Raw genomic sequence first — 69,673 nt, forward strand, 5'->3', positions numbered from 1 at the left:
AAGGACAGATCTACGGAGCTCGGCTGAGAGTCCAGATTTATGGTTGATTCCGGTTGGGAATCGATAAAAATGATTTCAAGGTCATCCATCGTTGTTGAAAGATTACTAGTTTATGTCCTAGCTGTTAGCTGTGAGTAGTTATTATATAGGCACTTTGCTATGGGACAGTGTTAGGTACACAAAGGAGGAATATAAATTATAGAGAAAGTAGAAAGGTTCAAGGGCATCGAAACCGTTTTTCAGGAAACACTTAAAAAATACCTCTAAACTATCACATTAGATTCATTGCAAAGGGATGACCTACCTGTTTGAGGGTTGTTTGAATCGCAACACGGGACCAATCGTAAAAACAGGTTCATTGACAGTAAGAGGGAGGAGAGAGAATATAAATGAGCGAAGGATCGATTTGAGAGGATTTTACATGGTTGAGAAACAGGATTAAGATCGAAGTTAGTTCACATTATCGCCGATAGGTGGCGCCACCAAGTAGTAAGGATAAGGGACGGTCGCTTTTTACACTGAATTACCAAATTCGCAACATGTTGCAGCAATATTTTCTTAAGCATGTGCAGCTTGGCAACATGTTGAATGTAAGTGTGCATCATATTGCTATGTTATTACGTGATCATGTTAAATAAATACTTATAAGATATTTTATTAACATTGAATTGGGAACCAATTTCTGCTATGTTATTAACTGGTCAAGTTAAATAAATACTTATAGGATATTTTATAAACATTGAATTGGGAAAACAAATGTGTGAAGTTTCTGAAATTTACATCCTATAGAAAACATAGGTTGGAAACCTGGGTATCTAGATGTCCGTATAGAGGGTTGAATGGTAAGAGAACACAAATTAATGGAGATATATATAGGAGCACACAAAGAATAAAATTATAATAGGAAGACATCAAAATTAATTAATGCTACTTAGAGTAAATATACGTCTGTCCCGTATCCTTACTACTTGGTGGCGCCACCTATCGGCGATAATGTGAACTAACTTCGATCTCAATCCTGTTTCTCAACCATGTAAAATCCTCTCAAATCGATCCTTCGCTCATTTATATTCTCTCTCCTCCCTCTTACTGTCAATGAACCTGTTTTTACGATTGGTCCCGTGTTGCGATTCAAACAACCCTCAAACAGGTAGGTCATCCCTTTGCAATGAATCTAATGTGATAGTTTAGAGGTATTTTTTAAGTGTTTCCTGAAAAACGGTTTCGATGCCCTTGAACCTTTCTACTTTCTCTATAATTTATATTCCTCCTTTGTGTACCTAACACTGTCCCATAGCAAAGTGCCTATATAATAACTACTAATTTCAATTAAAATATCCCCCGATCTCTAGCTAAGCCACAGAGAATTTTTATAGCAGAATTCTGCTGGCCACAAAATGGCAATTCAAGGGCTGGCTAACTGGATGGCCGACTGGGTAACTGGCTGGCCAATAAATTAGCGCAAGTAATTTGTGCAATTAACTAAAAACAGTAAAAACCGCTATTAGTTCTCGATTCTATGCGCGAATGCAGCAATCCATTGGCCATAAATTAAGCAAATGGCTAACGACTGGCTAAGTCGCGTGGGGCCACTGTGCCATGTGGGGCGTGGGCGTGGCAGAGTCAGCTAACACACTCGCACGTGCAAATTAGCCCGCACACATATGGAATGAACTCAACAAAGGGACAATGCCACTTGGTGGAGTGTTGCAACGCGGAGATACTTGGTAATCAGGTGGGTGGGAGGAGGACCTCCTTTGAGGATCCACACAGGCTCCTAGCGATCAAAAACCCCTTCCTTCTGGCTGTTACAATCCTGTTCATGGGCCCATCATGCCCTACGACATGCTGTGCCACTAAAGGGTACAATAAATTCATATATTTTACATAGGGGTAGCCCCCATAATGAGCTCAAGTTTGGTCTGAAGTCTGGGTCTAGGGGGGCTTGTGTATTTGCCCCCGAAATGAAAATATTGCCAATTTGCGGTTTTCACAAAATTAAATTTCACCCACAAAAACGCACACACACACACACGCACACTCGCACACACACGGAAGTGAAGAGCGAAAAGCGAGAGGATTTTCAGGATAAATATGTACGAACGAGTAGTATTCTAATTTATTTATACGGCTTATTAAACTTTGTTGTAAGTTGTAGTATTTAATTAAAAATTTTTGTCAAATTTGATTTGTGGCATGCCCCCCGTTGCAGAACCAGGGCAAAAGTGACAGTTCAACCAACAATTTATAAATCAAATTAAATGAATATTCCGTGAATATTCTGTGGGTGTATGGAAATTCCACTGGAAGGCAGGGCAGATCCCAAGTACCAGGAGTATAAACTGATTATTTGCTTACGAAATTCTAGTGTTTTTGTCTGTTCAAATAGAACACGAAATTGGATTAATGATGCAAGCAGGCTAGCCAATAAAACTTATAGAAGGGCAAAGTAAATTAACCTCTAAAAGATTTTAAAATGGGGTCTGTAATTAGTTTTGGAAATTGGTTTAGTATTTACACAAAATTTTACCATTCAAAGAAATCCATGTGGGTGTCGGTGGGAAGCCGCAGAGCGCAACAGAGGCTGTAGAGATAACAGAGCAGGTAACAGAGCGAGTAACAGAGCAATTTACAGAGCAGAAAGAGAGAGAGACTACCAGCGGCCGTCGAACAAAGAGAGCAGAGAGCGCAGCCTAAACGATCGACGCCAAGTAATTCGGTGCCGCATATTATGCCGCAATTTTAATTAAATTAAATTATTTTAATCATAACGAATGAAAGGCCAAGTATAATAAAACCTGGCGTCCTGGATTAAAGTTTAACTACGGACACTACGGTCCCCCTAAGCCGGGGACCACACACATTTGTGGAAGCTTAGGATAAAAGGCTTGCTATTAGAGCTGGAGAAGCATCGCCCTAGTGTAAAAAAGGAATTTACAATTAATAAATTTAATATTTTAGTGTGCTATCGCGATTACTTAAGCTAAAGGATGATTATTTATATGAAAAATAATCTTGTTGAATTTGTATTGTATTCATTTCACACCCTTAATGGGTTAATTTTAAGCGACAATCGATGTTTCATCGATATATTGCTATCAAAAAATCGACAGCATCGATGTCCGCAAACATAATATGATTCTCCAGCTCTCAAAGGCTTGCTATTCTCATTTCCACGTCTCTTTATTGACAAATTCTGCCGTTCGCAGCTGAGAGAGTAATACAAGCGCTCTCTCAGAGAGCGGCAGATGTCTTAAATTAGAGATGACACTATCGGCAGGTGCCTGCGTACTCCACTGTGATTGTTTGACGAGTTGGAATACTTTTTCTCCGCCTACTCAGGATACTTGAAAGAGAGAAATATATGTACAATATATCAAATATTCCATAGTGTAAAGTAGGCCACGGTAATAAGCTCCAATTGAAAGGCGAACAAAACCTTTCATTCAGTTCAAAGTTAAGTCTGAGTCGGAAATCGTAGAGTCAAAAAATAATATTTTTTTTGTGAATATAGTTTGCCGAACGATGTCCTGTGATAACGATAGCGAATCTATAAAGGAAGTAAAGCGTGAGGAAGGCGGCGAGGTCTCCGGGGGAAGCCGCTCTTTGACAGTCGGCGAGGTCCGTTCGCCTGGAGTGGACCGCCTATGGTCCGCAGTCCATGAGTCCATCGGGCCAGCCGATGCTGGTCCCGGGGGCAGTGGCCCCTTGCCTCATTGCGGGCGTCCAGACGGAAGTCGTAACTGGACAGCCCTTGGGGCCCCGGGAGGCCGTCACACACTCAATCCCTATGCGGCGGAGTTTGTGCCAGACGTCACTGATCACATATTTGCGGAGAAATTAAAAAACTGTAGGTTTCAAGTCCAATCCAATCTGAACCGATTCCCATCTTGCTTTCTATTGATCAGCAGGGGTGTGCTACTCGCCCTGGAACTCTCCGCCGAACATATCGTGTGGCCAGCGCTACGACAGCATTTGGCGTGAGAGCAGCATAGAAGAGCAGCTGCCTCGTCAGGAGCAGGATGAAACCATAACAGAGCCGCAGCTGCCACAAAAGCCTCTGACGACACTGCCTGCGGTTCCGGAGGAACCCGAGGAAGCCGAGGAAGCCGAGGAGGAAGAGGACGTGCCCCAGCCAGTTAAGGTCAAAAAGAAACGCTTTAAGATCCCTGCTGGGCTCCAACGACGCTGCAGCCTTATGTAGGCGCCCTTGAGGCCTTGGAGATCAGACTAGAACAGAGCCAAAGCAGCCAGAACACTTAAATATCGAGGAGAGACGGCGTGTGGAGAACAGGAACAGCAGGAGGATCCAGAGTCCGTGACAGAAGAAGAACCAGAACCAGCCAAGGCGCAATTGCAGAATTTACGCAATGGAAGTACTGAGTACTCCAGAGACACTCCAGAGACATATGTATGTAATCTTATACTTATACTTATACAACAATCTGTTCGTCCACTTCCAACCATAAGATCCGATTAAACCTCCATCAAGGCTGCTTCATTGAAGAAGTGAAATCAATCAGGGCCTTCAACAGCTGCATTTAAAAGAAAGCTCCGATGGCGACTCCCTTCAGCAGCTGCATTTAAGAGACGACTCTACCTATGACATAATTTATGGTCTCCATTTTAGCGCCTTAAACGGGCTTGTGTTACTTTCCCTGGAGGGGACGTGGCGTCGGAGAGGCGCCTGTCCGCCGTCCGCCATCCCTGTCTTGCCTTGCTGCTGCATTCAGCTACTTTGTCGTGACTTTCTAATGATGTTGAATATGCATGGATAACTTTTGCCTTACGCAAAATGTTCCTGCAGGGAAAGAAAACTTGATTTACCTGTCTATGGGTTGCATGGACAACTTGCAACACGCACCAGCCGCGCAGCAGGCATCCCCCTCCCACAGCCCACACTCCACACCCCAAAGGCAAAGTGGCGACAACTTTCCTTTTTTCGCCTTGATTATTTTACTTTTTAATACGCGGTATTTGCCAGATTAAGAGGGTATGCCGTGGTCGGGTGTCGGGTTGGTAACAGGCGGGACCTTCAGCCTTCTGTGGCACACTCTGAGGTGTCCCTGGGGTATCCTCTAGTCGCATGATCGATCCTGGCATTACTGGGGAAGCTCATAAGGGGGGGTGGCATAATGAGAAAAGTTTCATGCCTTTTCATGTCTCATTTAGAGAGGGCTGACAGCAATGTGGGCCAAAAGGGTTGACTTTCGCAAGACAATGGCCGTGGACGCGTCCGGGCCTGTCCTGTCCTGTCCCGTCTCGTCCCGTCCCTCTCTGAATATTCCGATCTGCCCGGAATGTCCTGATCTGTCTGGCAATCCGTTCCAATCCCTCATGCGGCGCTAAGATTCCGCAGCTGCCCGTGACTTTTGAATTTTGAATGATTAAAATGGCCAAAAGGCGGAGCCGAGCAGCTGCAGCAATTGTTGGCGGAAACAATTACCAAGTTGTATGCAAAAGCGCCAATGGAGGACGAAACTTTCACGCCGCTCAATGTCAGGCCAGAGCAGGACATGTGGCAGGCGCCACCTGTGCCGCAACACACACACACACACACACACCCAGGCCGACGAAAAGGATTGGCAATTTTGTGCCAATTTTCTCCGCCTTCTGTTTGTTTATGAAACAAGTCACGTAAACGTTGTTGTGTGTCCTCGTGGAAGCCCATGCCATGCCATGCCTGGCCCCCCTTCCGGCCCCCCTAGTATCTCTCTGCCAGGGGGCGTTGAACCGGGGGCATCTGGCTAAATGGGCGTGCCATCACCTTGTTGTGTTGGCTCCCCCCTTCCCGCTCCCCTCCCTGGCGATTGTCATTGGCATCGAGAATTTAGCAATTGGCAAACGTCACGAAAGCAGCACCAAACGAGGGGGAACGTTGTGAGTTGCTGCGGACACCGCAACTCTACAGTTATACCCGATACTAAGTCAGTATGGCTCTCCTCCGGCAGCGCCGCTAATATTAAACGACACGACAAAGAGTGCGTGCGAGAGAGACAGAAAATCAGTCTGAGCGTGACGTCGGGCGCTGCGTAGCCAATGCAAATTGATTTGTTCCTTTTGGCTATAAAAATGATCTGATCTGATCCAGATTCAGCAATCTGATAGACATGGTCATTATCTATGATTCTGCGTTTTTAGTTTACTCGAATCTGCAATATTGTGGATGCAACAGATTTTCGTCCTTTGTGGGGGCGGAAGGTGGTGGCTGGCGAAATTTTGAGATATACGTTTTATAGTGAGATCTAACAGGAGTGCGGATACTAAATTTGGATACTCTAGCTTTAATAGTCTTTGAGATTTGTGAATATCCCCAGATTTGCATCCTTTGCGGGGGCGGAAGGGGGTGTGGCGAAATTTTGAAACCAAATTTGGTTGCTCTAGCTTTTATAGTCTCTGAGATCTAGGCGCTAATGTTTTACTCTAAGCAAAGCCGCCTATGCTACGTGTGTGTTAGAGAGAGACAGGGCGAGAAAAAATGAAATTGTTTTCTTGATGCTGGCTATAATAATAATACGATCCAATTCAGATTCCGTAGTCTAAAAGATATCGTCATTCTCTACGATTCTGCGTTTTTGGTTTTCTCGTATCTTTAAAATTGTGGATGCCACAGATTTTCGCCCTTTGTGGGAGCGGAAACGGGCGGGGCAAAGTTTTGAAATATTTTTGTAGCAGTGACATATCACAGAAGTCTGGATCCAAAACATCGTTACTCTAGCTCTTATAGTCTTTGAGCATTAGGCGCTGAAGGGGACGGACAGACGGACAGACGGACGGACGGACAGACGGACAGACGGACAGACAGACATGGCTCAATCGACTCGGCTATTGATGCTGATCAAGAATATATATACTTTATGGGGTCGGAAACGATTCCTTCTGGACGTTAAAAAACTTTCACGATCTTTCGCACCCTTCCTTTCGGCCGCCTCTTGCCGGATTGTTGATTTGCAAAAGTTTTCCCTCTCGCTTTTCCCCTTTCCTTCCCCTTTTCCGCGAATGTGTTTTGTTTTTGTTTTCTGTTGCCTGTTTGTTTTGTGCCCTGTTTATTGTATAAAATTTATGCCCCTATATTGTGCAATTGAAAAAGTTTGTCATATTTCACTGATTTTCCGCTTGTTCCGTCAGCGTTACAGTGCGTTCCATAGTTGTAGGGAGAGACAATGGAAGATTTCCGTCGATGGAGGCCCCGCACAATAGGGGATTCCTTTCCATTGGAGACTCCAGATTCTTCTCCTTGGCTTTCAACCAATCCCATCTCCAGATACTTGTGAAACGCACTGTACGGCTAGCGGTTAGCTCTTCATCGGCGTAAAACAGGCCGCAACGAGAATGTTGAAATAAGGGGAAACCAGAGCCGCTGGCAGAAACCATTATTTATGCATCGATTTCAAATCACTAAAAACAGAAAAGAACAACAAAAATCCATAAACAAAAACTCGCAAAGGAAAAAAGGAGGAGGAGAAGGAGAGTTTCGAATAAACACAATAACAAAACGGAAGGCGGCAAATAAATAGACAACAGAGTCGAATGTGGGCAAACAATGCCTGCAATAAATATCCGTACATGTATGCATATGAGTGTTGGGATATGCAGGATATATATTGTAGAAATGAATTTCATGATATTTATGTCACGATTTGGCAATCAGTTCAATGACCAACCGAAGGGGGTGAAGGTACACTATTTTTATTTGCATTCAGGGCGCAGTCCAGTACAAAACCCACAGCCAGAATTCGGATACAATTTTTCAGAATATCAGAACTGTCTTCAGTAGTACTTCACTTTCCAAATACGCCTGCGGGATCTGTTTAAAGGAGCTTCATAGAAAAAGATTGATTCCTTTATGACTTCTTCTGGTACCAATTCCTGTGGATCCTCCTCTTGTGTTGGATAGGAGACCTTGAATTCCTTGCTAACTAAAGCAAGCTGAGGGGAACAGAGCGCATTTCTGATTTCCAACAACTCATCGATCACTGTTTTGTTGGTTTTCTTGCGGAAACGACGCTTCTTGGACGCCTTGTTCTGACACTTTTTCGGCGACTTGATGATATCGTATTGGATCTTATATTCCATTAGCTTTGGTTCGCCGTCCGGCAGGAACAGGCGCTTCAACTCGTCGCTGAAGTCCTCGTACTCATCCAAGTTGTCTGCAGAGACAGAGACAGACCCAGACCCGGGCACGTCCACGAACTTCGAATGAAAATAAGTCTTTACGACATTATAGCGCTCAATGGACAGTTTCATCCAGAAATTGCCCCTTTTGACGGCTGCAACAATACCCTTATCCCATTCCTGTTGTGCATAAAATATGGAACGTTAGACGGTTATTTTGAAAGGAATTCCGCTTACCTCTATATCCTTTTCCATATAGACCATCAATTCGTAGTTCATTTGGTTCCCTTTCTCTACAGCTTTCAATGAAAACATATTTACTTAGATCAATTTTGATACGTGAAGCTGTGAAAAGGAATGTTTGAAACAATATGAGTATTCCTGAGAGTAAATTATATATTATTTCGATCAATGATAACGGAGACAACAGAGGTTCGATAAACTAATGAGGAAATGTTTTATATCAAATGAAACAGTTCCACATTGGCAGCTAATGCTTCGAGTCATTGTAATATCAAAAACCCATTCTCAATGAATGCCAGAATTCCGGCTTCTTCTGCACATGAGAGCAGCACTTTGAACAGCGGGTACATCTTTTGGGACGTTCATTAGTGTGCGTACGTCTGCGCCTGTCATCATTATGCGCTTCGCATGCGTCTTCTCGAACTTCCTTCTTTATACCTTGCTTCCACCAACAACACCGCTCATCAACGATCGCAATCGTTCCCTTTCCTTTCGTCTCCTTACTTTTTCGCCAACATTCGCACATTAACCGTCGTTCCCTTTCTATGCCTTCTTACCATTCGTTCGCTTTCTGTATCTTCTGTCCCCCTCTCTCTTCGCATTCCCCGTTCAGGACGGGCCGTTAGAGAACGCAAGCGAATGCTAGGGCGAAGCGGACGAGACAGCGAGAGTTGGCAGCACTTTTAGTTAAATTGAGCAACAAACACATTTGGCAATAAAAATGATTGCACTTCCAGTTGCAGCCGTCACCCCCGCGCTTCGTATGTTTTCGAACTACTTTGCCCTAGTCGCCGTGTCTCTCTCACACTCACACAACCCATCGAAGCGAATACTCTCTCTCATTCAGTGGCAAAGGGTAGCCAAGGAGAAGTGGCAAAGCGCAAAGCATTGGCGGTATATTTAATACAAGGTGAGGTGCTCGCGTCTAGCGAGGTGCATATTACTGTCACAAACGCACATGGATGGGAGAGAAAAAACTTGCACGCTATTTATACAACAAATATGTATGTTAAAACTCTGCTAACTGGAAATGCGTCACGTTATATTGATACACCTTGCAATCGACCTCATTCCCTCACACCCTCTATCTCACTCGCTCTCCCATACACAGAACAGTCCCTTCCAAAAAATAAAAATGCCCGCCGCAATGCGCTTGGAAGGAGTTTTGCACATTCCAACAGATTTATTTCACTCGAAATAGTTTCATTTTTGTTGCGTTATTGTAAGGGTTATTTGTTTTTGTTGCTTTTGCTGTTTGCCAGGAGTGACTGTAGAAAGTTTTTCTATTTCTATTATTTTCAAATTTAACTTTGCCATTTGTTTGTTCATGTGTGTGTGGCTCTGCAGGGGGAAAGGAGAACCCTTTCCGGGCGGCATATAAAATGGCTCTAAAAGCTCAGAAGGGTCTAAGGCATAGGAGTTTTTAATATTTAACAAGTTTTTTCTTTTTGCTGTGAGTCTTTCGGTACGTTTTCCAATATGAAATATCACAGCAGCTTTCCAATGTGCACGCCAATACACTTACATTAAGGCTGGTGAGGAAGAGTGAGCGTGTGTTGAGAATTTCGTTGGATTTTACGAGTTGACACACAAAAGACCCAAAATGTGCACAAGATCACCACATTAAAAAAAAACACCGATTAAGTTGTTGCACTTAGATTCTATTCCATCTAAAACAAACAAAAAGAAACAGAAAAAAAAAACAAAAATTCAACTACAAACATAGACATGTTTTAGGTTGGAATATGCAGCAGGTGCCGTCCAACCCAGCATTTTGAGAAAATAAACATTACATTTACAAAATTTCACCTCGATTCTTGACGATCCACGATTATTAATTTATTTAAACACACAAAAACAAGGGTGTAAAATCACACGAATTAGCTCCGCCGAACTGCACACATATATATACACATACATATAGATATAATACGCCGGCCACACGTCTTTTCAGTGTGACCGCACAACATAATCGATAGATATCAGAAATATTGCCGCCAAAAAAAAATTGAGATTTAATTTAATTAAAAGAAAAATTGGTCTGTTAAAGTAGGAATGTAAGTTAATTAAGGGTTTTAATGGTCAAATTAATGCGAATGGTAGAAATATTTAAATTATTTAGCGCTTGTCCTCTTATCGATGTACATATATCGATATATCGAACAAACTCCGGCAGGCAATTTACTTCAAATAAGAAGAAATTTAATGAAAGGTGCTGTCAGGAAATATATATTATTTAATAAACGTTGTTTCTCAAAGTACAAAAACTTCTTATAAAGCTTTTGCGAGGCAGATTCATATCGATATACGGCAGTCGATTGCGCCCATACGGCATCCCCGATCTGCGTTGGCAAACAAAAAAATCAGTTGTCAGCGTTGATCCCGATTTGGCCGCGCAAGTTAATAATTGATGAAAGCAAGATGAGTTTAAAGCCTACTTCGTATGTATGTGAATCAGCGGTAAATGGGGATGTCTCTTGATACTTTCCAAATTACTTTTCTCTTATTGATCTTCAGACGCAGTTGGTAGAAGGCTGCACGCTTTCCGTGCGTATGGAAAAGCCAGATGTGTGGAAAAGGGCGGAAATTTTGAGCACCAAAAAAGTGGGGAACAAGCGTCTATACTATGTGCACTTCTTGGATTGTGAGTAGGCTGGGAAGTCCGTCTTTAGTGATTAACATTGATTGCCTTTTAGTTAACAAGCGTCTGGATGACTGGTTCGACGAGAAGGATCTGGACTTGTCGTCTGTGCAGTTTCCTCGCAACCGACAGCGCTACGCAATGGAACGTTCTACAGGATCGCGGAAGAATCTCCCAAACGCCCCTTCCAAGCAATCCCAACTGAAGAAGAAGCCTGTACATGAAATCAAGAATGTGCAGTGGATTGAGCTGGGAAAGCATCGCATGAAGCCCTGGTACTTTTCGCCATATCCTGAGGTAATGTGCGCCGAGCCGTGCATCTACTTGTGCGAGTGGTGCCTAAAGTACGTGATGAATGCCACATGCCTGGCTCGCCATTTGATTAAATGCAATCTTCGCCATCCGCCTGGCGAGGAAATCTACCGCAAGGACACAATATCGTTCTTCGAGATTGACGGACGTCGGAGCATGACATACGCGCAGAATCTCTGCCTCCTGAGCAAGCTGTTCCTAGACGAAAAGACTCTGTATCACAACACAGATCCCTTCCTGTTCTACATAATGACAGTGTTCGACTCGCGCGGCTTCCATATGGTGGGATACTTCTCTAAGGAGAAGGTGAGCGAAGACAACAACTTGGCCTGTGTGTTGACTCTACCTCCGTACCAGCGCATGGGCTATGGCCGACTGCTCATCGAGTTCAGCTACGAGTTGTCAAAGTGTGAGGGGAAGACCGGCACGCCAGAGAAACCGCTCTCGGACCTGGGGCTTCTCTCTTATCGTTCCTTCTGGGCCATACTCGATGTACTCATCAAGCAGAAGCTCGACGTGGCGGAGGACAAGATTACCATTTCCATCAAGTATACGCCTAAACAGCACTGACTATTCAGCTACTAACTATTTGCTTTTTTCTCCCAATAGTGAAATCTCTGAGAAGACTTCCATCAGCACAGATGATGTGGTATCCACGCTGACTCATCTGAAACTTATCAAGTACTATAAGAGCCGATACATTGTCTGCGTCAAAGGCGATGTCGTTGAGAATTATTTGAAAGACAAGGCCAAACCTCAACTGTGCATTGATGCCACCTGCCTGCGCTGGGTGCCCAAGGATTGGACTGGTTCAAAGAAACGCTAGGAATGAAATAATCCCTAGAATAGTCTATATTTTTGGATCGCATCAACAAGCAGGAGTTCAATCTTCTACTACTTCTACCTCTTGGACAGACATTCCCGAATTAAACAGGATTCATTTAAGAATAGATATTACGTTTACTTTATTTATAGCTTTTAAGTTGTATGAGCAGATACAACAAGGAATAGCGCTTACAGAAGGCCACTTCGACGAAAAAGGCGCCAGTGACGCCGACAATGGTTTCACGGTCGTTGACGAATGGGTCGCAGTAATACTAATGCCTCCTCGCCACTACAATCCTGGGCTGAATCTGCGCCTCTTCGTTCTGGGCCTTTGATTTCCTGTGAGCCATGTGTGCATCACGGAATAAGATGGAGGTTCTTCAGAGTGTGACTGGTTCAGAACCAGTGGTTCTCTAGCGACTTGTTTAAGTGTGCTTTTTCCAACACTGCGTCATTGGCAAAAGAATTCATAACATAAATTGAATCATTAAAAATGGAGCCAATGAACAATGTACAATACACAAGCGAGCCGACAAGCGACGAATTTGAGGCGGAGGGCCAATTCATAATGCGAGTTCCCGAGGTAAGCGATATGGTCTTCTGCGTCTTGCCTCATGGGTGATTTACTATGTTAATTATATGCATTGCAGGATCGTGCCGAGACCATTCACGAGGCCATCAGGGATGGAAATGTACACAAGAAATTGAGCATTGCACTGAAGGAGGACCTGCGTCAGGGTCAGGTTTGGCTGGATGGCTCTATGCTCTACACGAAGCTCGTCGACCTGCCCTCAATCGTGGAAAGCTACAAGACGACGGACAAGAAGAACTTCTACAAGACTGCAGATATTTCCCAGATGCTCATATGCACCGAGAAGCCAGAGGAAATCGAATGCAAGTCATCAGAATCGGAAGAAGAGGCCGCCAATAAGCAGCCCCAAACTTACATGTATCCACATGGCATCACTCGTCCACTCAAGATCCCTGCTGGGCTCCAACGACGCTGCAGCCTTATGTAGGCGCCCTTGAGGCCTTGGAGATCAGACTAGAACAGAGCCAAAGCAGCCAGAACACTTAAATATCGAGGAGAGACGGCGTGTGGAGAACAGGAACAGCAGGAGGATCCAGAGTCCGTGACAGAAGAAGAACCAGAACCAGCCAAGGCGCAATTGCAGAATTTACGCAATGGAAGTACTGAGTACTCCAGAGACACTCCAGAGACATATGTATGTAATCTTATACTTATACTTATACAACAATCTGTTCGTCCACTTCCAACCATAAGATCCGATTAAACCTCCATCAAGGCTGCTTCATTGAAGAAGTGAAATCAATCAGGGCCTTCAACAGCTGCATTTAAAAGAAAGCTCCGATGGCGACTCCCTTCAGCAGCTGCATTTAAGAGACGACTCTACCTATGACATAATTTATGGTCTCCATTTTAGCGCCTTAAACGGGCTTGTGTTACTTTCCCTGGAGGGGACGTGGCGTCGGAGAGGCGCCTGTCCGCCGTCCGCCATCCCTGTCTTGCCTTGCTGCTGCATTCAGCTACTTTGTCGTGACTTTCTAATGATGTTGAATATGCATGGATAACTTTTGCCTTACGCAAAATGTTCCTGCAGGGAAAGAAAACTTGATTTACCTGTCTATGGGTTGCATGGACAACTTGCAACACGCACCAGCCGCGCAGCAGGCATCCCCCTCCCACAGCCCACACTCCACACCCCAAAGGCAAAGTGGCGACAACTTTCCTTTTTTCGCCTTGATTATTTTACTTTTTAATACGCGGTATTTGCCAGATTAAGAGGGTATGCCGTGGTCGGGTGTCGGGTTGGTAACAGGCGGGACCTTCAGCCTTCTGTGGCACACTCTGAGGTGTCCCTGGGGTATCCTCTAGTCGCATGATCGATCCTGGCATTACTGGGGAAGCTCATAAGGGGGGGTGGCATAATGAGAAAAGTTTCATGCCTTTTCATGTCTCATTTAGAGAGGGCTGACAGCAATGTGGGCCAAAAGGGTTGACTTTCGCATGACAATGGCCGTGGACGCGTCCGGGCCTGTCCTGTCCTGTCCCGTCTCGTCCCGTCCCTCTCTGAATATTCCGATCTGCCCGGAATGTCCTGATCTGTCTGGCAATCCGTTCCAATCCCTCATGCGGCGCTAAGATTCCGCAGCTGCCAGTGACTTTTGAATTTTGAATGATTAAAATGGCCAAAAGGCGGAGCCGAGCAGCTGCAGCAATTGTTGGCGGAAACAATTACCAAGTTGTATGCAAAAGCGCCAATGGAGGACGAAACTTTCACGCCGCTCAATGTCAGGCCAGAGCAGGACATGTGGCAGGCGCCACCTGTGCCGCAACACACACACACACACACACACACCCAGGCCGACGAAAAGGATTGGCAATTTTGTGCCAATTTTCTCCGCCTTCTGTTTGTTTATGAAACAAGTCACGTAAACGTTGTTGTGTGTCCTCGTGGAAGCCCATGCCATGCCATGCCTGGCCCCCCTTCCGGCCCCCCTAGTATCTCTCTGCCAGGGGGCGTTGAACCGGGGGCATCTGGCTAAATGGGCGTGCCATCACCTTGTTGTGTTGGCTCCCCCCTTCCCGCTCCCCTCCCTGGCGATTGTCATTGGCATCGAGAATTTAGCAATTGGCAAACGTCACGAAAGCAGCACCAAACGAGGGGGAACGTTGTGAGTTGCTGCGGACACCGCAACTGTACAGTTATACCCGATACTAAGTCAGTATGGCTCTCCTCCGGCAGCGCCGCTAATATTAAACGACACGACAAAGAGTGCGTGCGAGAGAGACAGAAAATCAGTCTGAGCGTGACGTCGGGCGCTGCGTAGCCAATGCAAATTGATTTGTTCCTTTTGGCTATAAAAATGATCTGATCTGATCCAGATTCAGCAATCTGATAGATATGGTCATTATCTATGATTCTGCGTTTTTAGTTTACTCGAATCTGCAATATTGTGGATGCAACAGATTTTCGTCCTTTGTGGGGGCGGAAGGGGGTGGGGCGAAATTTTGAGATATACGTTTTATAGTGAGATCTAACAGGAGTGCGGATACTAAATTTGGATACTCTAGCTTTAATAGTCTTTGAGATTTGTGAATATCCCCAGATTTGCATCCTTTGCGGGGGCGGAAGGGGGTGTGGCGAAATTTTGAAACAAACTCGTCTCGGTCCGATATATTAGGAGTGTGGATACCAAATTTGGTTGCTCTAGCTTTTATAGTCTCTGAGATCTAGGCGCTAATGTTTTACTCTAAGCAAAGCCGCCTATGCTACGTGTGTGTTAGAGAGAGACAGGGCGAGAAAAAATGAAATTGTTTTCTTGATGCTGGCTATAATAATAATACGATCCAATTCAGATTCCGTAGTCTAAAAGATATCGTCATTCTCTACGATTCTGCGTTTTTGGTTTTCTCGTATCTTTAAAATTGTGGATGCCACAGATTTTCGCCCTTTGTGGGAGCGGAAACGGGCGGGGCAAAGTTTTGAAATATTTTTGTAGCAGTGACATATCACAGAAGTCTGGATCCAAAACATCGTTACTCTAGCTCTTATAGTCTTTGAGCATTAGGCGCTGAAGGGGACGGACAGACGGACGGACGGACAGACGGACAGACGGACAGACAGACATGGCTCAATCGACTCGGCTATTGATGCTGATCAAGAATATATATACTTTATGGGGTCGGAAACGATTCCTTCTGGACGTTACACACATCCACTTTTACCACAAATCTAATATACCCCAATACTCATTTTGAGTATCGGGTATAAAAAATAAAGCAAAACAAAAACTTTCACGATCTTTCGCACCCTTCCTTTCGGCCGCCTCTTGCCGGATTGTTGATTTGCAAAAGTTTTCCCTCTCGCTTTTCCCCTTTCCTTCCCCTTTTCCGCGAATGTGTTTTGTTTTCTGTTGCCTGTTTGTTTTGTGCCCTGTTTATTGTATAAAATTTATGCCCCTATATTGTGCAATTGAAAAAGTTTGTCATATTTCACTGATTTTCCGCTTGTTCCGTCAGCGTTACAGTGCGTTCCATAGTTGTAGGGAGAGACAATGGAAGATTTCCGTCGATGGAGGCCCCGCACAATAGGGGATTCCTTTCCATTGGAGACTCCAGATTCTTCTCCTTGGCTTTCAACCAATCCCATCTCCAGATACTTGTGAAACGCACTGTACGGCTAGCGGTTAGCTCTTCATCGGCGTAAAACAGGCCGCAACGAGAATGTTGAAATAAGGGGAAACCAGAGCCGCTGGCAGAAACCATTATTTATGCATCGATTTCAAATCACTAAAAACAGAAAAGAACAACAAAAATCCATAAACAAAAACTCGCAAAGGAAAAAAGGAGGAGGAGAAGGAGAGTTTCGAATAAACACAATAACAAAACGGAAGGCGGCAAATAAATAGACAACAGAGTCGAATGTGGGCAAACAATGCCTGCAATAAATATCCGTACATGTATGCATATGAGTGTTGGGATATGCAGGATATATATTGTAGAAATGAATTTCATGATATTTATGTCACGATTTGGCAATCAGTTCAATGACCAACCGAAGGGGGTGAAGGTACACTATTTTTATTTGCATTCAGGGCGCAGTCCAGTACAAAACCCACAGCCAGAATTCGGATACAATTTTTCAGAATATCAGAACTGTCTTCAGTAGTACTTCACTTTCCAACTACGCCTGCGGGATCTGTTTAAAGCAGCTTCATAGAAAAAGATTGATTCCTTTATGACTTCTTCTGGTACCAATTCCTGTGGATCCTCCTCTTGTGTTGGATAGGAGACCTTGAATTCCTTGCTAACTAAAGCAAGCTGAGGGGAACAGAGCGCATTTCTGATTTCCAACAACTCATCGATAAACTAATGAGGAAATGTTTTATATCAAATGAAACAGTTCCACATTGGCAGCTAATGCTTCGAGTCATTGTAATATCAAAAACCCATTCTCAATGAATGCCAGAATTCCGGCTTCTTCTGCACATGAGAGCAGCACTTTGAACAGCGGGTACATCTTTTGGGACGTTCATTAGTGTGCGTACGTCTGCGCCTGTCATCATTATGCGCTTCGCATGCGTCTTCTCGAACTTCCTTCTTTATACCTTGCTTCCACCAACAACACCGCTCATCAACGATCGCAATCGTTCCCTTTCCTTTCGTCTCCTTACTTTTTCGCCAACATTCGCACATTTACCGTCGTTCCCTTTCTATGCCTTCTTACCATTCGTTCGCTTTCTGTATCTTCTGTCCCCCTCTCTCTTCGCATTCCCCGTTCAGGACGGGCCGTTAGAGAACGCAAGCGAATGCTAGGGCGAAGCGGACGAGACAGCGAGAGTTGGCAGCACTTTTAGTTAAATTGAGCAACAAACACATTTGGCAATAAAAATGATTCCACTTCCAGTTGCAGCCGTCACCCCCCGCGCTTCGTATGTTTTCGAACTACTTTGCCCTAGTCGCCGTGTCTCTCTCACACTCACACAACCCATCGAAGCGAATACTCTCTCTCATTCAGTGGCAAAGGGTAGCCAAGGAGAAGTGGCAAAGCGCAAAGCATTGGCGGTATATTTAATACAAGGTGAGGTGCTCGCGTCTAGCGAGGTGCATATTACTGTCACAAACACACATGGATGGGAGAGAAAAAACTTGCACGCTATTTATACAACAAATATGTATGTTAAAACTCTGCTAACTGGAAATGCGTCACGTTATATTGATACACCTTGCAATCGACCTCATTCCCTCACACCCTCTATCTCACTCGCTCTCCCATACACAGAACAGTCCCTTCCAAAAAATAAAAATGCCCGCCGAAATGCGCTTGGAAGGAGTTTTGCACATTCCAACAGATTTATTTCACTCGAAATAGTTTCATTTTTGTTGCGTTATTGTAAGGGTTATTTGTTTTTGTTGCTTTTGCTGTTTGCCAGGAGTGACTGTAGAAAGTTTTTCTATTTCTATTATTTTCAAATTTAACTTTGCCATTTGTTTGTTCATGTGTGTGTGGCTCTGCAGGGGGAAAGGAGAACCCTTTCCGGGCGGCATATAAAATGGCTCTAAAAGCTCAGAAGGGTCTAAGGCATAGGAGTTTTTAATATTTAACAAGTTTTTTCTTTTTGCTGTGAGTCTTTCGGTACGTTTTCCAATATGAAATATCACAGCAGCTTTCCAATGTGCACGCCAATACACTTACATTAAGGCTGGTGAGGAAGAGTGAGCGTGTGTTGAGAATTTCGTTGGATTTTACGAGTTGACACACAAAAGACCCAAAATGTGCACAAGATCACCACATTAAAAAAAAACACCGATTAAGTTGTTGCACTTAGATTCTATTCCATCTAAAACAAACAAAAAGAAACAGAAAAAAAAAAACAAAAATTCAACTACAAACATAGACATGTTTTAGGTTGGAATATGCAGCAGGTGCCGTCCAACCCAGCATTTTGAGAAAATAAACATTACATTTACAAAATTTCACCTCGATTCTTGACGATCCACGATTATTAATTTATTTAAACACACAAAAACAAGGGTGTAAAATCACACGAATTAGCTCCGCCGAACTGCACACATATATATACACATACATATAGATATAATACGCCGGCCACACGTCATTTCAGTGTGACCGCACAACATAATCGATAGATATCAGAAATATTGCCGCCAAGAAAAAATTGAGATTTAATTTAATTAAAAGAAAAATTGGTCTGTTAAAGTAGGAATGTAAGTTAATTAAGGGTTTTAATGGTCAAATTAATGCGAATGGTAGAAATATTTAAATTATTTAGCGCTTGTCCTCTTATCGATGTACATATATCGATATATCGAACAAACTCCGGCAGGCAATTTACTTCAAATAAGAAGAAATTTAATGAAAGGTGCTGTCAGGAAATATATATTATTTAATAAACGTTGTTTCTCAAAGTACAAAAACTTCTTATAAAGCTTTTGCGAGGCAGATTCATATCGATATACGGCAGTCGATTGCGCCCATACGGCATCCCCGATCTGCGTTGGCAAACAAAAAAAATCAGTTGTCAGCGTTGATCCCGATTTGGCCGCGCAAGTTAATAATTGATGAAAGCAAGATGAGTTTAAAGCCTACTTCGTATGTATGTGAATCAGCGGTAAATGGGGATGTCTCTTGATACTTTCCAAATTACTTTTCTCTTATTGATCTTCAGACGCAGTTGGTAGAAGGCTGCACGCTCTCCGTGCGTATGGAAAAGCCAGATGTGTGGAAAATGGCGGAAATTTTGAGCACCAAAAAAGTGGGGAACAAGCGTCAATACTATGTGCACTTCTTGGATTGTGAGTAGGCTGGGAAGTCCGTCTTTAGTGATTAACATTGATTGCCTTTTAGTTAACAAGCGTCTGGATGACTGGTTCGACGAGAAGGATCTGGACTTGTCGTCTGTGCAGTTTCCTCGCAACCGACAGCGCTACGCAATGGAACGTTCTACAGGATCGCGGAAGAATCTCCCAAACGCCCCTTCCAAGCAATCCCAACTGAAGAAGAAGCCTGTACATGAAATCAAGAATGTGCAGTGGATTGAGCTGGGAAAGCATCGCATGAAGCCCTGGTACTTTTCGCCATATCCTGAGGTAATGTGCGCCGAGCCGTGCATCTACTTGTGCGAGTGGTGCCTAAAGTACGTGATGAATGCCACATGCCTGGCTCGCCATTTGATTAAATGCAATCTTCGCCATCCGCCTGGCGAGGAAATCTACCGCAAGGACACAATATCGTTCTTCGAGATTGACGGACGTCGGAGCATGACATACGCGCAGAATCTCTGCCTCCTGAGCAAGCTGTTCCTAGACGAAAAGACTCTGTATCACAACACAGATCCCTTCCTGTTCTACATAATGACAGTGTTCGACTCGCGCGGCTTCCATATGGTGGGATACTTCTCTAAGGAGAAGGTGAGCGAAGACAACAACTTGGCCTGTGTGTTGACTCTACCTCCGTACCAGCGCATGGGCTATGGCCGACTGCTCATCGAGTTCAGCTACGAGTTGTCAAAGTGTGAGGGGAAGACCGGCACGCCAGAGAAACCGCTCTCGGACCTGGGGCTTCTCTCTTATCGTTCCTTCTGGGCCCAGGCCATACTCGATGTACTCATCAAGCAGAAGCTCGACGTGGCGGAGGACAAGATTACCATTTCCATCAAGTATACGCCTAAACAGCACTGACTATTCAGCTACTAACTATTTGCTTTTTTCTCCCAATAGTGAAATCTCTGAGAAGACTTCCATCAGCACAGATGATGTGGTATCCACGCTGACTCATCTGAAACTTATCAAGTACTATAAGAGCCGATACATTGTCTGCGTCAAAGGCGATGTCGTTGAGAATTATTTGAAAGACAAGGCCAAACCTCAACTGTGCATTGATGCCACCTGCCTGCGCTGGGTGCCCAAGGATTGGACTGGTTCAAAGAAACGCTAGGAATGAAATAATCCCTAGAATAGTCTATATTTTTGGATCGCATCAACAAGCAGGAGTTCAATCTTCTACTACTTCTACCTCTTGGACAGACATTCCCGAATTAAACAGGATTCATTTAAGAATAGATATTACGTTTACTTTATTTATAGCTTTTAAGTTGTATGAGCAGATACAACAAGGAATAGCGCTTACAGAAGGCCACTTCGACGAAAAAGGCGCCAGTGACGCCGACAATGGTTTCACGGTCGTTGACGAATGGGTCGCAGTAATACTAATGCCTCCTCGCCACTACAATCCTGGGCTGAATCTGCGCCTCTTCGTTCTGGGCCTTTGATTTCCTGTGAGCCATGTGTGCATCACGGAATAAGATGGAGGTTCTTCAGAGTGTGACTGGTTCAGAACCAGTGGTTCTCTAGCGACTTGTTTAAGTGTGCTTTTTCCAACACTGCGTCATTGGCAAAAGAATTCGTATTTTTGACAAAAAAAAAAAATCTTACAACTAACATAAATTGAATCATTAAAAATGGAGCCAATGAACAATGTACAATACACAAGCGAGCCGACAAGCGACGAATTTGAGGCGGAGGGCCAATTCATAATGCGAGTTCCCGAGGTAAGCGATATGGTCTTCTGCGTCTTGCCTCATGGGTGATTTACTATGTTAATTATATGCATTGCAGGATCGTGCCGAGACCATTCACGAGGCCATCAGGGATGGAAATGTACACAAGAAATTGAGCATTGCACTGAAGGAGGACCTGCGTCAGGGTCAGGTTTGGCTGGATGGCTCTATGCTCTACACGAAGCTCGTCGACCTGCCCTCAATCGTGGAAAGCTACAAGACGACGGACAAGAAGAACTTCTACAAGACTGCAGATATTTCCCAGATGCTCATATGCACCGAGAAGCCAGAGGAAATCGAATGCAAGTCATCAGAATCGGAAGAAGAGGCCGCCAATAAGCAGCCCCAAACTTACATGTATCCACATGGCATCACTCGTCCACTCAAGATCCCTGCTGGGCTCCAACGACGCTGCAGCCTTATGTAGGCGCCCTTGAGGCCTTGGAGATCAGACTAGAACAGAGCCAAAGCAGCCAGAACACTTAAATATCGAGGAGAGACGGCGTGTGGAGAACAGGAACAGCAGGAGGATCCAGAGTCCGTGACAGAAGAAGAACCAGAACCAGCCAAGGCGCAATTGCAGAATTTACGCAATGGAAGTACTGAGTACTCCAGAGACACTCCAGAGACATATGTATGTAATCTTATACTTATACTTATACAACAATCTGTTCGTCCACTTCCAACCATAAGATCCGATTAAACCTCCATCAAGGCTGCTTCATTGAAGAAGTGAAATCAATCAGGGCCTTCAACAGCTGCATTTAAAAGAAAGCTCCGATGGCGACTCCCTTCAGCAGCTGCATTTAAGAGACGACTCTACCTATGACATAATTTATGGTCTCCATTTTAGCGCCTTAAACGGGCTTGTGTTACTTTCCCTGGAGGGGACGTGGCGTCGGAGAGGCGCCTGTCCGCCGTCCGCCATCCCTGTCTTGCCTTGCTGCTGCATTCAGCTACTTTGTCGTGACTTTCTAATGATGTTGAATATGCATGGATAACTTTTGCCTTACGCAAAATGTTCCTGCAGGGAAAGAAAACTTGATTTACCTGTCTATGGGTTGCATGGACAACTTGCAACACGCACCAGCCGCGCAGCAGGCATCCCCCTCCCACAGCCCACACTCCACACCCCAAAGGCAAAGTGGCGACAACTTTCCTTTTTTCGCCTTGATTATTTTACTTTTTAATACGCGGTATTTGCCAGATTAAGAGGGTATGCCGTGGTCGGGTGTCGGGTTGGTAACAGGCGGGACCTTCAGCCTTCTGTGGCACACTCTGAGGTGTCCCTGGGGTATCCTCTAGTCGCATGATCGATCCTGGCATTACTGGGGAAGCTCATAAGGGGGGGTGGCATAATGAGAAAAGTTTCATGCCTTTTCATGTCTCATTTAGAGAGGGCTGACAGCAATGTGGGCCAAAAGGGTTGACTTTCGCAAGACAATGGCCGTGGACGCGTCCGGGCCTGTCCTGTCCTGTCCCGTCTCGTCCCGTCCCTCTCTGAATATTCCGATCTGCCCGGAATGTCCTGATCTGTCTGGCAATCCGTTCCAATCCCTCATGCGGCGCTAAGATTCCGCAGCTGCCCGTGACTTTTGAATTTTGAATGATTAAAATGGCCAAAAGGCGGAGCCGAGCAGCTGCAGCAATTGTTGGCGGAAACAATTACCAAGTTGTATGCAAAAGCGCCAATGGAGGACGAAACTTTCACGCCGCTCAATGTCAGGCCAGAGCAGGACATGTGGCAGGCGCCACCTGTGCCGCAACACACACACACACACACACACCCAGGCCGACGAAAAGGATTGGCAATTTTGTGCCAATTTTCTCCGCCTTCTGTTTGTTTATGAAACAAGTCACGTAAACGTTGTTGTGTGTCCTCGTGGAAGCCCATGCCATGCCATGCCTGGCCCCCCTTCCGGCCCCCCTAGTATCTCTCTGCCAGGGGGCGTTGAACCGGGGGCATCTGGCTAAATGGGCGTGCCATCACCTTGTTGTGTTGGCTCCCCCCTTCCCGCTCCCCTCCCTGGCGATTGTCATTGGCATCGAGAATTTAGCAATTGGCAAACGTCACGAAAGCAGCACCAAACGAGGGGGAACGTTGTGAGTTGCTGCGGACACCGCAACTGTACAGTTATACCCGATACTAAGTCAGTATGGCTCTCCTCCGGCAGCGCCGCTAATATTAAACGACACGACAAAGAGTGCGTGCGAGAGAGACAGAAAATCAGTCTGAGCGTGACGTCGGGCGCTGCGTAGCCAATGCAAATTGATTTGTTCCTTTTGGCTATAAAAATGATCTGATCTGATCCAGATTCAGCAATCTGATAGATATGGTCATTATCTATGATTCTGCGTTTTTAGTTTACTCGAATCTGCAATATTGTGGATGCAACAGATTTTCGTCCTTTGTGGGGGCGGAAGGGGGTGGGGCGAAATTTTGAGATATACGTTTTATAGTGAGATCTAACAGGAGTGCGGATACTAAATTTGGATACTCTAGCTTTAATAGTCTTTGAGATTTGTGAATATCCCCAGATTTGCATCCTTTGCGGGGGCGGAAGGGGGTGTGGCGAAATTTTGAAACAAACTCGTCTCGGTCCGATATATTAGGAGTGTGGATACCAAATTTGGTTGCTCTAGCTTTTATAGTCTCTGAGATCTAGGCGCTAATGTTTTACTCTAAGCAAAGCCGCCTATGCTACGTGTGTGTTAGAGAGAGACAGGGCGAGAAAAAATGAAATTGTTTTCTTGATGCTGGCTATAATAATAATACGATCCAATTCAGATTCCGTAGTCTAAAAGATATCGTCATTCTCTACGATTCTGCGTTTTTGGTTTTCTCGTATCTTTAAAATTGTGGATGCCACAGATTTTCGCCCTTTGTGGGAGCGGAAACGGGCGGGGCAAAGTTTTGAAATATTTTTGTAGCAGTGACATATCACAGAAGTCTGGATCCAAAACATCGTTACTCTAGCTCTTATAGTCTTTGAGCATTAGGCGCTGAAGGGGACGGACAGACGGACGGACGGACAGACGGACGGACGGACAGACGGACAGACAGACATGGCTCAATCGACTCGGCTATTGATGCTGATCAAGAATATATATACTTTATGGGGTCGGAAACGATTCCTTCTGGACGTTACACACATCCACTTTTACCACAAATCTAATATACCCCAATACTCATTTTGAGTATCGGGTATAAAAAATAAAGCAAAACAAAAACTTTCACGATCTTTCGCACCCTTCCTTTCGGCCGCCTCTTGCCGGATTGTTGATTTGCAAAAGTTTTCCCTCTCGCTTTTCCCCTTTCCTTCCCCTTTTCCGCGAATGTGTTTTGTTTTCTGTTGCCTGTTTGTTTTGTGCCCTGTTTATTGTATAAAATTTATGCCCCTATATTGTGCAATTGAAAAAGTTTGTCATATTTCACTGATTTTCCGCTTGTTCCGTCAGCGTTACAGTGCGTTCCATAGTTGTAGGGAGAGACAATGGAAGATTTCCGTCGATGGAGGCCCCGCACAATAGGGGATTCCTTTCCATTGGAGACTCCAGATTCTTCTCCTTGGCTTTCAACCAATCCCATCTCCAGATACTTGTGAAACGCACTGTACGGCTAGCGGTTAGCTCTTCATCGGCGTAAAACAGGCCGCAACGAGAATGTTGAAATAAGGGGAAACCAGAGCCGCTGGCAGAAACCATTATTTATGCATCGATTTCAAATCACTAAAAACAGAAAAGAACAACAAAAATCCATAAACAAAAACTCGCAAAGGAAAAAAGGAGGAGGAGAAGGAGAGTTTCGAATAAACACAATAACAAAACGGAAGGCGGCAAATAAATAGACAACAGAGTCGAATGTGGGCAAACAATGCCTGCAATAAATATCCGTACATGTATGCATATGAGTGTTGGGATATGCAGGATATATATTGTAGAAATGAATTTCATGATATTTATGTCACGATTTGGCAATCAGTTCAATGACCAACCGAAGGGGGTGAAGGTACACTATTTTTATTTGCATTCAGGGCGCAGTCCAGTACAAAACCCACAGCCAGAATTCGGATACAATTTTTCAGAATATCAGAACTGTCTTCAGTAGTACTTCACTTTCCAACTACGCCTGCGGGATCTGTTTAAAGGAGCTTCATAGAAAAAGATTGATTCCTTTATGACTTCTTCTGGTACCAATTCCTGTGGATCCTCCTCTTGTGTTGGATAGGAGACCTTGAATTCCTTGCTAACTAAAGCAAGCTGAGGGGAACAGAGCGCATTTCTGATTTCCAACAACTCATCGATCACTGTTTTGTTGGTTTTCTTGCGGAAACGACGCTTCTTGGACGCCTTGTTCTGACACTTTTTCGGCGACTTGATGATATCGTATTGGATCTTATATTCCATTAGCTTTGGTTCGCCGTCCGGCAGGAACAGGCGCTTCAACTCGTCGCTGAAGTCCTCGTACTCATCCAAGTTGTCTGCAGAGACAGAGACAGACCCAGACCCGGGCACGTCCACGAACTTCGAATGAAAATAAGTCTTTACGACATTATAGCGCTCAATGGACAGTTTCATCCAGAAATTGCCCCTTTTGACGGCTGCAACAATACCCTTATCCCATTCCTGTTGTGCATAAAATATGGAACGTTAGACGGTTATTTTGAAAGGAATTCCGCTTACCTCTATATCCTTTTCCATATAGACCATCAATTCGTAGTTCATTTGGTTCCCTTTCTCTACAGCTTTCAATGAAAACATATTTACTTAGATCAATTTTGATACGTGAAGCTGTGAAAAGGAATGTTTGAAACAATATGAGTATTCCTGAGAGTAAATTATATATTATTTCGATCAATGATAACGGAGACAACAGAGGTTCGATAAACTAATGAGGAAATGTTTTATATCAAATGAAACAGTTCCACATTGGCAGCTAATGCTTCGAGTCATTGTAATATCAAAAACCCATTCTCAATGAATGCCAGAATTCCGGCTTCTTCTGCACATGAGAGCAGCACTTTGAACAGCGGGTACATCTTTTGGGACGTTCATTAGTGTGCGTACGTCTGCGCCTGTCATCATTATGCGCTTCGCATGCGTCTTCTCGAACTTCCTTCTTTATACCTTGCTTCCACCAACAACACCGCTCATCAACGATCGCAATCGTTCCCTTTCCTTTCGTCTCCTTACTTTTTCGCCAACATTCGCACATTTACCGTCGTTCCCTTTCTATGCCTTCTTACCATTCGTTCGCTTTCTGTATCTTCTGTCCCCCTCTCTCTTCGCATTCCCCGTTCAGGACGGGCCGTTAGAGAACGCAAGCGAATGCTAGGGCGAAGCGGACGAGACAGCGAGAGTTGGCAGCACTTTTAGTTAAATTGAGCAACAAACACATTTGGCAATAAAAATGATTCCACTTCCAGTTGCAGCCGTCACCCCCGCGCTTCGTATGTTTTCGAACTACTTTGCCCTAGTCGCCGTGTCTCTCTCACACTCACACAACCCATCGAAGCGAATACTCTCTCTCATTCAGTGGCAAAGGGTAGCCAAGGAGAAGTGGCAAAGCGCAAAGCATTGGCGGTATATTTAATACAAGGTGAGGTGCTCGCGTCTAGCGAGGTGCATATTACTGTCACAAACACACATGGATGGGAGAGAAAAAACTTGCACGCTATTTATACAACAAATATGTATGTTAAAACTCTGCTAACTGGAAATGCGTCACGTTATATTGATACACCTTGCAATCGACCTCATTCCCTCACACCCTCTATCTCACTCGCTCTCCCATACACAGAACAGTCCCTTCCAAAAAATAAAAATGCCCGCCGAAATGCGCTTGGAAGGAGTTTTGCACATTCCAACAGATTTATTTCACTCGAAATAGTTTCATTTTTGTTGCGTTATTGTAAGGGTTATTTGTTTTTGTTGCTTTTGCTGTTTGCCAGGAGTGACTGTAGAAAGTTTTTCTATTTCTATTATTTTCAAATTTAACTTTGCCATTTGTTTGTTCATGTGTGTGTGGCTCTGCAGGGGGAAAGGAGAACCCTTTCCGGGCGGCATATAAAATGGCTCTAAAAGCTCAGAAGGGTCTAAGGCATAGGAGTTTTTAATATTTAACAAGTTTTTTCTTTTTGCTGTGAGTCTTTCGGTACGTTTTCCAATATGAAATATCACAGCAGCTTTCCAATGTGCACGCCAATACACTTACATTAAGGCTGGTGAGGAAGAGTGAGCGTGTGTTGAGAATTTCGTTGGATTTTACGAGTTGACACACAAAAGACCCAAAATGTGCACAAGATCACCACATTAAAAAAAAACACCGATTAAGTTGTTGCACTTAGATTCTATTCCATCTAAAACAAACAAAAAGAAACAGAAAAAAAAAAACAAAAATTCAACTACAAACATAGACATGTTTTAGGTTGGAATATGCAGCAGGTGCCGTCCAACCCAGCATTTTGAGAAAATAAACATTACATTTACAAAATTTCACCTCGATTCTTGACGATCCACGATTATTAATTTATTTAAACACACAAAAACAAGGGTGTAAAATCACACGAATTAGCTCCGCCGAACTGCACACATATATATACACATACATATAGATATAATACGCCGGCCACACGTCATTTCAGTGTGACCGCACAACATAATCGATAGATATCAGAAATATTGCCGCCAAGAAAAAATTGAGATTTAATTTAATTAAAAGAAAAATTGGTCTGTTAAAGTAGGAATGTAAGTTAATTAAGGGTTTTAATGGTCAAATTAATGCGAATGGTAGAAATATTTAAATTATTTAGCGCTTGTCCTCTTATCGATGTACATATATCGATATATCGAACAAACTCCGGCAGGCAATTTACTTCAAATAAGAAGAAATTTAATGAAAGGTGCTGTCAGGAAATATATATTATTTAATAAACGTTGTTTCTCAAAGTACAAAAACTTCTTATAAAGCTTTTGCGAGGCAGATTCATATCGATATACGGCAGTCGATTGCGCCCATACGGCATCCCCGATCTGCGTTGGCAAACAAAAAAAATCAGTTGTCAGCGTTGATCCCGATTTGGCCGCGCAAGTTAATAATTGATGAAAGCAAGATGAGTTTAAAGCCTACTTCGTATGTATGTGAATCAGCGGTAAATGGGGATGTCTCTTGATACTTTCCAAATTACTTTTCTCTTATTGATCTTCAGACGCAGTTGGTAGAAGGCTGCACGCTCTCCGTGCGTATGGAAAAGCCAGATGTGTGGAAAATGGCGGAAATTTTGAGCACCAAAAAAGTGGGGAACAAGCGTCTATACTATGTGCACTTCTTGGATTGTGAGTAGGCTGGGAAGTCCGTCTTTAGTGATTAACATTGATTGCCTTTCAGTTAACAAGCGTCTGGATGACTGGTTCGACGAGAAGGATCTGGACTTGTCGTCTGTGCAGTTTCCTCGCAACCGACAGCGCTACGCAATGGAACGTTCTACAGGATCGCGGAAGAATCTCCCAAACGCCCCTTCCAAGCAATCCCAACTGAAGAAGAAGCCTGTACATGAAATCAAGAATGTGCAGTGGATTGAGCTGGGAAAGCATCGCATGAAGCCCTGGTACTTTTCGCCATATCCTGAGGTAATGTGCGCCGAGCCGTGCATCTACTTGTGCGAGTGGTGCCTAAAGTACGTGATGAATGCCACATGCCTGGCTCGCCATTTGATTAAATGCAATCTTCGCCATCCGCCTGGCGAGGAAATCTACCGCAAGGACACAATATCGTTCTTCGAGATTGACGGACGTCGGAGCATGACATACGCGCAGAATCTCTGCCTCCTGAGAAAGCTGTTCCTAGACGAAAAGACTCTGTATCACAACACAGATCCCTTCCTGTTCTACATAATGACAGTGTTCGACTCGCGCGGCTTCCATATGGTGGGATACTTCTCTAAGGAGAAGGTGAGCGAAGACAACAACTTGGCCTGTGTGTTGACTCTACCTCCGTACCAGCGCATGGGCTATGGCCGACTGCTCATCGAGTTCAGCTACGAGTTGTCAAAGTGTGAGGGGAAGACCGGCACGCCAGAGAAACCGCTCTCGGACCTGGGGCTTCTCTCTTATCGTTCCTTCTGGGCCCAGGCCATACTCGATGTACTCATCAAGCAGAAGCTCGACGTGGCGGAGGACAAGATTACCATTTCCATCAAGTATACGCCTAAACAGCACTGACTATTCAGCTACTAACTATTTGCTTTTTTCTCCCAATAGTGAAATCTCTGAGAAGACTTCCATCAGCACAGATGATGTGGTATCCACGCTGACTCATCTGAAACTTATCAAGTACTATAAGAGCCGATACATTGTCTGCGTCAAAGGCGATGTCGTTGAGAATTATTTGAAAGACAAGGCCAAACCTCAACTGTGCATTGATGCCACCTGCCTGCGCTGGGTGCCCAAGGATTGGACTGGTTCAAAGAAACGCTAGGAATGAAATAATCCCTAGAATAGTCTATATTTTTGGATCGCATCAACAAGCAGGAGTTCAATCTTCTACTACTTCTACCTCTTGGACAGACATTCCCGAATTAAACAGGATTCATTTAAGAATAGATATTACGTTTACTTTATTTATAGCTTTTAAGTTGTATGAGCAGATACAACAAGGAATAGCGCTTACAGAAGGCCACTTCGACGAAAAAGGCGCCAGTGACGCCGACAATGGTTTCACGGTCGTTGACGAATGGGTCGCAGTAATACTAATGCCTCCTCGCCACTACAATCCTGGGCTGAATCTGCGCCTCTTCGTTCTGGGCCTTTGATTTCCTGTGAGCCATGTGTGCATCACGGAATAAGATGGAGGTTCTTCAGAGTGTGACTGGTTCAGAACCAGTGGTTCTCTAGCGACTTGTTTAAGTGTGCTTTTTCCAACACTGCGTCATTGGCAAAAGAATTCGTATTTTTGACAAAAAAAAAAAATCTTACAACTAACATAAATGGAATCATTAAAAATGGAGCCAATGAACAATGTACAATACACAAGCGAGCCGACAAGCGACGAATTTGAGGCGGAGGGCCAATTCATAATGCGAGTTCCCGAGGTAAGCGATATGGTCTTCTGCGTCTTGCCTCATGGGTGATTTACTATGTTAATTATATGCATTGCAGGATCGTGCCGAGACCATTCACGAGGCCATCAGGGATGGAAATGTACACAAGAAATTGAGCATTGCACTGAAGGAGGACCTGCGTCAGGGTCAGGTTTGGCTGGATGGCTCTATGCTCTACACGAAGCTCGTCGACCTGCCCTCAATCGTGGAAAGCTACAAGACGACGGACAAGAAGAACTTCTACAAGACTGCAGATATTTCCCAGATGCTCATATGCACCGAGAAGCCAGAGGAAATCGAATGCAAGTCATCAGAATCGGAAGAAGAGGCCGCCAATAAGCAGCCCCAAACTTACATGTATCCACATGGCATCACTCGTCCACTCAAGAACGTGAGCAGGCGTCGTTTCCGCAAGAAAATGCTAAAAAATCCGGAAATGCCAGCCACCGATATCGCCAAGGAGCTGAAGTGGCTTCTCATCACGGACAGCCAGGCAATGGATGTCAAATACGAGATCATCAACGAGTCGGACAGCTCAGACCACTCTTCCGTCTGATATCAACTACAACTACAACGATTATTGTACAAATAAAATAAGATTTGTATCTTCTCCCAAAGGAGTGGTCCACCTAGAGATATTTCACTCTTTATACTATAAGGCATTAGGCAGTGGAGTACGTTTTATAGCAGAAAAGTTCTAGATTTTACTTTACTCGTTTACTTTATTCATAGTTTTTAAGGGTTATGTTTATAGAGGATACAACATGGAATATGGCCTACAGACGGCGTCCACGACGACCGCCCTTCCTGCGGGTGCCATCCGAGGGGATGGGAGTCAAGTCCTCGATGCGTCCAATCTTCATTCCCGAACGAGCCAGAGCACGCAGAGCAGACTGGCCACCGGGTCCGGGGGTCTTGTTTTTGTTGCCGCCAGTAGCCCGCAGATTGACTTTGAGGGCGGTGATGCCGAGGATCTTGCACTTCTCGGCGACATCCTGAGCAGCCAGCATATCAGCGTATGGCGAAACCTCGTCGCGATCGGCCTTAACCTTCATGCCGCCAGTGACGCGGACCATGGTTTCGCGGCCGGACAAGTCGGTCACGTGGACGAATGTGTCGTTAAAGCTGGAAAAGATGTGGACCACGCCAAAGACTTCCTCGCCATCGCGAACCTGCGGTCCCAAGTGAACCTGCGGCTCTTCCTTCTGGCCCTTGGATTTTCTGGGAGGCATTTTGCAATCAATAAATGCTCGAGTCGTGGAATACGCAGAAAGATTTGTTCGCCGAGTTTTTTAAGCGTGATGTCAAAGCTCAGTGATGAGCAGCGACTTCTGATATATATCGCAAAAATATAATTATCTATCGATATATATCTATTCGAGCTAGAGAAACATCGATGTGAGCATCGGTGTTTCACCAGCTCCAGCTCCCATCCCTACTTACTCTTGAAGGAAGCGCGGAGAAGTAAGAAAACAACAATGTCCAATTCAGGTCCGAAAGAAAAAATTTGTATTCGTAAATTAATACAAAAGTCTATGAACATTACGAAGGCCGGCATTGCGTATCGCAGAGGCATTTTCAAGGTAAGTACAAACCATGTTAGGCTGCATTTCTTACAGATGATTCATGCCAAATATATTTGCTTATTAGAATCCGGTTTGCGTTTGCTGGTCTAGAAACGAACTAAGGAAAATTCGGGAGAAGATAATTAATGAAAATAAACCGGGGAATGTCCGGATCGTCTCCGAAATAATTAAAATTTCAAGGGAAAACAAGAAGGAAGATGATCTACTAGAGATCGAGCATAAATTGAGAACCGTGGACCTTGCTGACCGCAATGAGGTGCAAGACGAACAGCCAGACGATGTCGTCAAGAAGGGGGACGGCATGAACATGGATATGGTCGATTAATGGCTTTCGCAACTTCAGCTGCATTACCACAGCATTAACGATACCTAATAAATGAATGTGTCTCAGTTTTGACATCAGCAAAGCAAATAAATGTGCAGCTCGAGTATAATTTTTTCTGCCTTAACCTCACTATTTATTTTCAAGAGCTCGCTGTGTGCACGAGTGTATGCCCCACTCACATGCACACACACCAGCACCATGCTTGAATTTACTCTATAGACGTCTCTTTCTTTCTCCTACTTCTGCTCAAAAAGGTGAAGCGCCATTTTCGTTGGTGGCTCCTAATATTGTAGATTTGAACTCTATTTATGCATGATCCCTCATGATCAATCAAATGTGTGTGCTCTCCACTCCTAGAGATTCGTTTAATAGTTATGCATGTCTGTTCATTCCCCACATCTAGATTCTTGTTCCTCTCCATCCCGCCTTTTTGTTGCCATTTAGCTTTCTGCCTCTTCTATACCAAACACTCTGCTACTGCCCTCTGTACTGTACCTTTCTCCTCCTCTATGCACCTCACATATACACTCCAGTACCATGCTTGAATTTACTCTATAGTCGTCTCTTTCTTCTGCTTCGGAGCTATTGCTGCTCAAAAAGGTAAAGCACCATATTCGTTCACCACTTACTCTTGAAGTAAGCGCGGAGAAGAAAACAAAAATGTCCAATTCAGGTTCGAAAGGAAAAATTGGTATTCGTAATCTAATACAGAAGACCATGAAAATAAACAAAACCATTAAGAAGGACGGCTTTGTGCGTTGCAAAGGCATTTTCTGCCCTGTAAGTAAAAACCATATTAAGCTGCATTTCTTACAGATGATTCATGCCAAATATATTTGCTTATTAGAATCCGGTTTGCGTTTGCTGGACTAGAGTTGAACTAAGGAAACTTAAGGAGAAGATAATTAATGAACATAATCTGAGGAATATCCGGATCGTCTCCGAAATAATTAAAATTTCAAGGGAAAACAAGAAGGAAGATGATCTACTAGAGATCGAGCATAAATTGAGAACCGTGGACCTTGCTGACCGCAATGAGGTGCAAGACGAACAGCCAGACGATGTCGTCAAGAAGGGGGACGGCATGAACATGGATATGGTCGAATAATGGCTTTCGCAACTTCAGCTGCATTACCACAGCATTCACGTTATCTAATAAATGAATGTGTCTCAGTTTTGACATCAGCAAAGCAAATAAATGTGCAGCTCGAGTGTATGCCCCACTCACATGCACACACACCAGCGCCATGCATGAATCTACTCTATAGACGTCTCTTTCTTCTAATTCGACGCTACTTCTGCTCAAAAATGTGAAGCGCCATATTCGTTGGTGGCTCCTAATATTGTAGATTTGAACTCTATTTATGCATGATTCCCCCATGATCAATCAAATGTGTGTTTGTCCAATTCTGGAGATTCGTTTAATAGTTATGTCTGTTCATTCCCCACATTTAGATTCCTGTTCCTGTCCATCCCGCTTTTCGGTTTCCATTTAGTGTTTCTGCTTCGTCTCTGGCTTTTTTCCGTCTCTCCTATGCCATGTTGCAACGCACTCTACTGCTGCCCTCTGTGCTGTACCTTTCTGCTCCTCTAAACAAACACACCTAGACAAGGTGGCCAAATTACTGCCGGTTTGCCGCTGTAGTTGTAGTTGTCGTTGCCGGGTGTCAGTGTTGCCACCTTGTCGGCGAAAAGTAAGAAAAAATGTGAGCAAAGGAAAGAGAAAGAACAGTTGCAAATGTTGCATTTGCATGCATGGACAGTGCAGTCCGGTGTCATCCTGACCCCCGTTCATCCATTGCTTCCACCCCACCCACCATTCCCCTTCTCAGCAACATCCGGTGCACAGTGGGACTTTTTTCCGAAAAAGTGGTATTTTTATTTATTATAATTTAGGAAATCTATAAGCTGCAAAGCAAAAGCTTATAATTATTGGATTGGGTATTCCCCGAAGGCTCCGATCAATGTATTTGAGTGGAGACCACTGTGCGTCGGGCAGTTCCAAGCACACTACACACACACACACACACACACACTGATACAGGGTTGATCATAGATCACAGAGTTGAGCGTTTTCAAGTGCGGTTGTTTCGAATCACGGGCTCCTGATTTTCCGTTTTCAGCATCCGCGCTGCGCGTGTTACCTGGAAGAAAAACTGTTGAGAGCAGGTTGCTGTCGCACCGGTACGTACTGCGTATAAAAACCGGCCCCACCGGCATCCCGCTCTGTTGCAGGGGCACAATCAGTGCGCTCCATCCAGCAGGGGAAGGGGGGGTGAACCCTTGTTTTGGCGCCTTCCACTTCCACTTTCCACATTGTTGGTGGAGGGGAAAAAAGGAATTCTCACTCAACTTTTCTTCTTTCTTCTTCTTCTCGTCCGGAGCTTCACACACAGCAGCTGACTGCGCCGCCAGACAGGTGATCGCGTAGAGTTGCCACACGGACGGTGTTGCCAGACAGCCCCGATCGACCCAGGGCTGCCAGAGTGTTGGAGAGAGCTGGATTTGCGCGCCAACGGAGGGAGATTTCAATTTCGAAATTCAAATACTAAAGTAATCAACGGAATGGAGGAGGAGGAAAAGCTCGCCTTCAGGAAGGGTAGCATGCTCGCCCGATCGCCGGCACCCGAGCCATCTCCATCTCCAGCAGCAGCGGCGCAGAGTCGGGACCTTGACTCTAGGGAGACCCCCAAGAGGGTTCGGGACCCAGCCAGCCCGGGAAGTTCCCAGAGGCAAACGGCGCCCAAGAAGAGCAAGGCCCACCAGGAGGCTACCTGCCTTGAGAACCTCTCGGAGCTGGGAAAAATCCTTGATGAGGTTCAGACCAGGATGATGGACAAAAATACGCGTCACATCAACATGGCCACCAGAGCACTGTTCGTGCGCATGAAGGAGCTGCACTCGAACATCATCCAATCGAGCCAAGAGGCTGCAGCGGGTAGAAGCGCGCCGCAGGAAGGCTCCGACGCCCAAGGCCTGTGCCCGAAATGCTCACAGAGCACGCGGAGCGCAGACAAGGAGCAGCAGACAACGACCGTCTGGAGGAAAGATGCCGCAGCGCAAACCGAACCGTGGCGCAGACTTAGCCAGCCATCCGTGGCCGAAGGTCCATTGGGGGAGCCGGGAACCCCACCTACGCGCCCAAGGCAGCGAAAAGGAGCTATCGCAACCAAGAGGACCCTTAAAAAGGCCCCGTTGCGGCCACGCGGAGATGTGGCGACGACCAGCGCCACGAGGCAGCCCAAGAGCCCCGGAATCCCGGACAGCGAATGGAGCGTGGTGGCCAAGAGGCCGAGAGCAGCGCGCCGCGCTCGCCCAGACGCGGTCATAGTTCAGGCCCCCGGGAAGTCGTACAGCGAGGTTCTGGCAATGGTCACCAGACGGCACGACAACCAGCTTTCTGACCTGGGAAGCTGCGTCTCCAAGGTACGCCGTACCACAAACGGCAACCTTCTGCTGGAGGTTGCAAAAGACAGCGTGGAGAGTGCTGAGGGCATGAAGGCCAGCATCGCACGTGTCCTCGGCGATGGAGCGTCTGTGCGAGCAATGACGGAAGACTCGAAGGTGGCCATATTGGAGATACGGGACATCGACTCCCTCGCGACGGAGCAGGAGATCTGTGCCGCTCTAACTCGCCAATTCAACATTGACGAGGGTCGAGTAAGAGTCCGCAGTCTGCGCCGCGGATACGCGGAGTCCCAGCTGGCGGTGGTCAGCTTGCCCTTCTCCCTGGGCCAAGCGGTCCTGAAAGGCGGCAAGGTGAGGATCGGCTGGACCATATGTAGGATCCGGGAAAGAGATGGACTCCCAAGGTGCTACCGATGCCTGGAACCCGGGCATATCGCACGGAACTGCAAGAGTATAGTGGACAGGAGTGGCTGCTGCATCAAATGCGGGGAAAAAGGGCACAAAGTTGCAGAATGCAAAAAAGAGCCTGCGTGCTTCATCTGCTCAGCAGCTGGAAAGAAGGAGGTCACGCACCAGGCAGGCACTAAAAACTGCCCAGCCACGCGAAGCGGGGTCGGCAAAACCAGGACGACATGCAGTTGATTCAACTCAACCTGAATCACTGCAGGGCCGCACAGGATCTCCTGACGCAGACGGTGCGCGAGCTTGGCTCTGATGTGGCACTCCTCAGCGAACCACATAAGGTGGGCAGCAGCAGCGACTGGGCCACGGACCTTACTGGCAAAGCGGCCCTGTGGCTCTGTGGCGTCGACGCGCCGCAATTGAGCGACACCAGGTCGGCTGACGGATTCGTCCGAGGGTATGTAGGCGGCATATGGTTCTACAGCTGCTACCTGGCACCCAGCCTCTCACTGGAGACTTTCAGCCGCATTATGGACGAGCTGAGCTGCGATCTGCGAGGACGGAACAACGTCGTAGTCGGAGGCGACTTCAACGCCTGGGCCCTGGAATGGGGGTCCTCCCGTACAAACGCCAGAGGCCGCACGGTGCTGGAGGCTTTTGCCTCTCTGGACGTCGTCCTTCTGAACGAAGGGTCCCAACAAACTTTCAGCAGGGCAGGTGTAGGGTCGATCATCGATCTCACCTATGCCAGCAGCACGCTGGCCCGGCACGCCCGATGGAGGATCATCGACGCATACACTGCCAGCGACCACGAGGCCATACTATGCACCCTGGGCACCCTTGCCCGATCGAGAGGTACCCCGTTCCGGCATGGGAAGGCGTACCGCCAGGACACGCTGAGGGCCCAAGTCTTCGCAAGCGCCCTTGAGGGCTACTCTGCAAACGATGCAGACGGAGCCAACGACATGGCGACCAAATTTGCGGACGCACTTGAAGGCGCCTGCCACCAGAGCATGCTACCGAGAGGGACGTTCCGGAAGCACAAGGATCCAGTTTTCTGGTGGAGCGAAGCGATCGCGGCTCTCCGTAGAACCTGCCACCGGGCCAGAAGGCTGCTCCAGCGAGCCAGAGGCACACCGCGCTTGGCCCAATGCAGCGAGTCCTACAAAGCGGCGAGGAAGGAGCTGAAGACCGCCATAAGGAACAGCAAGAGGGAATGCTTCCTTAAGCTGTGTGATGCCGCCGAAGAGGACCCCTGGGGAGGCGCGTACAGGATGGTGGTGAAGAGGCTGAACGCAGGCAGCAAAGCTCCAACAGATCCAGAGGCACTGGAGTGTATAGTCAGGGTACTGTTTCCTCGAGGACGGCAGATCCCTAGCTCCCTGCGGTTCGAGCATAGCCCAAGCGACATCTGCGAGGTTACGGAAGCCGAGGTGTTGCAGGCAGGCAGAAACCTGATACCTAGGAAGGCTCCGGGTCCGGATGCGATCCCCAACAGCGCGTTGAAGCTGGCACTTCTTCTACTCCCGAGGGAAGTTGCGGGCCTTTTCAACAAATGCCTCCAGGAGGGGACGTTCCCCGAGAGGTGGAAAAGGCAACGGCTCCTACTATTAACCAAGCCGGGCAAGCCGCCAGGGGTGGCCTCTTCCTACAGGCCCATCTGCCTTCTGGACTCCATGGGAAAAGTCTTCGAAAGGGTGATCGGTGCGAGGCTGAGCGCAGCCATCGAAGCAGCAGGCGGTCTCTCCCAGAACCAATACGGGTTCAGGAAAGGGAGGTCGACGCTGGACGCCATCTTGAGGGTCGTACAAACGGCGGAGGAAGCCATTGCTGGGACCAGGTGGAGAGGCGGAACCAAGTCCTATTGTCTGGTGGTGACACTGGACATAAGGAACGCCTTCAACTCGGCCGACTGGACCCGGACGCTGGAGGCACTGAGGTCCTTCAACATCCCGGGCTACCTACTGAATATAGCGCGCAGCTATTTCAGCAATAGGGTGCTGACAATGGACACATGTCAGGGCTCTAGGGCATACGAAGTCTCAGCCGGAGTCCCGCAGGGCTCCGTTTTGGGACCTCTGCTCTGGAACGCTATGTACGACGGGGTCCTACGGCTCCCGATGCCAGCCAACACTAACCTGGTGGGCTTCGCTGACGACGTCGCAATAGTGGCGGTAGCGAAGGAACTTGCCGCAGTGGAGGAGCTTGCCAACGTCGCCATACAAGCCGTCGAGGCGTGGCTATCCGCCGCGGGGCTGGAGCTGGCGGCCCAAAAAACGGAGGCGGTCCTGATATCCAGCCGTAAAGTGGTCGAGACCGCCAGAGTACAGGTTGGTGGGACCGCGATCGAATCGCAGAGGTCCATCAAGTACCTTGGAGTCCTCATCGACACGCGCCTTTCCTTCAAAGAGCATCTGGAATACGTCCACACGAAGGCCGGTGGGACCGCGGGAGCGCTATCCAGGATGCTGCTAAACACCAGAGGGCCAAAGCAGGCAACGAGAAAACTGCTGACGAGCGTCGTGACGTCGCAGATGCTCTACGCCGCTCCGGTGGGCAGAAGCCGCGAAGGTGAGGAGATACATGCGAGGAGTAGAGGCAACGTACAGACTGTGCGCCATTAGGATCGCGTGCTCGTTCCGGACCATCTCAGACGAAGCCGCGTTAGTCATTGCCGGGCAAGTCCCGCTCAGGGAGCTGATAAGGGAGAGGAAGGAGATCCATGATGCCATGACGGACAGTGCAGCCGAGGCACGCTCCAAAGCAGAAATTAAGGACGCCGCCAGAAGGACCAGCATAGACAGATGGCAGACTCGATGGGACCACTCACCCAAAGGCCGATGGACCCACACCCTCATCCCAAGCATAGCATGCTGGGTTGAAAGGAAGCACGGCCAGGTGGATTTCTACCTTACCCAGGCACTGAGCGGACATGGCTGCTTCCGCGGCTACCTCAAGCGCTTCGGCCACGAGACAGAGGACTGGTGCCCCGAGTGTGGCACAGGCATAGAGGAGGACGCTCGCCACGTCCTCTTCGACTGCCACAGGTTTGACCTCGAGCGTCAGACATTGGAGACAGTAGCAGGGTCTAGGGTCAGCACCGAGACTCTGGTGCCGCTGATGCTGGCAGACCCGAAGGTGTGGGATGCGGCCGCGGAGTTCGCCTCTAGCGTGATGCGAACGCTTAGGTCCTTGGAGAGAAGGCGGAAGGAGCAGACGGAGTAGGAGTCCACGCCACTGCGAAGCAATGCTTTGCGGCAGTACCGCAGTCCGCGGGGCCCCTAGTCCCAACACACTCTTGTCCGATAAATATAAATTGTAAATATTATAGAGCAAATAAATAAGTATATGAATATAAAAGAACACTGATACAGGTGAACGGTGTCGCTGCTATTTAGACAAGTGACATATGCGCCATGCACACAGAGCGAGAGAGAGAAGGAGGGAGACAGAGTGGGATAGAAGAAGACACGCACACACACATGGCAGCTTCATGCAACATGCAAAATGGTGTGTCAAAAAGGAAAGCCGCGTCGGTTTCTGTTTGTCCCAACCCTACACCCACCCACCCATCCGTTCTCCACTCTTCTCCTCTCCTCCTCCTCTTCCGAGCACCTCTCGCGCCGACTGTTCGGCTGCAGCAAGCAGATAGCAGAGGATGTTGCCGCCGCCGCAGTCACCGTCTACGCCAGTGCACAGTGGTTCACGTCTAGTGTGGCGGATCTGTGGAGGTGCATGGATATAGAATTTTATTTTATAAGGAAAACATACTTCATTTTTAACCCACTCAAATCCTCTGGTAATAACAATATCTTGGGACTTTAAAAAGTGCTTTTGGAACACTGTTTCTCACCTCCGCTGATCCTGATGCTGCCGCTTCAGTCCAACACCTGCGGCACCGGCTCCTGCTCCAGCTCCTGCTCCGTGGCACGGGCTTAAAAAGGAAGCTTTGCCAGAGCGCAAATTGCAGAAGGCAACGGGCAGCGAACAAACAGAAACAGAAACACACGCACACCTGCACAGATGGACAAACAAACAAACAAACAAATTGTTTGGGATTGTTTTTCATTAGTTATTCATAAATTTGATAACTGCTCGGCACGAGTGAAAAACATTCCGTGTTTAAATTCAATCAAAGTTGACGTCTGTCGATTAGCACCAGGCACTGTGTGGGAGGAAATCCCATCCGAAAATGGAACCAAAAGATCTACGGGCGGAGAAAAAACGGGAAAACATTGAACCGTAAATATTTACCTATAAAAATTGTTTAAGCATTTTATGTTGGCGCAGCAGTTGCCATGACGGAATATATACGATATATATACAGACGATATATACGATATATATGAGATATATGGGGGAAAGGTTAAGGCGCAGACTGTACATGTATATATGCATTTTTTTGGTGCTACAAAATTAAATTAAACATTTTTTATGCCTCTCTTCGGTTCGGTTAGCTTTTGGGTTTCCTGGGCTCCACGGGCTTCCCGGGGAGCTACGTGGCTTGACAGGCGCCAGGCAAATAAATTTCTGTTTCGCTGGGCTGTGTATCGCATGACATATGCATCAAAGTGTGTGGCATGTGGCAGGGGCCGGCATGGGGGCGTGTGCGTATCACAGCTGCCTGTCGCAGCTGTCAATAAGTGGGCCGAGTCGACGTTAAAAATCAGGCATTAAAATATGCTGTTCATCCTTCCTATGCCCGCACCCCCCCTACCCCTCCGCTATGCTCGTTGTTAATGCGTTGCATAAGCCGTAGCTGAGAGTGTTGCCCCTTGCCCCTTGCATGGGGCAAGTAGATACAAAGTGCGATACAAAGAGCAAACTCTGCACCGTTTTGGCCATCGATATCGTACATCAGCCACGCCCCACACAAAGGCATGCCCTGCCCCAAAGTTTTGGCTTAATTTTAATTTGTTGCAAAGTTCAAAGGATGGGATGGGAGGACCCCCCCCCGAATGTGTACTTGCATAAATGCATATGTGTCTAGGGCAGAGGGTCGATCGGGAAGTTTGAGTGGATGAATGGATTATCCAATCGTTGGGACCATTACCAGACCATTCTTTGGGCGATGGCCTGGATTAAGGAGCAAATAGATCTCCCCCTACCGACTGATTCCCCTTGAAAATCTGCATTTCCTTGGCCAACCCTCGGCGGGTGAGGGCAGTTCCACTTGGATGTGTGGCCCTTGCCAGGGAAAACTTTTTAAATAGTTACACAAACTGCAAAACGCTTTTCATTTTGCGTTCTGGCCAGAGAAAACGGAGTTTCCAGCATTCTGCCCAAGCATTTGCCATTTCCATTGCACTTCGATTTCGGTTTGGCTGCACAGAAAAGTACACAGAACTTTTATGAAAGAAAATGAAATGAAAATCCTGATCCGAGTCCCCATTCCCCGCAGTCCCCCCCTTCGGCAACCCCAATCCCTCAAAGCTTTTCCAAGCTAAACAAATCTTTAGTTTTTGGCTTTAACTTTGTGGAAACAATTAAATGGAATTTAAAGTGAAAAAACACCAAAGAGAGAAAAGATTTCCGGGTCAGAATCCTTTAAGCAAACACTTCAGATCCAAGGAGCGGAAACTTTCCGAATTCCTGAAGCAATTAGCAGCTGCAGAGGATATGCTCGTACATTTCCACTGTGAAATCGAATCGGACAGCGGCACACTCATTAGGAATTAGGACCTCCCGCCATCCAGGCCGAAAGCGAAGCCGAAACCAAAACCGAATGTATTAATAAAATAATAATTAAATGTGTCAAAGTTTCCAAAGAGTAATTAATTATAATTATATAGACAAAACTTGACCAAATCACATCCACAAAGGCACCCACACATCCTCTGGAAATTCGAGACGGTTGCAGCCACAGTGAGGGCTCCTTCTGCAGGACCCTGCGCATGCATGAGACCCATCGAATGCTCGTCCAGGGCTTCCCTGTCCAGGCAAAACTTTCCTTATTGGCCCGCTCGCATTAAATGTTTAATGGGCTTGGGTGACAAAGCACCTGCTCGTGTAAGAACAACAAAATATGGGCGCCTTTGATGATGGCCAAAGGAAAAGTTGTACTCGAGTTGGTGTTGACCCAAACATGCCCTAGTTATGTCCGGGTTTCGAGGTAGTATCATAATTAATATGGTCAGCGGAGAGTAGGGAATGGGAGTCCATGCATTCAAGACTTTGGTGGGTAACCCCTGCCTTAGTACTCGGCTATAATCTATCTATATATAATCTCCACCAGTCGATGCTTAAATTACACTTGATTCAATCCTATTCATGCCACTCTCTCCCACATATCCTACAGGGTATTCCATCCCAATCAGCCACATACTTAGGGGCATGGACCTGAACCCGGAGCTGGCTGGAAAGTTTTGCTCAGTTTTGTTCTTTCGGGCTTGGGGGCTGGGTTTTGGGGTCACACCCAATCCATCAGTTAATAAAAATGTGACAAAATGAATCGTTAGCCAGAGAAACCGGGGGGCCAGAGTGTGAGTGGACAGGTGGATCCCGGAGGGAGAGCACATTGGAAAATAATAAATCATAGGGAACCCGTACAGAAGAACCGAACCGAAGCGAACCGAAACTTAAAGTCAGCCATAAAGTGCACCTGTGTGGCAGGATGCGTGTGTGGCTGCGAACAGCAGCTGGCAACAATTTGCTACGTGCCACCGATGCGATGCGATGCGCTTCCCTGTCAGCTATTGTCCCGGCCAAAAATGTGTAACAAAACTGAGGCGAGAGTCGAGAGAGAGTGTGGAGTGTGGAGAGTGCCTGCTCGTGTGTGTGGCAAATGAGTTTAATCACCTTCGAGATAGATGGAGAGGACGACATACAGTGAAACGTCGGTGAATGATAGTTCCTAGAGGCTCCTATTGCTCCCGATTTCTTTCCTCATGGAAGGACCGCACTGTACTTGCCTCCTTTCGCATCCTCCGAGGCGGTTGACACAGTTTCTGAAGGCGTTGCAATTGAAGTGTTGCTTAAACAAAAGCTAAAACTTAAATTGCTGTGAAATTGTCTGTGCCAAGATGCAGTCACTCCTCATCCTCCCGCCTTGTCCTCCTGAAAAATGGCAAACGTTTGCCATTTTTTTGTTGTTTTTTGCTGGTTAGTTGTTGGCGTGGCGGCGTGGCTGCTACTCAAGATGCAAGTTGCACAAACTCCAAAGGAGCCGGGGCAAGAGAGGGGGGCAGAGGGGGCTCTGTGGCGGCAACATTTATGGCGTCGGCAAACGTAGCTTAACTGCTCCAAGAGCCACTTGACGCAATGCTTTGACCAAGTAGCGGGTGAAAAGCCAAGCGCTTTGTGGCTGTCAAGTGGCTCCAGCTTCCCCTTCCCTTTTTTTTGGTGCTAGTCGTACTCGCTTCGACTCCACACATAAGTGCACTTGACACAGAGACTGCAACAAAGTTGCCTCTTGGATCGCCTCGGCAGTGGCAACAAATTGCAGTTTGGTTTGGCGAGAGGCAACGACTTTAACTGGTGACCTTGTGGGTTACTGTGGGTGGGCACTGTAGTACCTATGGAATAGAAAGATGTGGAATTTTTAGAGATTTCAGAGGACACTATAGGAAGAGTTCCTATTGAGTATCTTTACTATCCTATACTTCTCTACTAATTCTAATTATGTGCCAAATCATATACCACAGGACCACTTCAATGCCCTTCCAACCACAGTGCAGTGTGACAGTCCACTGCCAGAGACGACATCGAGGACGGGCACTGGACACTTTGTCAAAATGTTGCCCCATCCCTTTTGCTGTTTGCCAAATTAAATCTAAACCATTGGCCACAAAAGCGCAACATCTTACCAAACTGAACAGCAGGGCCGGCGAAGTAGGGGTAGTACAGTTGTGCTTGCAGACAACTATCGATTGGTGGTGGCCAAGGCACAGATGTAGCACACTTTGTGGCTGGATGGAAGTCAAAGAATGGTCGGCGGGAGGGGCGGGGAGGGGCAACGAAAGAAAAAATAAACTTTTGCTAATACAATAATAAAAAGTTACTACGTGCAGTGTTGCAAAGAGTAAGAAAGGCAGACAGAGGACGGGACGACAGTGGATGGGTTGGGTGTGGGGTGGGTTGAGAGCTAAAGCAAAATAATATAAAAAATTTAAGTGAAAACTTTTGCTCCAATCTCCAGCTCCAGCTCCTGCTTCTACTCCTGCCCCTCTCCCCGCCGCACACTCGTTAAGAAGTTGCAACAAAAGTTTTGCCCGACGTTAACCTTTAAGGTAAGCACTGACGAGAGGCGTGTCGGCTTAATGTTGCACGTTGGCCGCGACACTGATTAGATTTATCAGCGGCAACAGAATCAAGTTGCACATGACAGTGGCAAAGGAAGAGAATGAAAATGGGAGAGTTAGCTGCAACTTATGCAAAAACCCACTACAGCAAATCAAAATTCAATCAGACAGCGACTGAAGCCGCAACTGCCGCCGCCAGTGGCAGCATGGCATCGTGGCAGCAACAGTTGTCAATTGGCTGTGGCACAAGTGCTGCGGCGTATGCGTAATATGCAACAGTTTGCGGCGCTGATTGGTAGTGCAACATGACAGGACACAGCACGACATTTCAGTAATGAGTGGAAAACAAGTGGATGTCAGCGGATTAAGTTCGTTATTGGATTACGGAAGACACAGGAGAGCCGTTTCCTTTCCGGAACGGAAAGAATGGCAGGCCCCAAATCGAATTGGGGCACTTCCCATAGACCATTTCCATTTTCCCCTAAGCCCTTCGAGTCCTCCGAGGAGAATGTCCCTGCCTTCGTCTGCTGGCTGCTTGTTTTACAATATCTCACAAATATCACGCTTTCCAATCATAAATGAGCCATAAATAACACACTGCCACCCATGCGATACGCACACTCGAATACGAGTAGAACAAACAGGGGAAATGTGTGTGATTTGAGTGGACTTAGGGATACCCTATCCAAACGAGTCATAAAATAAAAGAAGTCCTAAAGAAAACCACAATTCATTGTAGGAAATTCTCATAATTCATCACGAGTTCATCTCTGACCTCGATCCTACTCTTCACCCACCTTCTCCCGCATTAATCATATCCATCAGACCCTATACCTCGTCCAGTGACAGCAACGGGAATGCATATAACGATACTTATGGCCAGGCCTCGTATAGTACCTACATTTATAGATGAGAAAGCTGGGGAACGTGCTAGGTTGCTGTATATCTATGACGCATCCCTCTCTTCGTCCTGCGAATACTCCTTCCTTCCTTTGCAATGTCCTTTGCTGTACAATGCCCTGTTCCTGGCAGACCTGCTTGTTGATCAAATTTAATCATATTACATATATTTCGCTCCTTACGGTCTGTTACCCCAATATGGCCCCAAGGTCTGGGGTACATGGATGATACGCCACAGTACGATGCTCTGATGCCGTGATGCTGCGATGCTGGAAGTATTTACTCTTGTTTACAGTTGCGCACCGCCGGCTGAAATGGGCAAAAATATCCAATTTGAAAATTAATGCCTTTAGGATATTATTCATAAAATTCGTGCATGCTTCAGGGGTAAGTCAGAGCGAAAGAAACAGAGAGCGGTATACCAGGGAACTAGCAGGAAAGAGAGAACAAAAATTGGTCGGAAAAAAGCAGAGCAGCAGCAGCTGATGCATGCCTTTGCTCTCTCCCTCCCACTCACTCCGCTCCTTCCACTCTTCATGTTTATGCATGTAGATTTGTATACCCTGTATATCATAGAATAGAATGGTAAATAAGAGCTACATATATCTACCAGAAACATAAACATTAAGTAATTAAATTAGAAGACATGGTTAGAGCACTTATATATAGTATATATGTATCTTTTCTACTCTACTTCCCTCATTGCAAGGGATTTGGCTAGATAGTTTCTGCGCAGTTCGAATAGGGTGTTTTATAGTCCTTCTTCCTTGTTTGGTTGCCCTTTGCCCTCTGCCCTATCTCACTGCTGTAATTGCCCTGCGGCATTTGGCGCGTTGAAGTTTTGCCAGAAACCGCAAAAGTTTATTGTGCGTTATAAATTAAATGCAACAAACCATTTGGACTGGCAATAAGAGAAAGCAGGAAGAAAGATCTAGAGAGAGAGAGAGTGAAAAAATATGGAGCGAATGCCATAATTCAATTTAAGGCATTTTCGGTAAATGCTCAAAAAAAAGAGCGATAAACGGATAGCAAGATTCGGAAGGAAGAGAGATTGCTCGGAAGCAAGTCTTTGGACTTTTCCACAACGACTGTCGCTTGTCAAAAAGAGTATCAGAGAGAGAGAGAGTTTCAGTGAACGTGTACGAGTCGGCTGATAGCAATATGGTTCAACGAAATCATTGGAAATTGCAGAGAAGAAGTTAGTCCAATGGTCTGAAACCTTACTGACTAAATGTTGGAATGCCTTCTATACGTTTCGGTAATCTATACAATATACTTATGCTATAATGCAGTTCTTACATTTTGTTGTACCTAGAAACGGAACACTTTTTACAAGTACATCCCACGCTGCAGACTCCATAATCTGCGTCTGGAGGGGCTTCACATTGTAGCCACTGGAAGCGGATCGGTTGTGTCGCTGGAACAAGGCACTGAGAATCGGACCTCATGGACGTCTACCACAGATGGTTGCTGTCATACTAGCCGACGCTGACGCTCTAATGCCGGGCAATGGGGTTACAAATCAGCTTTTTGGCTGCGTTGCTCCTGCCCGGTCAGCAGTCGATGAGCCAAGTTCCCAATTGAGATTGAGCCCAATTGAAAAGCCCACATCTCTTAGCAACAGACGAGACAGGATTGGTTGTTGCAGCTCCTAGGGGTAGAAGCAGCTTCTCTTAGGCCTTCTCTCACTGACCACTGAAAACTTTGTTCCGATGTTTTAGCAACCGCCGAACGGCCACTGAAGAGTGACGTCCTCGACTTAATTTGCGGACAATGCAGTTTCTGTAAGGGTAAGAAAGCTCAGGTAAATATCTCAGAAAACTTTTCAGCGATCACCACACTCCCTGTTCTGTTCTTGAACGCAGTTTAGATTTATTTTACAGCAGAATGTATCTGTAGTAAACACGAGAAACGTATCACATCGTCTACCACATAGTCCGCTCTTTCTAGAGCCACAATGATATGCCGATATGAATGCCCTTGTCGATATCACCGCCTTGTTGGAGCTCGCATCGGCCGTGGCCACGAATATCGTGTGGGCTCCTACATGGACAAGTTTTCTATCAAGTCGAATGCATCCCATAGGCTTGAGCAATTGAAGAAGAACATTTGAAGAGCATCACGAACGTGAAAGAATGGAAACTTCTCTATGAAATAGTATTGGAATAAATAAAAGTTATAATTGCAAAAATATAAAAATAGACTTACAAACGCACGCCTTGACCAGGTGAAACAATAAAACTGAGAGCGGTGCAAATCCGTTATTTCTATGCTCTCCTGCTTCTCTACATAATTGCTTTCTGTCCCACTCTCTCCTCAGCTCATTTTGCGAAAAAGAAAAACGAGACAACGGAACATTTTATATTTTTACACATGAAAAAAAAGAATTTATGCAAAAACAGTATGTTTATCTATGTACAATAAAAACACAATGCACATATACATACATATATCACACATTGCAGCATTTTTCCTTCAACGAACTGCACTTTTGTTGCCATTTTTCCTCCTTCTGCGCTCCCGCCAATGATCAAACACATTATCTTGCAATAAGACACGTATTTTTCACATTTCTATTTAATCAGTACATCAAACTTCACTTCAGGCACCAGCGCGACATTTTACCCGGCGGATTTTTCACCATTTTCCGCATTTTCGTGAATTTAAAAGCGGAGCTGTCTTAGGAACGCATGCTTTGACCGGCGGAAAAATTTGAGTGAGAGCGGTGCGAATGCAAATGCGTTGATTCTACTGCTACTCTTCCTACTTTGGTTTATGCTTATCTTTTCTTCTTGTCTTCATCCTCTGCTACTGAAAACAGAGATCAATTCATTTATTAAGTAACGTCACAAATAAAGATCAATTAAATTAAGTAATTTCGCTAGGCGCCGCACCTAAACCGCGCGCTGTAACTCTCTCATCAGTCTATTCATCTCACTCCCACTCAGATCACACAACCTCACTCTTTTCATTACCCTTTGCAATAGCAGTGAGAGAAGACAAGAAGTAGAGAAAAGGAAAAGCAAAAGCAAAAGCAAGAACAAATTATTCAAGGTGGTCTGCTCACTCTCTTTCGCGTCTTATATTACGCTCAGCACGACTGAGAGCGCTATGTCGCATGTTTGATGAGAGAGAGAGAGGAACGAAAAGAGATAGTCCCATAGCTGCTGACCACCTTGTATGATTTCATCATGGATAAGCAGTAGCAAAAGTAGCCAAAGAGTGAGTGGGAGAGAGAGAGCAATTAGGAATAGTTGCAGGAGCGCAAAGAATGAACAAGTTTGCATTCGCACCGCTCTTACTCAAATTTTTCACCGGCAAAGCGTGCGTTCGCGTTTCAATCCGTGAAAATCCGAGAAAATTATGAAAAATTCAACGGGTAAAGTGTCGCGTGGGTGTGTGAAGTGAAGCATAGTGCAAAGTGCAGTGGTGAAATGAAAATGTACAAAAAACTGTTTGTTTAGTGGAAGAAAATGTGTTTGTTCAAGGGCGGGGGCGCAAAAAGAGGCAAAATGGCAACAAAAATGCAGCTCAACGAAGGAAAAGTGAAGAAAAGTGCGGCAATGTGTGATAAATGTAAATGAGTTTGATACAAATGTAGATAAGCATATTGCTTTTGCATAAATTCTTTTTTTCGTGTGTAAATTTGTTATTGTTGCGTTGTCTCCCTTTTTTCGATTGATCTGTTCCAGCAATGTGTGTGTGTGTGTGCCTGCTTGAAAACGCGTCAAGTTTTGTCCCTTTCCCACTCCCTGATGTAATAGAGCAGTGAAGAAGAGAATCAAAAAGGAATGAGTGCTCTCATTCCAAGCGAAGTTCATGGGAGGGTGAGGCAATGCCAAAACTGCTGATCTGAGTGACTCTCTCTTGTTTATAGCCTTACCTTAAATTATGTGTGCTCTTATTAGAAATCACTTTGTGCGACAGACAATTGAATAATTTGCGGCTTAGTCTGAAATAAAATCAATAAAAATTAAGAATTCCGTCCGCTGGGAACAAATACAGACAAATCCTAAGCAAATAAAGCAGTGGGCTGTCAAGGTTGTATTCAGAATGAATGAACATGTGGGAGGGAGTGGGGTGGTGGAGTCAGCAGTTCGCATGGTTCGTAGTCAGGCGATATCAATAAGCGCAGAGGGGCATAAAATGTTGTCGGAAATGATTGCGGAAATTACACTAAAACGCAACCCGGGCGTCGCGTCCCGTCCCGTCCCGTCCGACGCATGTGACGCAACAATACGAAGTCATACGAGTATATAAGGGGGAAGGGGGAAGGGAAGGAGAAGCAGAGCCTGAGAGTGAAAGGTGGGCCGGAAAATTCCTCAACCAAAAGCCCAAGTAATGCAAATATTTTGTTTACCGCCTGTCTGCGTGGGAATTTCCCTCACTCTCGTCTTTATTTGTTACGGAATACTCTTGGAACAAAGAGTATTTTTAAAAAATGTGAGTGTATGGAGATTTGTATGAAGATATCCGACTGTTTAAGGTGTATAGACTTGCCCCCAAATACTTATACATTTGTATTCCTAATCAAATCAGAACCTTCAAAATCAAATCACTATTATATACCTTCTTTCTTGGAACCGATATATTTGTAAGGGTATTTAAAGCTTTGGCTACCCGAGCCATTTTTTCGTGTCCTGTTAAATTTAGCTTTGGATAAGCAGGAGTACAATACATAAGCAAAAAGGAGGGCTTTAAAATAAACCAAAATAAATATAAACCTTTTTCTTTGGAAGTGTGGAAGTGGCAGACACGAATCTGACAGGGAAATATGAAGAAAGTTTAATTGAATGATACTTACTTATATGGAGCTCTTTCGGCGCATTGAGACAAAGATGAGGAGGGACTGCGCTAGTAGTAGTGCGAGGGGCACACACAGCAAGCAGCATGCCTCATTTCATGCCACCCCCACCCACTGGCCTTTGGGGAATGTCGCTTAGTCCGGGCGATCGACTCTAGGCTCCGTGTCGGGGCGCTAATGTATTTTAGTCGCGTGTGCCACTCGGCTGCCCCCCAGGGAGGCAGGAACACGTCAACGCAAGAGGTGCACAGACGGAGGCGGCACGGGCCGTGGGATTAACAGGCGCTGTGCTAATTATACCCCCAAAGAGGGTTCCGTAGTGGCACCGAAAGGAGGCTGTTCCGATACTGTGGGGTGTACGCGGATATTTAATCCGTTTAAACGTTTGTTTTCTTTCCAACCTGAAGCCTGAAAGTATATTTAAACCTTTTGGCTTTGCTGTACCCGACATTTGCACCATTTTTTGGACTGCGTATTTGTTTGCCCTTTCGCACATCGAAAACATCTGCTGACCAACACACAAAAACCCAATTAATTGAATTTATCGCCACAGACAATAATTTTTGTAAAATTCATTGAATTTGCAATTTATAATTTTATGTAAAAACTCCATGTGCACTTTTTAATTGCCAAATATTTGCTGTGTGTGTACATAATTTGTTCTGCATTAACAGGAACAAAGCAGAGCCTCCCAGGTGGACGGGGGACGGTTCGGGAGGGGGGGTGCAAATAAAGTGGAAAATATTTGGAAAATGCAAATTAATTATGCTACACATGTATGTAAAGGACAGTGTATCAAGCAGTTAACACTATCCCATCTAAATTAACATTTGAACTTAAGATACCATCGATAAGACCTAACCGATATAACCAGACTTAACCGATGTTTAAAAGACCTAGCCGATAAGGGGTTATCGATATGGGAGTCGGTTGTTGGAAGTAGAAGCAGAAAGTTGAACAAAAAGTCGGAAGAACAGAATCATTAATTGCACATCTTAAATCAAACACTTTGTACTCTTTTTCGATCAAAACATTATTAATAACCGATACTTTAATATTAATCTTACATTTGGGGGCTCGTCCGCGTCGAATAAAGAGCTCAGAGTGTGTGAAAAAGAAAAACAGAAGAAAGCAGAAGCTGATGCAAGAAGAGGATTGTTGAAAAGTTGTTAAAGTTGTTGTTTGTAGCTACATGAAGTTGTAAAGTTGTTGTTGGTGGCTATAAACATTAAGTTGAACAATCAAAATTCTGTGAGCATAACAGTAGACACGGATTTTAATAAAAGATCAGTCGTTTAATTCGGTTGAAAAATTGTGAAATTCATTGTCGCGTCGCAGCGTCGCCTTGTCCGTGCGCAGTACATACATAAGCAGAAAAAACACGCACAGACACGTTGTGTGTGATACACACTTATAAACAGAAAAGACAAGCACTCGTCGGGTACACAGACACAAGTCGAAAAGAGCCGCAAAATGATGCAAACACCGCCGCCGTTGCACTGGAAAGAGAGAGAGAGAAGGAAGAAGCTGTACCAGGAACGTCGCGCCCGATTGCAATCGAGAGGGAAGATTTAGAAAATGCGGAAAAGAATACTGAGGACAAGATTGATCAAATGATAAAGTTGCTAAGTTTGAAAGTGCTTTGCGATGAGCAACGAGAAATGAAGATCGCTCCAGATAATTTTACAAAAGTTGTGAGCGATTGTGATGGAAAATCGGTTCCCATAGAAAAATGGTTTGAGATTTTCGAAAAAAATGCCGACGCATATGAGCTTACTGAAAAGCAAAAGTATGTGCAGGCCAGAGGAAAAATGACCGGTGCAGCTAAGCTTTTCCTTGAAGCAGAATGCGTGTGCACCTATGAGGAACTCAAGAACGTATTATTGGATGAATTCACATGTAGCTATAACAGTGCAGACATTCATAAGCTGCTGCAAGAAAGAAAGAGGAAGAGTAATGAGTCGATGCACGAGTACTTGCTGCAGATGAGAAAAATAGCAGCAGTCGGACATGTTGAAGACGCTGCTGTTATAAGCCATATTGTGAACGGTCTGGACATAAGAAAAGAGTATAAGTATGCCATGTATCGCTGTAAGACCTTCAGGGCCTTGAAGAAGAGTTCGATATCTATGATCGTTTGAACATATTGGAGAAGAAGGGCAATAACGAACAGCATAAGACGAGTTTCAAGCAGCAAAGTAGGCAAAGCGGTAAAAAAGAATATTGCTATAACTGTGGATCAGGAGAACACAAACGCAAAGACTGCAAAGCCGAAACGAAGTGTTTTAACTGCAATCAGAATGGTCACATTTCGCGTAACTGTCCTTATGAAGCTGATAAAGTTGGATCGCGTCATTTTGGATCGCAGTCGCATGAAAGAAATTCAAATAAACGGCATTGTAGTTGACTGTCTTGTGGATACAGGGTCAGATGTAACCATAATCAAAGAGAGTATGTTGAAGACCATGAAAAACGTTAAACTTTTGAAGTGCATAACTATGTTGCGCGGTCTGGGTCAGATATCAACAAAGCCTGTTGGATACTTTAATGCAGAAGTTACCGTGGATAACTTGCAGACCACACAGAAGTTTTTAGTAGTCCCCAGTAGCCAGATTGATTTCGACGCACTTTTGGGGCATGATTTCATTAAAAAGTTCCGTTTCGTCGCTGATATGCAAGGATACACGTTCTTGAAGCATGACGCAGATCCTGTGCCAACAGATAAGCATGCTCTTATATATAATGTAACTGAAGATTCATCCTTTGTAGCTCCACCGCAATATCGAAAAGACGTTGAACAGATGATAAGAAGCAGTTACCAAATGCCCACAGAAGTTGCAAAGCAGTCTCCAATTCAACTGAAGATAGTTCCCGACGGAGTAATCAAGCCGTTTCATCACTCACCGAGTCGTTTATCGACAGACGAAGCCAGTGCCGTAAAGAAGCAAGTCGAAGAATGGATCGAGCAAGGAATCGTACGCAAGTCGTCTTCAAATGTAGCGAGCAGAGTTGTCGTCGTGAAGAAAAAAGATGGTACACTTAGAGTTTGCGTAGACTACAGGAAGTTAAACAGCATGGTATTGCTGGACTGCTTCCCAGTCTCGATCATGGAGGAAGTCTTGGAAAAGCTGCAGTCGGCTAAGTGGTTTACCATAATGGACCTTGAAAACGGATTTTTCCATGTGCCTATGGAAGAGCAAAGCAAGTCGTATACGGCCTTCGTCACAAAGGAGGGATTATTCGAGTTTAATAAAGCGCCTTTCGGATTCAAGAACTCGCCAGCTGCGTTCATTCGGTTCGTAAGCTGTATTTTTCAAGAATTAATCAACTCTGACATTATGCAGCTTTATATGGACGACATAATTGTTTACGCCGCGTCGCCCGAGGTGTGCATGAGGAAGACGAAGTTGGTTCTGGAGACAGCTGCGAAGTTTGGCCTAAAGATCAAGTGGAAGAAATGTAGCTTCATGCAGCCACGCATTAGCTTTCTGGGCCATATCATTGAGGACGGGAGAATCTGGCCCGGCAAAGAGAAGACAGCAGCTGTCAGTCGGTTTGCTACGCCCAAAGACATTAAAGCAGTTCAAGCATTTCTGGGACTCACAGGCTTTTTCAGAAAGTTCATCCCTGGCTATGCACAAGTTGCCCGGCCGCTCACGAATCTACTCAGGAAGGAAGCAGTTTTCAACATTGGCGAAGCAGAGCAACAGTCGCTACAAACCTTAAAGAATCTGTTTGTAATCGCACCTGTATTACATTTATACTCACGAGAAGCGCCAACGGAACTCCACACGGATGCATCCAAAGAAGGTTTCGGAGCAGTTTTGTTGCAGCAGTTTGATGGCAATTTCCACCCGATTTACTATTGGAGTAAAAAGACTACACAAGCTGAGTCCAAACGTCACAGTTACTATTTGGAGGTCAAAGCTGCGTACCTCGCACTCAAGAAGTTTCGTCACTACCTGTTGGGGATCAAATTTGATCTTGCCACTGACTGTGCGGCGTTTAAGCAGACAACAACGAAAGCAGATATACCCAGAGAAGTTTCCCAGTGGATTCTGTATATGGAGGACTTTACATTCAAAGTAGTACACCGCCCAGGGGACAGAATGAGACACGTGGACTGTCTCAGTCGTTTTCCGCAGACATGCATGTTCGTGACGACGGAGCTAACAGCTCGGATAAAGAAAGCACAGCAGGATGACGATTTCATCAAAGCCACAGTTGAGATCCTGAAGCAGCACCCATATCAAGACTACAAGATAAAAGGAGGTCTTCTCTTCAAATCTGTAAATGGCAATGACGTATTGGTGGTTCCAAGGCTGATGGAAAGGGAAATCATTCAAGGATCGCATGAAGTTGGTCATTTCTCCACAGCGAAGACAATGCACTCAGTTCAGCAGCAATACTGGATTCCGCACCTTGAACGGAAAGTAAATAAGTTGATTACTAATTGTATCAGTTGTATAATTTTCAGCAAAAAGTTGGGCAAACAAGAAGGCTATCTTCATTGCATTGACAAGGGTGACACACCACTATACACGCTGCACGTTGATCATTTGGGACCAATGGATGCGACAGCCAAGCAATACAAGTACATTTTTGCTGTGGTAGATGCATTCTCCAAGTTTGTGTGGCTGTTCCCAACTAAGTCAACAGGTCACGAAGAAGTTGTGAAGAGGCTGAGAGATTGGTCATTTGTGTTTGGTTTTCCCAAGCGCATAGTCAGCGACAGAGGAGCAGCGTTTACATCCAACGCATTCAGCGAGTTTCTCAACGAGAACAAAGTCGAACATGTGTGTACAACGACAGGTGTGGCGAGAGGCAACGGTCAGATTGAGCGGGTGAACCGTTCAATTTTGGGTATCATCGCAGAGGAGAAGGCGCAAGAGGTGTACAAGCGCAATTATGATAAAAAACGACGACCTGAGCACGGCTACAGACTAGGAGACATGGTCGCGATCAAGAGGACGCAGTTCGTCGCAGGACGCAAGTTGGCCAGCGAGTATCTAGGCCCATATGAAGTCACCAAGGTAAAGCGGAACGGTCGCTACGACGTCAGAAAGGTTGCTCAAGTCGAGGGGCCAAACATCACCGCAACGAGCAGTGACAATATGAAGCTATGGCGTTTTTTCTCAGAGAACGAGGATATATTATCATCTGGGACTGATGAAGATGAGCAGGAGGGCCGAATGTAAAAGACAGTGTATCAAGCAGTTAACACTATCCCATCTAAATTAACATTTGAACTTAAGATACCATCGATAAGACCTAACCGATATAACCAGACTTAACCGATGTTTAAAAGACCTAGCCGATAAGGGGTTATCGATATGGGAGTCGGTTGTTGGAAGTAGAAGCAGAAAGTTGAACAAAAAGTCGGAAGAACAGAATCATTAATTGCACATCTTAAATCAAACACTTTGTACTCTTTTTCGATCAAAACATTATTAATAAACGATACTTTAATATTAATCTTACATTTGGGGGCTCGTCCGCGTCGAATAAAGAGCTCAGAGTGTGTGAAAAAGAAAAACAGAAGAAAGCAGAAGCTGATGCAAGAAGAGGATTGTTGAAAAGTTGTTAAAGTTGTTGTTTGTAGCTACATGAAGTTGTAAAGTTGTTGTTGGTGGCTATAAACATTAAGTTGAACAATCAAAATTCTGTGAGCATAACAGTAGACACGGATTTTAATAAAAGATCAGTCGTTTAATTCGGTTGAAAAATTGTGAAATTCATTGTCGCGTCGCAGCGTCGCCTTGTCCGTGCGCAGTACATACATAAGCAGAAAAAACACGCACAGACACGTTGTGTGTGATACACACTTATAAACAGAAAAGACAAGCACTCGTCGGGTACACAGACACAAGTCGAAAAGAGCCGCAAAATGATGCAAACACCGCCGCCGTTGCACTGGAAAGAGAGAGAGAGAAGGAAGAAGCTGTACCAGGAACGTCGCGCCCGATTGCAATCGAGAGGGAAGATTTAGAAAATGCGGAAAAGAATACTGAGGACAAGATTGATCAAATGATAAAGTTGCTAAGTTTGAAAGTGCTTTGCGATGAGCAACGAGAAATGAAGATCGCTCCAGATAATTTTACAAAAGTTGTGAGCGATTGTGATGGAAAATCGGTTCCCATAGAAAAATGGTTTGAGATTTTCGAAAAAAATGCCGACGCATATGAGCTTACTGAAAAGCAAAAGTATGTGCAGGCCAGAGGAAAAATGACCGGTGCAGCTAAGCTTTTCCTTGAAGCAGAATGCGTGTGCACCTATGAGGAACTCAAGAACGTATTATTGGATGAATTCACATGTAGCTATAACAGTGCAGACATTCATAAGCTGCTGCAAGAAAGAAAGAGGAAGAGTAATGAGTCGATGCACGAGTACTTGCTGCAGATGAGAAAAATAGCAGCAGTCGGACATGTTGAAGACGCTGCTGTTATAAGCCATATTGTGAACGGTCTGGACATAAGAAAAGAGTATAAGTATGCCATGTATCGCTGTAAGACCTTCAGGGCCTTGAAGAAGAGTTCGATATCTATGATCGTTTGAACATATTGGAGAAGAAGGGCAATAACGAACAGCATAAGACGAGTTTCAAGCAGCAAAGTAGGCAAAGCGGTAAAAAAGAATATTGCTATAACTGTGGATCAGGAGAACACAAACACAAAGACTGCAAAGCCGAAACGAAGTGTTTTAACTGCAATCAGAATGGTCACATTTCGCGTAACTGTCCTTATGAAGCTGATAAAGTTGGATCGCGTCATTTTGGATCGCAGTCGCATGAAAGAAATTCAAATAAACGGCATTGTAGTTGACTGTCTTGTGGATACAGGGTCAGATGTAACCATAATCAAAGAGAGTATGTTGAAGACCATGAAAAACGTTAAACTTTTGAAGTGCATAACTATGTTGCGCGGTCTGGGTCAGATATCAACAAAGCCTGTTGGATACTTTAATGCAGAAGTTACCGTGGATAACTTGCAGACCACACAGAAGTTTTTAGTAGTCCCCAGTAGCCAGATTGATTTCGACGCACTTTTGGGGCATGATTTCATTAAAAAGTTCCGTTTCGTCGCTGATATGCAAGGATACACGTTCTTGAAGCATGACGCAGATCCTGTGCCAACAGATAAGCATGCTCTTATATATAATGTAACTGAAGATTCATCCTTTGTAGCTCCACCGCAATATCGAAAAGACGTTGAACAGATGATAAGAAGCAGTTACCAAATGCCCACAGAAGTTGCAAAGCAGTCTCCAATTCAACTGAAGATAGTTCCCGACGGAGTAATCAAGCCGTTTCATCACTCACCGAGTCGTTTATCGACAGACGAAGCCAGTGCCGTAAAGAAGCAAGTCGAAGAATGGATCGAGCAAGGAATCGTACGCAAGTCGTCTTCAAATGTAGCGAGCAGAGTTGTCGTCGTGAAGAAAAAAGATGGTACACTTAGAGTTTGCGTAGACTACAGGAAGTTAAACAGCATGGTATTGCTGGACTGCTTCCCAGTCTCGATCATGGAGGAAGTCTTGGAAAAGCTGCAGTCGGCTAAGTGGTTTACCATAATGGACCTTGAAAACGGATTTTTCCATGTGCCTATGGAAGAGCAAAGCAAGTCGTATACGGCCTTCGTCACAAAGGAGGGATTATTCGAGTTTAATAAAGCGCCTTTCGGATTCAAGAACTCGCCAGCTGCGTTCATTCGGTTCGTAAGCTGTATTTTTCAAGAATTAATCAACTCTGACATTATGCAGCTTTATATGGACGACATAATTGTTTACGCCGCGTCGCCCGAGGTGTGCATGAGGAAGACGAAGTTGGTTCTGGAGACAGCTGCGAAGTTTGGCCTAAAGATCAAGTGGAAGAAATGTAGCTTCATGCAGCCACGCATTAGCTTTCTGGGCCATATCATTGAGGACGGGAGAATCTGGCCCGGCAAAGAGAAGACAGCAGCTGTCAGTCGGTTTGCTACGCCCAAAGACATTAAAGCAGTTCAAGCATTTCTGGGACTCACAGGCTTTTTCAGAAAGTTCATCCCTGGCTATGCACAAGTTGCCCGGCCGCTCACGAATCTACTCAGGAAGGAAGCAGTTTTCAACATTGGCGAAGCAGAGCAACAGTCGCTACAAACCTTAAAGAATCTGTTTGTAATCGCACCTGTATTACATTTATACTCACGAGAAGCGCCAACGGAACTCCACACGGATGCATCCAAAGAAGGTTTCGGAGCAGTTTTGTTGCAGCAGTTTGATGGCAATTTCCACCCGATTTACTATTGGAGTAAAAAGACTACACAAGCTGAGTCCAAACGTCACAGTTACTATTTGGAGGTCAAAGCTGCGTACCTCGCACTCAAGAAGTTTCGTCACTACCTGTTGGGGATCAAATTTGATCTTGCCACTGACTGTGCGGCGTTTAAGCAGACAACAACGAAAGCAGATATACCCAGAGAAGTTTCCCAGTGGATTCTGTATATGGAGGACTTTACATTCAAAGTAGTACACCGCCCAGGGGACAGAATGAGACACGTGGACTGTCTCAGTCGTTTTCCGCAGACATGCATGTTCGTGACGACGGAGCTAACAGCTCGGATAAAGAAAGCACAGCAGGATGACGATTTCATCAAAGCCACAGTTGAGATCCTGAAGCAGCACCCATATCAAGACTACAAGATAAAAGGAGGTCTTCTCTTCAAATCTGTAAATGGCAATGACGTATTGGTGGTTCCAAGGCTGATGGAAAGGGAAATCATTCAAGGATCGCATGAAGTTGGTCATTTCTCCACAGCGAAGACAATGCACTCAGTTCAGCAGCAATACTGGATTCCGCACCTTGAACGGAAAGTAAATAAGTTGATTACTAATTGTATCAGTTGTATAATTTTCAGCAAAAAGTTGGGCAAACAAGAAGGCTATCTTCATTGCATTGACAAGGGTGACACACCACTATACACGCTGCACGTTGATCATTTGGGACCAATGGATGCGACAGCCAAGCAATACAAGTACATTTTTGCTGTGGTAGATGCATTCTCCAAGTTTGTGTGGCTGTTCCCAACTAAGTCAACAGGTCACGAAGAAGTTGTGAAGAGGCTGAGAGATTGGTCATTTGTGTTTGGTTTTCCCAAGCGCATAGTCAGCGACAGAGGAGCAGCGTTTACATCCAACGCATTCAGCGAGTTTCTCAACGAGAACAAAGTCGAACATGTGTGTACAACGACAGGTGTGGCGAGAGGCAACGGTCAGATTGAGCGGGTGAACCGTTCAATTTTGGGTATCATCGCAGAGGAGAAGGCGCAAGAGGTGTACAAGCGCAATTATGATAAAAAACGACGACCTGAGCACGGCTACAGACTAGGAGACATGGTCGCGATCAAGAGGACGCAGTTCGTCGCAGGACGCAAGTTGGCCAGCGAGTATCTAGGCCCATATGAAGTCACCAAGGTAAAGCGGAACGGTCGCTACGACGTCAGAAAGGTTGCTCAAGTCGAGGGGCCAAACATCACCGCAACGAGCAGTGACAATATGAAGCTATGGCGTTTTTTCTCAGAGAACGAGGATATATTATCATCTGGGACTGATGAAGATGAGCAGGAGGGCCGAATGTAAAAGACAGTGTATCAAGCAGTTAACACTATCCCATCTAAATTAACATTTGAACTTAAGATACCATCGATAAGACCTAACCGATATAACCAGACTTAACCGATGTTTAAAAGACCTAGCCGATAAGGGGTTATCGATATGGGAGTCGGTTGTTGGAAGTAGAAGCAGAAAGTTGAACAAAAAGTCGGAAGAACAGAATCATTAATTGCACATCTTAAATCAAACACTTTGTACTCTTTTTCGATCAAAACATTATTAATAAACCATACTTTAATATTAATCTTACATGTATTTGTTTAAGTTATCTAATTAGCGTCGAACGCAATTCATTACCAATTGTTTGTCGCCACTGGCATTTGAATATTTATGGTTACACTCATTTAATTTAATATACTACAAATTGCAGTCCCGAATCCGCTGTATTGTTCCACGGGATTAAATCGATTAGCAAGCCCCCTGCAATATTTCCATTAATGGAATGCATAGCACCTTCAAATCGTCCACGATTTAGTGGTTTTTAATTTTAAAACAGGACGAGAACTTCTCTAAACTCATCTAATTATAATTACCATTTGTTTAAGTTTAAATTCAAAAATTGACTTTTACCAAATTACATAAAATCCAGAGACCCAGCCAGACCCATAAATTTAATTAGTTTGAGCCACGCTCAGTGCGGTCTGAAGGTCAGTGGGAACACCAGCAGGAGCAGAAGCAGGCCGTCCAAGCAGCTGCCAGAGTCAGGGCCAGAACCAGTGCCAGAACCAGGGCCAGAACCAGAGCCACATGCAGACACTCGCAATGCGAGCCCGCCCCAACACAGGGCCAAAAACTTTGCCAAATTAGTTCAAAGTTCACGAAATTTTTCCTGGCCAAAGGGGGAGCGGAATGGGCCAGGAAAAAAAACCAGCAGCAGCAGCAGCAAACACCAAGTCAATTATTAAAAATAATTACTTTAGCCCGAGTTGCCACAGCGAAAATTTTGGTATTTGTATACAGTTTTTTTTTTGTTGGGCGTGTTCTTTATTTTCGGGATATTGTTTGAGTTACGAGGGGTACGCCGTACTGAGCTCTCGATGTGGGGGGGGAGACGACCCACAAAGACCTATCGGCGGGGATCAATAACTGGGAACTGGGCGGATATTTGGCTGGCTGTTCTGTTAAATATTCAGAGCAGCAGAGTGATTTTTTACAGGGAAACTTTCAGTCTCGACATTTTTCATTAATTTTCATTTTAAAACTTAAACTTTTGCGGCTTGTGTCGTACAAAAAGACCCCAGCCCCAGTATTCGGAAATACGAAATACCTCGAAAAAACACACACAGTCGGCCTGCTCCATGCCACGCCCCATGCGGCCAAAAAGGCAGGCAGCTTATGCCATTTGTTATTTATAAAAGATTAAACCACAAAAAAGCAAAGTAACCCCCCCTTTGGCTGCCAAAAAAGGGGGGAGGGAGATTGAGAGCGACAACGAAAGAGATGGATAGAGAGAGAATCGTTTTATCTGTTTCATGTGCGGGCCAACCGCAAAAAGGCGCGCCGACTGAAAAGGGAACGAAGGAGAAATTAAAATAATATTTAACTCAATACGAGTAAGCCCACAGACAGCCCCCCTAGCCCCCCCTGGCCACCCCATCGCCTCTTCTTGTGGCTTATTTATGGCCGCGTCCCTAATTGAATTGCAGTTTATTTGAGAGGCGCCCCCCCTGGAAGCATGGGAAGCTGTTTCGCTCAGAGGGGGAGCAGGGGCAGGGGCAGGGGAGGAGGCTACTTACATACACAAAAGCCGTGGACGCCGCCGCAATTTTTTAATTAACTTTCTGCTGGGCCAAAAGGTAATTTTTCCCAGTGTCTGTGGGTCCGTGTCTGTCTTTCTTTCTCTCTGTGTGTGTGTGTGCTGGGGTGTGTGTGTGTGTGTTGACCAAAATGATTTATACGAAACAATTATCAGTTTAAATGGCGTATTGAAATTTTCTGCACAGAAGTTTTCCCCTTAGCGGCGCACCTGGAAAAGTGCCCTGGCATCGGGCTTTAATTTTATTATTCCGCCCAAGCTAACGAGATTAAAAAGTTTTGCCAACGCCTGTCACAGCTGGCTGACAGCGTTGGGGTGGCAGGAGTGCATAGAGGAGGCGGCGCGGGGGGCGGGAAGGGGCTCGAGCCAAAGGGCTTGCGATAGTTGCAGCTGAGAGCCGCGTCGCATTAGCCGTGAAGGGGAAAACTTGTTGCTGAAATGAAATGGCAATGGCCATTCGGAAAACTTCACAGGGAAACCATGGCACCATGGACGACGGGGGTGCCAGGGGGGGCGGGGGCGGCCAGGGAGCAACCGCAACAATAAATCAAAGCTGAAATATGCAAACATCCCCCCCGCCACCACCCAAACAAATCAAATGAAAGCCAAAGCCACAAAAAATAAAAGACAAACCCCGAAACGAAACTAATAGAAAACTCTCTCTCTCTCCCCCCACCCCCTCTCCACACACCACACAACAATGGGGAGCCCAATTCAATTGCAACAGCCAAAGGACCCCCATACTCGACCGAAAAAACCCCAAAAAATATATATGTACATTTGGGAAAGTAAAAACAAGAAGCAGGCAATAAAAACGCCCATGCTTCGGCGTGGGGCGTGGGGCGTGGCACTGGCACTGGACCGAGTTCTGGCAGTGCTGCCAATCGGCGTAAAAGGGAGCAGCGGAGGGCGACGGATCCGCGGGATAATGGAAATCAGTTTGCTTTGATATCATACTCAAATTAAAGCGAATTGCGATTTCATATAAAACAGTTTTATAGCAGTTCGGATTTGGTTTTATCCCCGATTTCTATTTGGTTCTAATGATGGAAGGAACGAGTAGTAGAATAAAGTATGGATAGCAGTGGTGTTCTTCGAGTGCCATGAGGGATCGAAGGGAGTAGTTTCAATGACTTGTTCGTTGTTCTGTTTCTCGAATTACAAGTCTTACAAGGCAATTCCTTCAAGGATATAAGAAATCTAACATATACAATTCTTAAGTCAAAAATTTCGTAGCTTAACTCCTCCGAAATGGCTCGACCGGTTATCGGTTAGGTCTGCGCATCGGCCAAGATATATTTTTCATCCCTCGGGTACCTCCCAAAAACCTATATATGTCCCTTTTTTTACTTTATGGAAAACAAATTTAGTTGCTTAAAACGCATTTGAAGGCTGTTTTTCAATAATACTTGAATGGAAAATTAATTTCCAAAAAAGATTTCATTATCTTCTGAAGTGCCTTTTGCCCTTTAACCCCCGTTAAAGCACACTTTTAATTTGTAAGCTATAATTTTAAATGCCCACTTTATTGCTTATTTCAAGTGTTTATTTTCTAGTCCGTTTTTTTTTCAGCGATTATCGCTAATAGTCACTCTCAAAGCAGGCCATACCAATTCAATTTCCAATGAAACCCAAAAAACTGCAAAAAATGCTAAACAGATAAATGTTCATTGCGGTCATCCCGAAAAAAACACCACACACAGGGCGACAGCTAAAAAACAAACGAAAGAGACGCAGACGGGCGGATAGGGTTCCCTGTTTATTTTGTAATATTAAAGCGAGAGTTTCGGGGTGTGTTTCGGGGAGTTTGCCCAAAATTAAATGCCATAAAATTCAGCAAAAAGGGGCGGAATATTCGCATGGGCAGGGCCAGACAGAAAGCGAGGGGAGAGCGACAGAGCTAGAGAGAGATGCAGTGACATATTTTAGCGACAAAAAAATTAAAACTGCATGCTGAGCAGTTTCCGCTCTGCAGGAGAGCAGGATTGAACAGGACTGAGCAGGACGAAGGACGGTAGGGAGGCAGTGTCACGTTTGCCAGCCATAAATTTCGCATTATTGCTCGCGTATCCGCGCATAGATTTTCATGCACATTTGCTTAATAAAAACACCCCCACCCCCACCAAAAACAACTCGAAAAAAAAACAAACACACTCGACCGAAAGCCCAACAACAACAACAAAAGTGTAAATCAAAAGCGAGCAAAACACAAAATTTTGATGGCCCACATGGCGTATGCTTAACCACATCCGACTACACACTTCCGCACATTTGGCGCTGTCCCCCCGCCCCCAGCCCCCGCTTTGGATTGTTAACAAATGACTCGATGTGGTCGAGGGAAGGGCGGCGGGGGGCTAGCGGGGAGGGGGATGCCTCGACTGATTGCATTTGCATGCGATATCTGTGATGACTCATTTGGCACGCCCATTCGAGGCAAAGGGCGGGCGTTGATTTCGATTTGAAGGTTGTGAATATCAGAGAAAGGAATCCAAACTCCAGAATTAATTGGGTATAGAACTGCTGAAGTATCCCTCGTTCTTAAGGGGCTCCCCCCTTCCTTCACGTTTGGGGGCTTTGGTGGTGGCTTGCCACATTAAATCTGAGCATCAGCACTTGCTGCCGCTGGACAGCAGTGGCAAAGTTGCAAATTACAAAGGAGTGGGAGTGGGAGAGGGACAGGAAGTCGAGTTGGAGTTGGAGAGTCTTCTCCCTGTGTCCTGTCCCCGTGTGACAGCTGCGGTCAAAGAGCGCCCATTAGTCTTCCACCAAAAACGAAATCTATATTGTCGCAGAGCTCGACGTGCGGCGCCTTTAATTAGACGCGCGACAAACCGCACAAAGGACAGAGAGAGGGGTGGTGAGAGAGGGGGAGGGAGAGGGGGTACCCATCCCCGTCATGCATGGCGTGTAGTATGTGCATATATTGAGTGTACACTGTACCCAATGGTTAACAATAAATGTATCAGCAACACATTGTTGCAGTACACAAACAAAACCACTTCAAGTGAGCGTGCAATATGATCGCCGCTTATGCGCTAAGCTAAGTCAGCATTCCCACGCTGACCACGCTGTACACATATGTACATACGGCTCTTGCCCTCTCGATTATGCTGATAAGACAAATATGTATGAAGCCGCTCCGCTGTTGGCGTAACCGGCAGCGCAGCTATGCGGTCTGATTTATAAGAATAAATTCAATAAAGATATTCTAAAAACCGAAGTCAAACGGCACAGACGTGCCAGTGTTATAATTACAATAGTGACATATTACATGGCGACCGTGACAAGTGTCACGAACATGTAGATGTTCGGAAACAAAAATATGTTAAAATAAATCATATAAAAAAAAAAGCGGAGAGAGAGAGAGAGAGCGGCGAGAGCGGACAACAACAGCAGCACCACAGCAGGCACCACTGGAAGCAGCAGTAACATCAAAAAAAAAATTAACAACGAAATGGAGCGGAACTGAACGCAGTAAGTAGAGTGGTATGTGTGGCAAAAGAGGCGGCGTACTAAAACGCCTGAGAGCCAGAAGGGCAACACTACTCAAACTGCTAAATAGCAACGATAATTTGCCGTGGAGCACATCTGTGAAATTACACACAGAGCTCGATCACATCAAATTGTTGCTAGCAGAAAAGAAAATGAAAGAGCCTATGCACACAACCACCTACACTGCAATACGAAATATCAGTAAAATATTAATCGCAACTCCACCACCCCAAACGACAGAAACAGCAAAGCCAAGGAAGACCTGCCCGAACGACTGCGAGGGACCTCTACACTCGCCGCATTGCGAGTACACCTGTGCAGCCTGCACCGGTGCCCCAACAGAGAAGCAGTAGCAGCCTGTGCAGCCAGCACCGGCCTCGTCTAGCGCAACAAGCTAGACCCGGAGCAGTGAACCGACAGCGCTTCCTAGAGCGCCCACCGCCAAACAAAATTTTTTTTTTCTAAATGCCTGCGATGCATACAACTTAACTGTAAGATCTAAAATTGTAAAATTGAGCGGAATAACATCTGCCCAATTAGAGTGAGGCCTGTAAAGCCACACAAACACTAGGCAGGAAGAAATGTAAAAACTGGAAAAAAATATATATAAATTATAAATTAATTTCAACAATTAACAAAGAATCTATACAGTAGTATAAAAGAAAAAAAAAAGGAAATTTGTTTTTGTATATACATATGTCACGAACCAACAAAATAAGTAAATTTGAAGAGAATTTCGAAAATTTTTACACAATGGGTTTAGTAGATGTAAAATCGGTAGATTCGACAGCGAATGTAATAAACAAAGTCGAAGTCAATAACACCGACCTAAAGTTAATAACAATACTTATTGCTATTATTTTCATTATAATCATAGGACATCTATTATATAAATTGTATAAACTACATAATAGATGCATAAAGAAACGCTATCAAAGCCGGGCAGATGACCTGGACAAAATTTAAAACAAATTTATAATGGTAACGAAAATTGGCCAAAAAATAAAAGAAAAAGTCCAAAACGAATCATGAATAAAAATATATCATTATTTGAATGAAAACCTATAAATGTTTTTGCACATTTTAATAATTATTTTAAAATGAAATGGAATGGCAAAATATTAATGCCGCATTAGTTAAAATAAAAGAAAATTTTGATAAATCATACAAGTGTCTAGCACAAAATAGGAATATTTCAAACGAAACTATAAGTAGACGCGACAATATTAGTTGCATGTTTTAACCAAGCTCGTTCCCTGATACACGACAATAAAGAAAAGTTAAATACCCAGCATTGGTCGTATGTATCAAGATTTTTGAATAGATTAAAAACAAATTTAAATAGCATCAAATCAAAATATTCACTAGACATAACAATACCTTCGATTTTGAATACTCCAGTATTAGTCGAGGAAGACACAAACACAGATTTAGAGGGCGAATCTGAAATCGCAAGCGGTTCAGATACACATATAAAAGAAGAAGACCTAGGCGACCTTACGATACCAGCGGTAATCACACTAACCAATCTAGTTGATTCTGAATCAGAGTCTATTACTGAAGTAAAAACTCTAAAAATGGCCATGTCACAACTAGAATTTCTTAAGCTAGCCGCTTCACTCATACCTGAGTTTAGTGGAAAGCCTGAGAATCTACAAAGTTTCATTGATGCTCTTAGCTTAGTGGATTCACTTAAGGGAACACATGAAACTACAGCAGTCAACCTAATAAAAACTAAACTCAAAGGCCATATTCGAAACTTAATCACCACTGAACAAACAATAGTGTCCATAATAGACAAACTAAAAAGCGGTATAAAAGGCGAATCAGCCAAAGCAATATCAGCTAAATTGTTCAATCTGCAGCAAAAGCAAAAGACGGCAAGTCAATATATTCAAGAAGTTGAACAGTTGACAAGGGCTTTGCAATCGGCGCATATGATTAACGGTGTATCGCAAGAATATGCCGAAGAATTGAGCCTACAAGTTGCTGTAAAATCAATCATAGGAAACAGCACAATTGACGAAGTTAGGTCTGTAATGAAATCACGAAATTTCAATACAATGAGTGAGATTACAACTGTGTTCGTCGATAGTTGCACAGACGCAGTAGGACACCCAAATACAGTCCTATATGCTGCACAACAGAGATATAACACTAACCGAGCGTATAACCGCGGAAACTACCGTGGAAACTACCAAAATAATAATTATGGCTACAACAGAGGTAGAGGCCAATATAGAGGAAACTATAGAGGCCGCGGTAACTCATACAGAGGCCATAACAATAATAATGGCAATAACAACAATGTGAGAATTGCCCAGAATGAATCGGGAAACTCACAACAGCCCTTAGGTACACAGCAATAGACAGTAAAAAGGTTCATTCGATTAATCTTAGTATAAATATATTCGTAACATTCACAAACGTAGCTACAGGCAAGAAATTAATATTTTTGATAGATACTGGTGCAGACATATCTCTGTTAAAAGACAATTCAGACACTTTTAATGACATAAACAAAAACAACAAAATAAATATTCAGGGAATTAATCAAGGATTAATTCAATCTAAAGGAATGACATCCTTAGAAATACAAACAACTAAATATATAATTCCACACAACTTCCATATTGTCGAATCAACTTTTTCTATACCGTGTGATGGAATTTTAGGAATAGATTTTATTAAAAAATTTAATTGTCAACTAGATTTCACACCTTCAAAAGATCTGCTCATAATAAGACCAGACAATCTAAACTACCCTATTTATGTTCCCATAAATCACAGCTCTGGTAACAATACAATAGTGTTACCAGCACGATCCGAAGTTGTCCGTAAAATTGAGTTAACTTCAAATGAAGATAGCATTTTTATTCCGAACCAGGAAATTCAACCTGGTATATATGCAGCAAACACAGTCGTAACAACTGCAAATGCATTCGTTCGTTTACTTAATACAACTAGTACCGACCAAATGATCAATATAAATAAGTTGAATTATGAACCATTAGCAAATTATGATATATCCGAAATAAATAATGAAACTAGAACGAACGATGTTATATCAAAGTTATCTAAAAATTTTCCAAAACTATTTAATAAACAATTAAAAGAACTTTGTTGTAACTACGCAGACATATTCGGACTTGATACCGAATCAATAACAACCAATAATTTTTACAAGCAGAAACTAAGATTAAAAGATAATGAACCTGTATATATAAAAAATTATAGAAATCCTCATAGTCAAAAAGACGAAATCCAAGCTCAAGTCGATAAACTAATCAAAGATAGAATAGTTGAACCGTCAGCCTCAGAATACAACAGTCCACTTTTACTAGTACCAAAGAAATCCATAGATAACAAAAAGAAACGAGGGGGAACGTTGTGAGTTGCTGCGGACACCGCAACTCTAAGGTTATACCCGATACTAAGTCAGTATGGCCACTAACCATACAGCATACTGTATACTGTATACTGTATGGTTAGTGGTATGGCTCTCCTCCGGCAGACGCCGCTAATATTTAACGACACGACAAAGAGTGCGTGCGAGAGAGACAGAAAATCAGTCTGAGCGTAACGTCGGGCGCTGCGTAGCCACTGCAAATTGATTTGTTCCTTTTGGCTAAAAAAATGGTCTGATCTGATCCAGATTCAACAATCTAATAGATATGGTCATTATCTATGATTCTGCGTTTTTAGTTTTCTCAAATCTGCAATATTGTGGATGCAACAGATTTTCGTCCTTTGTGGGGGCGGATGGGGGTGGGGCGAAATTCTGAGATATACGTTTTATAGTGACATCTTAAAGGAGTGTGTGTACCAAATTTGGTTACTCTAGCCTTAATAGTCTCTGAGATTTGTGGTTGCCTCAGATTTTCGTCCTTTGCGGGGGCGGAAGGGGGTGTGGCGAAATTTGGACAGGAAACGGTCAAGGTCCGATATCACAGGAGTGTGGATACCAAATTTGGTTGCTCTGGCTTTTATAGGTTCTGAGATCCTTGAACTCATATTTTGCAATTGGCAAAACCGACCATGAAACCTGTGTGTTAGAGTGAGACAGAGCGAGAAAGAGTGAAATTGTTTTCGTGATTCTGGCTGTAATAATTATACGATCTGGTTCAGATTTTGCACTCTAGAAGATATAGTCATCTTCTACGATTCTGCTTTTTTAGTTTTCTCGTATCGTCAAAATTGTGGATGCCACAGATTTTCGCCCTTTGTGGGGGCGGAAGTGGGCGGGGCAAAGTTTTGAAATATTTTTGGAGCAGTGACATATCACAGAAGTCTGGATCCAAAACATCGTTGCTCTAGCTCTTATAGTCTTTGAGCATTAGGCGCTGAAGGGGACGGACAGACGGACAGACGGACAGACGGACAGACGGACAGACGGACGGACGGACAGACGGACAGACGGACAGACGGACAGACAGACATGGCTCAATCGACTCGGCTATTGATGCTGATCAAGAATATATATACTTTATGGGGTCGGAAACGATTCCTTCTGGACGTTACACACATCCACTTTTACCACAAATCTAATATACCCCAATACTCATTTTGAGTATCGGGTATAAAAATGGCGATTAGTAGTTGACTATCGCCAAATTAATAAAAAATTACTATCCGATAAATTTCCACTTCCTAGGATCGATGATATCTTGGATCAACTAGGAAGAGCAAAATATTTCTCTTGCCTTGACTTAATGTCAGGATTCCATCAGATTGAGCTAGACGAGAACTCTAGAGATATAACATCCTTTTCAACGA

General features: G+C 44.9%; 10 protein-coding genes and 1 long non-coding RNA gene across 12 annotated transcripts; 7 read left to right on the top strand and 4 right to left on the bottom strand.

The window, feature by feature from the left end:
* Positions 1-3,525: 3,525 nt before the first annotated feature.
* On the top strand, positions 3,526-12,137 carry LOC6595417 (histone acetyltransferase Tip60). The gene is made up of 6 exons (XM_026989353.1): positions 3,526-3,850; positions 3,912-4,138; positions 4,235-4,411; positions 10,876-11,002; positions 11,055-11,859; positions 11,921-12,137. The coding sequence occupies exons 1-6, from the start codon at positions 3,526-3,528 to the stop codon at positions 12,135-12,137; spliced, it is 1,878 nt and encodes a 625-aa protein (XP_026845154.1).
* On the bottom strand, positions 7,582-8,428 carry LOC113565953. Its single transcript, XM_026989375.1, has 2 exons — positions 8,353-8,428; positions 7,582-8,295 (listed from the first exon to the last, which is right to left on the bottom strand). Exons 1-2 carry the CDS (start codon positions 8,392-8,394, stop codon positions 7,771-7,773), a joined length of 567 nt encoding a protein of 188 aa, XP_026845176.1. The 5' UTR covers positions 8,395-8,428; the 3' UTR covers positions 7,582-7,770.
* Positions 12,138-12,647: 510 nt separating the features above from the next.
* Positions 12,648-13,256, top strand: LOC113565958 (transcription initiation factor TFIID subunit 7-like). The gene is made up of 2 exons (XM_026989385.1): positions 12,648-12,719; positions 12,787-13,256. Exons 1-2 carry the CDS (start codon positions 12,705-12,707, stop codon positions 13,153-13,155), a joined length of 384 nt encoding a protein of 127 aa, XP_026845186.1. The 5' UTR covers positions 12,648-12,704; the 3' UTR covers positions 13,156-13,256.
* Positions 13,198-20,619, top strand: LOC6604281 (histone acetyltransferase Tip60; the record flags this gene model as incomplete). Its single annotated transcript, XM_026989354.1, has 4 exons — positions 13,198-13,362; positions 19,352-19,478; positions 19,531-20,341; positions 20,403-20,619. Coding segments are annotated over 4 exons (1,320 nt in total), but the record flags the coding sequence as incomplete, so codon positions are not given.
* Positions 20,620-21,106: 487 nt separating this feature from the next.
* Positions 21,107-21,769, top strand: LOC6603949 (transcription initiation factor TFIID subunit 7). Its single transcript, XM_002028858.2, has 2 exons — positions 21,107-21,232; positions 21,300-21,769. The coding sequence occupies exons 1-2, from the start codon at positions 21,143-21,145 to the stop codon at positions 21,666-21,668; spliced, it is 459 nt and encodes a 152-aa protein (XP_002028894.1). The 5' UTR covers positions 21,107-21,142; the 3' UTR covers positions 21,669-21,769.
* LOC113565946 (histone acetyltransferase Tip60-like) lies at positions 21,711-29,717 on the top strand (the record flags this gene model as incomplete). Its single annotated transcript, XM_026989355.1, has 4 exons — positions 21,711-21,875; positions 28,450-28,576; positions 28,629-29,439; positions 29,501-29,717. Coding segments are annotated over 4 exons (1,320 nt in total), but the record flags the coding sequence as incomplete, so codon positions are not given.
* Positions 25,154-26,000, bottom strand: LOC113565956. Of its 2 annotated transcripts, XM_026989383.1 has the most exons (3): positions 25,925-26,000; positions 25,436-25,867; positions 25,154-25,379 (listed from the first exon to the last, which is right to left on the bottom strand). In XM_026989383.1, the coding sequence occupies exons 1-3, from the start codon at positions 25,964-25,966 to the stop codon at positions 25,365-25,367; spliced, it is 489 nt and encodes a 162-aa protein (XP_026845184.1). In that variant the 5' UTR covers positions 25,967-26,000; the 3' UTR covers positions 25,154-25,364. The 2 variants fall into 2 exon arrangements, with proteins under 2 accessions (XP_026845184.1, XP_026845183.1); XM_026989382.1 differs by having other exon boundaries at positions 25,154-25,867.
* A 541-nt stretch (positions 29,718-30,258) lies between the features above and the next one.
* Positions 30,259-30,973, top strand: LOC113565957 (transcription initiation factor TFIID subunit 7-like). The gene is made up of 2 exons (XM_026989384.1): positions 30,259-30,330; positions 30,398-30,973. Exons 1-2 carry the CDS (start codon positions 30,316-30,318, stop codon positions 30,893-30,895), a joined length of 513 nt encoding a protein of 170 aa, XP_026845185.1. The 5' UTR covers positions 30,259-30,315; the 3' UTR covers positions 30,896-30,973.
* Positions 30,974-31,057: 84 nt separating this feature from the next.
* LOC6604607 (40S ribosomal protein S14a) lies at positions 31,058-31,620 on the bottom strand. The gene has a single exon (XM_026989378.1). The coding sequence runs from the start codon at positions 31,569-31,571 to the stop codon at positions 31,116-31,118; it is 456 nt and encodes a 151-aa protein (XP_026845179.1). The 5' UTR covers positions 31,572-31,620; the 3' UTR covers positions 31,058-31,115.
* A 257-nt stretch (positions 31,621-31,877) lies between these two features.
* On the top strand, positions 31,878-32,359 carry LOC6604608. Its single transcript, XR_003408849.1, has 2 exons — positions 31,878-31,922; positions 31,990-32,359. It is a non-coding gene; the product is annotated as an uncharacterized LOC6604608 (long non-coding RNA).
* Positions 32,360-45,246: 12,887 nt separating this feature from the next.
* LOC113565947 lies at positions 45,247-46,764 on the bottom strand. Its single transcript, XM_026989356.1, has 3 exons — positions 46,500-46,764; positions 45,393-45,509; positions 45,247-45,334 (listed from the first exon to the last, which is right to left on the bottom strand). Exons 1-3 carry the CDS (start codon positions 46,646-46,648, stop codon positions 45,247-45,249), a joined length of 354 nt encoding a protein of 117 aa, XP_026845157.1. The 5' UTR covers positions 46,649-46,764.
* Positions 46,765-69,673: the final 22,909 nt, after the last annotated feature.

This window comes from Drosophila persimilis, unplaced genomic scaffold, assembly GCF_003286085.1.
Source record: "Drosophila persimilis strain 14011-0111.01,24,50 unplaced genomic scaffold, DperRS2 tig00000233-arrow-arrow-pilon, whole genome shotgun sequence".
Lineage (NCBI taxonomy): Eukaryota > Metazoa > Arthropoda > Insecta > Diptera > Drosophilidae > Drosophila > Drosophila persimilis.

Excerpts from the sequence above, each read along its gene's own strand:
- LOC113565953 (XM_026989375.1), bottom strand. The coding sequence starts at position 8,394 with ATGAACTACGAATTGATGGTCTATATGGAAAAGGATATAGAG. Across the intron at positions 8,296-8,352 it reads ATATGGAAAAGGATATAGAG|GAATGGGATAAGGGTATTGT; the intron begins GTAAGCGGAATT and ends TATGCACAACAG.
- LOC113565947 (XM_026989356.1), bottom strand. The coding sequence starts at position 46,648 with ATGAGGTCCGATTCTCAGTGCCTTGTTCCAGCGACACAACCGATCCGC. Across the intron at positions 45,510-46,499 it reads GTTTCTAGGTACAACAAAAT|CCGGCGGTGCGCAACTGTAA; the intron begins GTAAGAACTGCA and ends TGCCCATTTCAG. Across the intron at positions 45,335-45,392 it reads GACCTTGGGGCCATATTGGG|GTCTGCCAGGAACAGGGCAT; the intron begins GTAACAGACCGT and ends ATCAACAAGCAG.
- LOC6603949 (XM_002028858.2), top strand. The coding sequence starts at position 21,143 with ATGGAGCCAATGAACAATGTACAATACACAAGCGAGCCGACAAGCGAC. Across the intron at positions 21,233-21,299 it reads TCATAATGCGAGTTCCCGAG|GATCGTGCCGAGACCATTCA; the intron begins GTAAGCGATATG and ends TATGCATTGCAG.
- LOC6604607 (XM_026989378.1), bottom strand. The coding sequence starts at position 31,571 with ATGCCTCCCAGAAAATCCAAGGGCCAGAAGGAAGAGCCGCAGGTTCAC.
- LOC113565956 (XM_026989382.1), bottom strand. The coding sequence starts at position 25,966 with ATGAACTACGAATTGATGGTCTATATGGAAAAGGATATAGAG. Across the intron at positions 25,868-25,924 it reads ATATGGAAAAGGATATAGAG|GAATGGGATAAGGGTATTGT; the intron begins GTAAGCGGAATT and ends TATGCACAACAG.
- LOC6595417 (XM_026989353.1), top strand. The coding sequence starts at position 3,526 with ATGTCCTGTGATAACGATAGCGAATCTATAAAGGAAGTAAAGCGTGAG. Across the intron at positions 3,851-3,911 it reads TGCGGAGAAATTAAAAAACT|GGGTGTGCTACTCGCCCTGG; the intron begins GTAGGTTTCAAG and ends ATTGATCAGCAG. Across the intron at positions 4,412-10,875 it reads GAGACACTCCAGAGACATAT|ACGCAGTTGGTAGAAGGCTG; the intron begins GTATGTAATCTT and ends ATTGATCTTCAG.